The 60,948-nt window shown below is 47.9% G+C and overlaps 2 protein-coding genes across 8 annotated transcripts in view; both read left to right on the top strand.

Moving 5' to 3' along the window:
* Nucleotides 1–1,140: 1,140 nt before the first annotated feature.
* On the top strand, nucleotides 1,141–32,775 carry pnpla7a (patatin-like phospholipase domain containing 7a). Of its 4 annotated transcripts, none has more exons than XM_030353904.1 (36): nucleotides 1,141–1,285; nucleotides 1,731–1,782; nucleotides 1,916–1,990; nucleotides 2,411–2,498; nucleotides 2,740–2,822; nucleotides 3,150–3,250; nucleotides 3,349–3,489; nucleotides 3,938–4,097; nucleotides 4,515–4,595; nucleotides 4,966–5,094; nucleotides 5,552–5,632; nucleotides 6,351–6,474; nucleotides 7,299–7,364; nucleotides 8,136–8,215; nucleotides 8,517–8,672; nucleotides 8,937–9,014; nucleotides 11,991–12,196; nucleotides 12,560–12,691; nucleotides 13,146–13,269; nucleotides 14,667–14,780; nucleotides 15,495–15,561; nucleotides 16,212–16,361; nucleotides 16,797–16,860; nucleotides 17,129–17,297; nucleotides 20,291–20,473; nucleotides 21,044–21,162; nucleotides 22,893–23,049; nucleotides 23,392–23,508; nucleotides 24,175–24,244; nucleotides 24,578–24,694; nucleotides 26,200–26,348; nucleotides 26,907–27,059; nucleotides 27,424–27,543; nucleotides 28,130–28,214; nucleotides 29,105–29,242; nucleotides 30,952–32,775. In XM_030353904.1, exons 2-35 carry the CDS (start codon nucleotides 1,732–1,734, stop codon nucleotides 29,230–29,232), a joined length of 3,918 nt encoding a protein of 1,305 aa, XP_030209764.1. In that variant the 5' UTR covers nucleotides 1,141–1,285; nucleotide 1,731; the 3' UTR covers nucleotides 29,233–29,242; nucleotides 30,952–32,775. The 4 variants fall into 4 exon arrangements, with proteins under 4 accessions (XP_030209764.1, XP_030209768.1, XP_030209767.1 ...); XM_030353907.1 differs by having other exon boundaries at nucleotides 1,160–1,285; nucleotides 1,681–1,782; XM_030353906.1 differs by having other exon boundaries at nucleotides 1,160–1,782.
* A 24,635-nt stretch (nucleotides 32,776–57,410) lies between these two features.
* Nucleotides 57,411–60,948, top strand: part of nsmfa (NMDA receptor synaptonuclear signaling and neuronal migration factor a) — a 31,281-nt gene continuing 27,743 nt past the window's right edge. For all 4 annotated transcript variants that reach the window (XM_030355410.1, XM_030355408.1, XM_030355409.1 and 1 more), the window contains exon 1: nucleotides 57,411–57,817. In XM_030355410.1, coding sequence (XP_030211270.1) covers nucleotides 57,787–57,817 — 31 coding nt within the window. In that variant the 5' untranslated portion in view covers nucleotides 57,411–57,786. The remainder of the gene's footprint in view (nucleotides 57,818–60,948) is intronic.

Below are 60,948 nucleotides of genomic sequence, written 5' to 3'. Positions count from 1 at the left end.
GAGAGGGGTGGCTTGTGGGGGGATTTGGTGCTGAGGCATATCTGAATGTCATCAGCATATCAGTTGAATTCCAGGGTGAAATGGCGGAGAATCTGTCTGAGAGGGAGGATGTAAATCTATGGAGGAATGGTCCAAGTACAGAGCCTTGGGGAACGCCTTGTGTGTCTGTGGATGAGACAGTGGAGTGGCTATGAATAGAGATGAAGTGTGATCTGTTTGAAAGGTAGAACCGGAGCCAGCTGGGTGCAGGGCCTTCAATACCAAGGTCTCCTAGGCTAGTGAGCAAGATGTTGTGGCTCATGGTGTTGAAGCCGAAAGCTGCACTCAGGTGGCGGAGGATGTCATTGAGTTCTTTGAGGGGTGTGGTTTCTGTGCTGTGGAGGGTCTGGAATCTGGACTGGAGGGTTATTGTGATCCAGGTCGGTTAGGAGTTGTCTGGCAGGGTTTTTGAGAGGAAGGGGCATTTGGAGATTGACGATAGTTGTTAAAGCAGGAAGGCTCAAGACCAGGTTTTTTGAGGATTGGGGTGACAGCAGCAGTTTTGAAAGCGGAGGGGACGGTTCAATGGGACAGTGAGGAATTTAAGAGGTTAGTGAGGTATTGGCATATGACAGGGAGGCAAGACTTCCGCAGGGAGGTGGGGAGGGGGCAAGGGAGCAGGTAGTGGACAGCAGATCTGAGAGATGGAGGGGATCGATAGATTCTAGATAGATAAGGATCATACGAGTAAAACAGTTAACTCCAGTGGATGTAAACAGAATCCAAAATTACAAAAGACCGGCCGACAAATATACGTGTTCATCTCGTTCCGACGAGAGAGGGGCGGGACTTTCCGTTACATGGTTTTGGGGGCGAGAGAGGGAGGGATTTCTGAAAGAAACATGCCGTTTTCGTTGGATGCTTCGGTTGTTTTGTTGAATTATTCGTAAAAAAAAACCTACATAATTATTTTCCCTATCTTTATTGCGATTATTAAGGTCAGGTTAATATTATTTTCGTTCTGAGGACTGTTAACCGGCATATACATCTCACAGGAATTACGAGACCGGAAACGGCGTTTTCTAAACCGGTATAACGCTATGATCGTCATGATCCTGCCCCCTCCGACAAGAGTGCAGGAATACGCATTGCATCTATTGGTTAACTCGAGGAAGTGGGCGGAGCAAAGAAAGTGACAGCATCTACATTGAACAACTTTGTATGCTAGCTTGCTAACTTTGTATTGACTCATGGTGTATTGAAAGTCTTTACCGGGCTGTCTATCTGTGGTCACGCGGACTAAAAGGTAACAACAGAGTCTTCGCAAAGGTTACCTTGAGGGTTGCATTCGTAGCATAGCATGCTATCGTTGTATTTGTGTTATTACTAAAATACAAATGGCAATTTGGCTGAGCTCTGATATATGTTAGCATAGCTAGTACTGTGCCCAGACAGTCAGCTGGTATAGGAGCTCCTACTGCCAACAAAACTACCGAGAAGGAAAGCAACCAACTATGTGCTACTCGTCAACACGTTTCTCTTGCGACCTATGTACGAACACCGGCTAGTCGGACTAAAACAACAAGACACTGGTCCAGCTCCACCATCTCGGTCAAGCTGGAGTATGTTGCTCCACTGTTAATGTGTCACTCACGGCACGTTTAGAGATCTCTAAGGACGTTTAAACGTTGTGTATCTCAGTGGGTGACGACGATCACAACCAAACCAGGTTTGAACCTCTTGTCTGATAGGATGAACTGCCAGGATGGCGAGCAAGGGGAGCTCTGTGGGTGGACGAGTTCGGTAAGTAACGTTAACTGTAGGCAACCAGAGTACTGCATTAGGATCATGACTAGTCTTTTCTCAACAGTGTGAGCTGCAATCAAATACATATGGATTTGGTTGGTTTATTCGCTACATTGCTGTATCTTTACAGGTTTGGGCAAACAGCAGAAGTGAACTTAAAGCCAGGGTGCAGATGTTTGTGGAGGAGAGGATGCAGACAACTATGGTGTGTAATGTTTTGATGTACATTGAATCATTTTGGACAATGTATGTCATCCATATTGCACAGCAGCTATAGGAAACGGAACAACTCAACCACAACAATTGTAGTAGAATGTTTTGGTGTTTACAGTCATTTGTGTGATAGTTGGTGCATCCCAAAAAAGAATGACAGGTTCTATATCGATGTTGTATTCCTCAAAATACACAAATCATAGAAAAGGAGAGGAATAGTTTGTACACATTAAGAAAGGAAAACCTCTCCAGCACCCATTTTCTTAATACAAATTATAGCTATGTCATTATGACAATTGAGTTTATGGCCATGAGGATTTTTCAAGACAAGCTTGTCCCTGTAACCTCCTGCCCCCTATATGGTTGTCTTCCTGTGACCGGTCTCTCACTGGATCTGGTCATGTACTCACAGCTCACCGGCGTGCTGATTGGAGCGGCGGTGGCCGTGTCTCTGATTGGCCTGGTGATCCTCTTCCTCTACAGAAGACACAAGCTGGCCCGTGAGTCTCCCTCTCTCTATATATGTGTCCATTTTGTTTTTTGCTGTCTGCGTAAATTAGCCGGTGACAGCGGTGGTAAAGACGTAGTTCGCAGGGCTGTCTGTTGCCTACGACAGTGGCCGTTGTGGGCTACACAAGTGACATACCGGCGCATACCTCCATGGAGCTATGCAGCGGAAATGTGCCTACAATTGCAAAAGCAAAGCAGCAAAGGCTCTTTCTTGTTGTTTTCTTGATGTAGGTGAGCGGCAGCCTGGTGTGCCCCATTACCGCTTCAGGAAAAGGGACAAAGTGCTCTTCTACGGAAGGAAGATCATGCGAAAGGTAGATTTGCTACACTCTCTTTCTCTCTTGTCCTCCAAGAAGGCCTCAGAAGATGCATTTTAAGCTTTTTTTATTTGTCATCCCTTATTGTAGCATTATTTTGTTTGCTTGTCAATGCTTGTTTGATGAAAGAACGGTCCAAATGCATTGCTCAAGCCGTCTGCTGATCAAATTATGAATAAATCATTTGGCTGATTTGCATATTGTTTTTTATGTAGCTTCTGATCTATGCTTCCCTCTACTACGTCTCATGTAAACAGCTGTGCGGAGGACTCTTCTGGGCTTTTCCTATTTCCCGCTGAATGTGTGTTTTCTTTTGTGACGCAGGTTCAGACGCTGTCCGCCACGACCCCCGGTGCCACGACCTCCACGTCTAAGCAACCTCAGCGCATACGCAAAAGGACCAAAGTGCTTAGCATAGCTCGCAAGTATGTTCCTCGTAGCCACACCTTGGGCTCGTCCGGCCTCGTGTGTACGTGAATCCACAAGATCTTGTGTGTGATATGTGTGCGTGTTGTTTTGACAGAATCCTCAGAATTCGCAAGGATCCACCCACTCTACAGCCCAAGGAGCCCCCTCCCTCCCTCCTGGAAGCCGACCTCACAGAGTTTGACGTTCAAAGCTCCAACCTACCGTCAGAGGTCCTCTATATGCTGAAGAATGTCAGGTAAGTGTGTGTGTGTGTGTGTGTGTGTGTGTGTGTGTGTGTGTGTGTGTGTGTGTGTGACTGCGTGACTGTGTGACTGTGGACATTGATCCTAGAAGGAGGGGACTGATTGGTTTGTGCTCTCTCTGCTGTCGCTCTCTCTTCAACTCCCAAATCGTACCTAAAGCACCTTTTTAAGTGACTTGATATAAAAGTGAACGTTCTGCATCATCACTCATCCATGACACGTGAACCTGTTTGTGTGTGTTTAGTTAATTTATGATGTTGATCCTATTCCAGTTGGCCTAGTATCAAACATATTTTTAAAGGTGAACTAATGGTAATAATTGCATCAAGCCCAAAATTGAACATAGCCAAACCTAAAAAGTGAAGTGCTTTCCACCCTTATGTGTAGGATTTGGTGAATAACAACGCAATGCATTTTGTTTTTCCCCCATGATGTTTAAAGAGTGCTGGGTCACTTTGAGAAGCCTCTTTTCCTGGAGCTCTGTCGTCACATGGTGTTGATTGAGCTGCAGGAGGGGGAGGAGCTTTGTCGACCGGGTGACGATGACGACAGCATCTATGTTGTCCAAGATGGCCGCCTGGAGCTCCTCATTCATGAGAACGTATGTAGACGTGAAAAATCTTAATTCTTCTTCATTCTTTCTCACAGCTTTCAAACGTTTTTGGAAATAACTTTATGCATGCAAGTATAATAAATAAATAAATTAGTTAATGAATGAATAAACATTTTGGATTATTCCAATTCAGAAACAGGAAAAGCATCCCTTGCTCATGGGGGACATTTGAACAAAATGCAGAAGTGTGTCTTCCCTCATTAGGCACAAATGCTTGATCTATACACTGCAGACCACAAACCACTAATCCACAGGCATTCATTTTCTGACATAAAGCCTAACGCGTATTAAAGCCACCATGTGATGTCAATTAAACACACATTTACTGCCCTGCATTCACTGCACTATCCTTGGAGCCATCCAGGGATCATCGTAATAGGTGCTTTTCTGTTTGGTTTGGCCCAGGATGGCACAGAGCCCGTGGTGAAGGAGGTTCTTCCTGGTGACAGTGTGCACAGTCTGCTGAGCATCCTGGACATCATCACGGTGAGACTCTTCTCTCTCAGCGTCTGCACACCCCAGCCACTGCCCTGCCTCTTCCACTTTGACCTTTTGACCTGTTCTCTGAGACTTAAGCTGCTTCATATTCCAATTGTCTCCAGACCACTATCTTTCTAATTGGATAGTGTGACTATTTCGTTGGGGTTGGGGGCGGATGCGTAGACTGGGAGAACTGCAAATCAAGGAACAGGGGAACATTTGTTATTTTTCTGACCCAATTTAACTTGGCGGTCGTAGCGCGTCACAGACGACACATCACCCGTGAGGTTGATTTTCTAATCCGGTAAAACCCTGTAGGAATCGAGCTGAACTATAAGTCAACAGTCACAATTGGTCACCTTCCTCGTTCTTCCAGGGTTACCCTGCTCCCTTTAAGACGGTGTTGGTAAGAGCCGCCTCCCGCTCCACCGTACTGCGTCTGCCTGCGTCGGCCTTTCAGTCTGTGTTCGACAAGTACCCCGAGACGCTTGTCCGCGTCATTCAGGTAACCCCTAATCCACCTGCACATGTTTAAGGCTGCGCTATACTTCAGTAATGTCGTCAACCTGGACGGGATTAAAGTTGCACTAAAACATCAGTTACTGTATACAGTCTATCTAGACAGGTGGAAAGCAGCACATCCATAACCCGTTACAAGACATGTGTATATAGGTGTTTAAAGCTGCACTACACAACATTTGCCTGTTACATGATATGTGTATTAAATCTGCATTAAACATCAAGAAACCATTTACATGATATGTGTGTATTGTTTAAAGAATGCAACACCAAGAATGATGAAAAAACATTTGACCTGTTTTGGATGTAGTGATAAAGTGACATAGTACATATTTATTGTTATGTAACATTATGTTTTTTATATTACTAGACTTTTTAAGCGTTTGGGTTAGTGTACTCAAATGTTTTGATTTCTTTATTGGCTTGCCCTGTTGGACTTGTAGATTATTATGGTTCGCCTTCAGAGGGTCACCTTCCTGGCACTGCATAACTACCTGGGCCTCACCACTGAACTCTTCAATCCGGTAACACACATACACACCTTTGACTTCACGTGTTGCATGAGGATTAGCTGAAGGGGGCTGAAGACATTTTCTCTTTGTGACACATTCCTAGAATGTTACCTTGAAGTGCTTGGGGGGGGGGGGGGGGGGGGGGGGAGGGTGGAGGCCCACCCATGGGAGATCCCAGTCAGGACTTTGTTGATCCAGTCTTTTCCTCGTATTTTTCAAACACAATCAGCTACCCCGGGCCACAGCGTGAAACCAGAAGCAAAATAAATAGAAATAGACCCTCGTTTTCAGTGGGAAGAGGTCCTGGGGTGTGGTGCTGTACTATACTATATCTGGTACACAGAGAGAGTTTCTGCCTCGAAGCCAGAGCTAGTATTGTCTTTTTTTTAACGGAATGCAGTTGTTTATTTTCTTTCAACTGGGCCCTACGCATTTTTTCTTCTCTGCAAATGATGTCAATACCGTTTTAGGCATCTCTTGAAGGTCCATTCTCAAAATGTCAGTGTAATCAGATTCCTGTTTAAATCTCCATGACGCTGACCGTATGTTTGCATCCAGGGTAAACTGGTTGACCCCCGAAAGTTGACACATTGATAAAAAAATGTCACTCACTCACCCCTCATGATAACCATCCTAACTAGAGTCAAAGGACACTAAAGGACACTAAAAGACCTCACCCCACCAACCCGGGTGGTCCTCCTGTTGGTTATTGTACCCTGTCCCCCGCCAGGAGCGGCAGGCCGTGCTCCTCTCCAACCTGAGCAGGCTGACGGGGGGCGAGGCCAGCCCGAGCAAGATCTCCCGCCGCCCCGACCCCCACACCCCCGGCTCCACAGAGGCCCTCCCTGAAGCAGGTCTGTGGATCCTCTGTTCATGTATGAGCACATAGACCCCGCGCATGTATCCAGCACTTACGAGCTGGTTCTGGATCGCACGTCCCCTGGGTCTCGGGCTGGTCGATTCTGTGAACTTTGATGACGCTCTAAGCTTCCCACGATTTAAAGTAGAATTGTTTAGAAATGTGTTTTTCCCATTTTGGAGAAAACCAAATTTGTATTTACTTGTTGCGAGAGATATCGAAGCATTCAGTGCCAAAAATTCCATTCAAATCCTTAATAAGCCATTATATCAATGCATAATCGGCTGTATAATCCTGAACTCAATCTTGGAGCAAATAATCAAGATTAATGTTTTTCCAAAGATCGACCAGCTTTACCTAGGCTAGTGGTTCCTTACTCTTGGATTAATTGAAAGTCTGTGTTGTTTCAACCAATCATACCGCCTGCAACCTGCTCATGGACCCTAGGGCAGTGTTTCCCAAGCTTTTATCTTTAGGTGTGCCACTAGATTTTCTTCAAGGATGGAACACCTAATATGCAAGTAGTTAAAAAGAGATATATACATATCCAGTGAGTGAGCAAATAGCGCCAGCGCCCCTTTAACACAAAAAGACCATAGCAGGTGGAAAACAATTGAAAGACCAGCTGACATCTGCACACGTACCAAAGGTTGAAAAACACTGCCCTAGGCTACTGGTTCCAATGATTGGGAATCACTCACCTGACCTGGTTAGCTCAACACACAAGCCTACATATGAATATATGTAGGCTTGTTTGTTGATCAAGTAGAACGAGAAGATGATCTTATTCTACCCTTTTCACCCTGTTCTGTTTGATAGATGGTGGACAGGATACTAATCCACACAGGAAGAGGCGTTCCATCACCTTCCCGTTTGACAGCACAGGTGAGGAAGGCCCGGGGTGCTTTGGCTATTCAAAACCTATGAGCAAGGGGCTCTTGGACCTCAACTACTGGTACAGAGGTACTGGGGCTCGGGTCTCACGCAGTGGTTCAACACCTTCACATAACTGACTTGGGTGTCAGCACTTGTGTGATTAAACGGTCAGGTTGGACACCAGCATGCTCAATCGGCTTCCATCGAATGAACTGTGTTACCCCTCATCCGTCCCCTCAAAGACTCTCACTGGTTCGTAGGACTTGTACATCGTGAGGTCGTACCGCAGTGACTGCCTCCAATTTGGTTGCATAGGAGCCTTGGAATCTATTCGTTATTGGTGTTGGTAGTAATGTTTTCTTGGTCCTTCTTTAGTGATTAATAGGGAAATGAATGTCATTATGGCGAGACATTGTACTTGAAACTGCCGCAGCTAACTCTTGCTAGCAAAACAAAGTGTTCATTAGTCTGGGTTACGGTATATCTCCAACAAAAAATCCCTTGATTCATTCTGATTTACAAGCCCGATAGTAAACCAGTCTGTATTCATAATTTACTTTCTTCTCTGCAATCAGTTAAAATGTTGAAATGGTGATTCCAGTTGAAGCAATGCTGATGATGATACTGATAATGATGAAGATGATAATGTTACTGCGCTGATGATGCTGATGATGACAACTGAAATGTCAGATTTGAAACACAGATAAATTCAAGAGCGTAGTTGTGCTCCAGGTCAAAGGTCAAAGGTGTGTGTGCATTAACGCTCTGCTCTGTGAACAGCGTCTTCAGGTCACGACGCGGGCTTGGACTCTGACGGGTCCAAAGGCGCCAGCGATGAACCATCATCCACCTCATATAAAGTAGGAGCCTCCTCCGCCCCATCGCTGCCCCCTTTACACGTTCTGATGACCCGCTGCCCTCCGCACACGTTACGTTAAGACCATCCTTCGACTAATAGCCTTGTAGCTTGGTGTGCGATCTTATCACATTAATCACACAAATTCAATCCAGTATAATGTTGACAAATAACACTATTTTTGTGGCATATAATTAGATCACTCCGCGCGACTGCTGAACTTATTATTTGGTAAAGATTACACATTCTCGAGCAGTAATTTCAGCGCAAGGCTCAATATAAACTTGTCCCCCGAACCTCCTCAGTCCCGCAGCACTCCCAAGAAGAGCGGGCCCACGGACGGACCCCTGGCGGACGCGTTCCTCTACTCGGGCAGCAGGGGGCGCTCTGACGACGTCTACAGCAGCAGGGAGGTCTTTGAGGCGGCCAAGAGAGACCTCCTGGGCATCTTCCAGCTGCAGGTACAAGGATGGAGGTTGTAAAACGCCCTAAATAAAATCCATTGTGATGTGAAAGGGACCCTTGTTCGGCCAGGCGTGAAACCGATTACCATTATTTGAGTTGAGAAATGAATGTGGGGGACATTAAGCATCAATCATGTTTTATCGATTCCCTTTCACTTCTCTCTCATTTACTCATTATTTCACACTTCACACATCAATAGCCCCAAAAAAAGTTGTCTGTCTTGGATTTTCAGTATTTTTTCATTGTTTCCTCTGCTGTAGGACCCCAGTCTGCTGGAGAACCGGGTCACCCTCCACCACGTAGAGGCCGGGTCTGTGGTGGCTCATCAGGGGGACCAGGTCAGAGCATTCCCCCTCTCATTGGTCCTTTTAGAGTCGACGTCCGGCCTAGTAGCTTTTTTATAAAAATATGAATCCATTCCAATGTATGTTTTTGTTTTACTTTCTGGAAGATTTTGTTCCACACTGTTAATATAAACCGAGTACCGCCGCTTCACGCTCGCTGTTCCACCTCCTGCCCTGCTATCTGTAGTTTGTGAGGCATGAGTGTCACATGACTGCAAACAACCTAATATTAACCTCCATCTCAACCCCCATGTCGCATAGCAACTCCACTCTCGTGTGAGTTCCAGATCCGATTAGAACAGCCCTCCCTGTTGCCATCTCGTCATTTTGGGGCGGGACTGTGACTGTAGCAATCGTGGTGTGATTCTTCATGATTCAGAGCCACTCTCACTGTTTGCTAGTCGCTAGAGGCAAATATATAGCTGTACCCTATCTATTTGAATCAAATTAAACTACAAGATGCAAAAGATTGCGACCCCCCCCCCCCCCCAAAAAGTTTTTCCCTGAAAAAAAAAGTAATTAGTCCCATCAAACGTTGCTGGGGATTACGCTAATCCATTTTACCTCTGCAAAGGACGTTATGTGCATTTTGCTTTGGTAAGACCAAAGGACGAATCTAAATCACGATGACAAAAATACTTTGTAGGGTTTTTTGCAGTTTATCATAGCTTTTTAGTCTTCCAATTACAGCGATAATAGGGTGTGTCTACTCTGACGTACCACATGTAACTCCAAATGGAACCGTGAACATGATGAGAATGATGAGGGTTGTTGTATCGTTGGGACAGGTTCATGTGGCTATCTTCTCAGTATAGTCTCAGCAAAACTAGGAAGAATAAGTTATTTAGAAGTGAATGTGTGCACACTTTTAAGAACTGGAGTTGACTTTTGTTCTCATGTTCATTCTTTCCCTCCCAGGCTTGCTCGGTTGGCAGCCGATGTTTAAACGGTTATGTTTAGACCCAAAGCATTTATTAATTGTTCGCTGTTTGTTCACTGCAGGAGAGTAGAAAATAATGGGCTTCACTGGTGTCACTATGGTATAAATACAGCGTGTAAAGTACAGTACAGAATAAATACTGCATTTATGTCGTCTCAAGGCCCCGTTTGTCAGTCCACCTACTGCAGAGAGGGAGGGGAGGATAGGGTGAAGGGGAGGGGGGGAGGGGGAGGCAAGGGAGTGGAGATGTAGGGGAATTGAGGCAGTAAACGTAAAGAATGGTGTGTGTGTGTGTGTGTGTGTGTGTGTGTGTGTGTGTGTGTGTGTGTGTGTGTGTGTGTGTGTGTGTGTGTGTGTGTGTGTGTGTGTGTGTGTGTGTGTGTGTGTGTGTGTGTGTGTGTGTGCGCGTGAAAGAGTGAGTATAAAGTGCTGTCAAGGTTGAACCTCCCTTTGCCGCCTGTGTGAGGATTGAATTGAGGCTAAAGCACAGCAGTTGGTTTGTTTGTGTCACAACAGACCTGGATATATTTCATATAGATATAGCATTCATAATTGCATCCGTCTCATGTGCTGAGAGGAAGGCGATTCTGTGGGATTGATTTCATACGGTCTGGACTGAGGGGGCGCCATCAACGGCCATTGTCTTTAGATTTTTCTTTGTTCTTTTATTTGTACCATTTGGGCAAATATTCTAGTGTGCTCTCGACTTTTAAATCAAGGCCACTCAATGCCCACATGCACTCTACTAATTTGCTTTCTATATCTGCTATATGGAGAATCATGGCACCCTGGTGCAAAATGGCTTCTTTCTGAGTGCCCCCAAAAAGTCCTAATGGGAATCTGTTCAACAGAAAATTGCCAATCGGTTTTGTAACAATCGGTGTTTTTGCTTGAGCACCAAAATGCGCTCAGAGAATCCTTTATGTCCTCGAAGCCACACGCATCTTAATATTTTTTTGAAGAACTTATTTGGTTGGCGTCGCAGGGGTTTTATTTCATTAATTGATTCCCTCTCTAAGCAGTTTATGAGGCTGGCACACAGCCAGGTGTATGGCTCAGCTCTCATGAATGACTATCTCCCCGGTGATGACCCTGTTCCACAACTAAAATGAATCCTTCCAGGTTTAAACACAGCGGGTGATGACCTCATTCCCTCAGCTTCAGTCCTGACCAGTGAGTCAATAGCGTGTGCATTTCCCTATCAGTATTCAGGGCTGACAATTTAGAATTCTAGGGAGTTAAGATAATGGCTGCATATTTCAGGCCACACTTCTATCAAATCTCTTCCATCTGATAAACTCCTTCCTCCTTTCCTCCTTCCTCTTTTCCAAGTGTCACATGATCAAGTAATGGACTGTGGGTCTTTTTTTTTTTATCACTCAATGATTGCTTTCTCATGTCCTCACTCCCCTTCTCTCTCTGTCTTGCTTTCCCTCTCATCGCCCGTCTCACTCTCAATCTTTTTTCCCTCACTCCCCACCTCTCTCTCTCTCTGTCTCTCTCTCTCTCTCTGTCTCTCTCTCTGTCTCTCTCTCTCTCTCTCTCTCTCTCTCTCTCTCTCTCTCTCTCTCTCTCTCTCTCTCTCTCTCTCTCTCTCTCTCTCTCTCTCTCTCTCTCTCTCTCTCTCTCTCTCTCTCACTCCCTCCCTTTTCCCCTTTCCTCGTTCTCTCGTATCATCCCTTTACTTCCCCCTGTTTCTCCCTCTCTGTTTCTTTTCTTCCGTATCTCTGTCTATGTTTCTGTCTGTGTGTCTATCCCTCTCTCTCTGTCTCTCCATCTTTGTCTCTCTTTCACTCTCTCTGTTTATCTCTGTGTTTATCTCTCTCTCTCTTTCACTATCACTATTTCCATCTCTGTTTCTCCCTCTCTCTGTCTCGGTCCCTCCCTCTCTCTATCCCTCTCTCCCTTTCTCACTCTCTCTCTATCCCTCTCTCCCTTTCTCTCTCTCTTTCTATCCGCCTCTCTATCCCTCTCTCTCTCTCTCCCTCTCTCCCTCTCTCCCACCCTGTCTCTCCGTCTCGGCCCCCCAGGAGGTGAGCATCCAGTTTGTGATCTCGGGCTCCCTGCACGTGTTCCAGCGGATGGTGGACCGCGAGGAGGAGTCGTGTCTGTTCGTCACCTTCCCCGGGGAGCTGGTGGGCCAGCTGGCCGTGCTGACTGGGGAGCCCCTCATCTTCACCGTGCGCGCCCAGCGGGACTGTCGCTTCCTCGCCATCTCAAAGAGCCACTTCTATGAGTAAAGATACAGACACCCACCCTGACTCACACACCAGGCTTACACACATTGACCGTAAGGTGAACACCGCCACTGGGATCACAACATGTCAGCCGTGGGGGTTCTGTAGTATTCTGGATCGTATTCAAATGTCGACAGTTCTATTCATCATCCGTATATTGATGTCATCCTATATTTTGATAAATATAGTAGAGTTCACTATATAAATTGTATTGCATAGTGGTCAAGTAAAGTTAATGTAATGTTACTGTGTGTGTGTGTGTGTGTGTGTGTGTGTGTGTGTGTGTGTGTGTGTGTGTGTGTGTGTGTGTGTGTGTGTGTGTGTGTGTGTGTGTGTGTGTGTGTGTGTGTGTGTGTGTGCAGGATCATGCGGGTGGAGCCCAAGGTGCTGCTGAACATCGCCCACACGGTGGTCCGCAGGATGTCCCCCTTCGTGCGGCAGATCGACTTCGCCCTGGACTGGGTGGCGGTGGAGGCCGGCAGGGCGGTCTACAGGTAGGCCCGCCGCTCGGCGTTCTCCACGCCTCGCCCTGGGTGGACACGGTTCACCCTGGGTGGACACGGTTCACCTAGTTTCAGTCGCTCGCAAGTGTCCTCGTTCAACGCTCTCCAGGCGTAGTATATCGTAAAAAAAAGAAATGGGTAATGGGTACACCTTTTTGGTTTGTTTGCCACGTTTATCCAGAGAATCTACTGTATCATGTCCTCAAGGTGGTCCCACTGGGACATGTACACAATTATTTGTACCAGTCTTTAGATTCAGATACATTTCCTTGAATGACGTTTTTGGCATTTGTTTTGTTGATTTTATATTCCTTATTCTTATTAGTTGAACATCTTTTTTGATACTTTTTGTTGATTTGTTTTATGTTTGGTAATTTCAAATGATCAGTTGGAAAACTAACGATTTGTAATTGTGTGTGTGTGTGTGTGTGTGTGTGCGCCTCAGGCAGGGAGAGAAGTCGGACAGCTCCTACATCGTGCTGAGCGGACGCCTGCGCTCTGTCATCCAGAAGGACGACGGCAAGAAGGAGCTGACGGGGGAGTACGGACGGGGAGACCTCATCGGCGTGGTAACCGCATGAAACAAAAACCTGGTGATGGGTTACTGTTCTCCCAACGCAGGCTTTAGATGAATCATCTGAAGTTTAGATGAAAGTTTGGACTTTCCATGAATCATCTAATGTCTGATGGCAGGCGAGCTCTAATCTGATTGAACTCAGTGGGACAGATCTTTCTTTTGCATCATCTTTGTATTGACCAATCACGAGGCTGTAGATGGAGATCTGTAGGCGCCTATTTGGAGAAAACAGGAAAAGTTCTGCTTTAACCAAATAGTACTGCTACGGTGTGTGGCAGATTTTATATACAACAGCGCAGTTTTTAACGCAGATAACGGTTACACAACGACGGTACTAAAAAAGTATCATAAAGTTGGCGTGGGCCGTAACCATGGGGATAAGAGGTTCTTTCCTAAAACTCAGTCCAAACTTTTGTTTTTTATCCCATAGTGTTCGAATTCCAACTGAAACAGTGGGTTCACTGGCTCTTCAAACCACGTGTGGAGAATAAATAGAAGTATACACGTGTGTGTGTGTGTGTGTGTGTGTGTGTGTGTGTGTGTGTGTGTTTATATATGATATAACCTTAAACCTTGCAAAACATTGACACCGTTAAAAGCTGTTGCGAAAGTCCATCCTGTCAAAAGTCCACGCTGAAGCCTATTCCCCATCCCTCACCCTCCCCTCTGGCGGCTGATGTGCTCTACATCTCTGCACGGATGCTAATAATAATGCACTGGCATCCGGGTGCCATGGTTACCGTTACCGCGGAGGCTCAGTTCCAATGCCAGAGACGCTGGAAATTAAGATGTTTATGAAAGGTGGATGGCACTCTGAGATAAATGTAGCCTCTGTTGACGTCATTGCTCCACCCCGTTTCGATCAGATGATTCGGTTTCGCATGTTTTTTTGTGTGTCGTGACACAGACTGTGTGAGGATATTTATGGATGTTACAAAAATCGAAGCATCGTGTGAATGTAGGGTTATGATTAGCAATGTGGTCTCCAGCATTTGTTACTTGGTATTGATTTCGGTCCAAAGTGTCCTGAAGTTAGGGCTGGTGTCATTTCCCTCCTTTCCTCCAGCACATTGACTCCAACACGTCATTTGATTTGCTTCAAGTGATTATTGTATTGTCCTCTCCCTCTGGTCCTTGTCTGTGTAAGGAAAACAAATTGTTAGAATATAGTTTGTACTGCAGAAGACCGATGCAACAGGACGCCTCCTACTTTATTCTAACAAGATTTATTTGAAAACGTACAATATTAAATGCATTTAATCAAATCAGCATCTGCCAAGTGGAACACAGATGGCACTTTATTTGAGTGATGTCTTTTAATGACAGAACCACACAAGTGCATCGGCGTTCCTCAGGCGTCATGTTCACACCTGTTGTGTTGTGATCCAGGTGGAGGCCCTGACCAATCAGAACCGAGCCACAACGGTGCACGCGGTGCGGGACTCTGAGCTGGCCAAGCTGCCGCAGGGAGCGCTGAGCTCCATCAAGAGGAAGTTCCCTCAGGTAGGCGGGACCTCAGGGGAGCTGGTGGGTTGGTCTGGTGTTGCTCAGGGAGGCGGGACCTCAGGGGAGCTGGTGGGTTGGTCTGGTGTTCCTCAGGTAGGCGGGCCCTCAGGGGAGCTGGTGGGTTGGTCTGGTGTTCCTCAGGGAGGCGGGACCTCAGGGGAGCTGGTGGGTTGGTCTGGTGTTCCTCAGGGAGGCGGGACCTCAGGGGAGCTGGTGGGTTGGTCTGGTGTTCCTCAGGGAGGCGGGACCTCAGGTCTTGTGTCTGGAGAACTTACCTTTTATAAAAAAAAAACGAAAAAAAAAACGTAATTATAAAAAACATACAATATACGTTTTGTACAATTCATCATAAATGTTTGATCATTGACAGCAGGAGGTAATTTATCGAAGTCTTGCTCGGTCCGCTTTGCCATTTTCATTTTATAACCACTTTTTTGTAATTAAAAAAAATAAATAGTCAATAGGATATTGCATGGTGTACATGCTAAATAAGTTCCCTTCCGTCGCGGTGCTTAAGGTTTGTGTATGATTTAAAATTGCATGTATGTGCAGTATAGAAATAACTGATTAGAAAAAGCTAAAGTAGTAAGGCTAGGGCCTTACTAGGGCTTCATGTTTGAAAGCATTGTTTCCTATGTTGCTCCTTGTTCTGTCGTTGTGGATGAAAACGCCGGTAGAGCCGATAACATTCTGCACTGCTCTGCATTTCAGGTTGTCACCCGGCTGATTCACTTACTGGGCCAGAAAATCCTCCAGCAAGTCAATGGCCCCCTGACAGGTGTGTGTGTATGCGTTCTTATCGTCAAGTGATAGATGTTTGTACATTTAGCTGCAGAATACCGATGTGCAGCCGTGTGTACACCCCTGGTCGCTGAGGAGAATCACTGGCACTCCGTCTCTTGTCAAGTCAACAGTACATTTTGGGGCCTCCTATCAAGGTCGAGTGGAGAGAAAACAGCACGTGTTTTTCTCCCTCTGTCTTTCTGGCTGTCGACACACTCTCCTTGTTTAGCTCATTTTGTCAGAGCCCAGTAAACCAACACGATGATGTGTGTGTCTATCTTTGTGTGTGCGTGCGTGTGAGTGCGACTTTGTGTGCATGCGGGTGTGCGTCCTTGTTTCCGTCTTTGTGTTTGTGTGTCTGTCTGTGTATGTGTCTGCGTGTGTTTGTGCCTGTGTCCACGTGTGTGTCTGTGTGCATGCGTGTGTGTCTGTGCCTGCTTGTTGGTGTGTATCCATGCGTGTGTGTCGGTGTGGGTGTGCGTGAGTGGGTGTACGTACGTCTGTGTGTGTGTACGTCTGTGTGTGTGTGTGTGTGTGTGCGCTCGCGCGCATGTGTCTGTGTGTGTGTGCATTCATGTGTATGTGTGTGCGTGTGTCTGTCTGTCTGTGTCCGGGTGTGTGTGTGTGTGTCTGCGCGACCCTCAGCCCGCAGCCTGGCCCTTCACACCCCAGGGAGCAAATGGGACGCGGGTAACCAGGCCTCCAACCTCTGCACCGTGACGGTGCTGCCCGTGTCCGAGGAGGTCCCCCTCACCGCCTTCACCCTGGAGCTGCAGCTCGCCCTCCTGGCCATCGGTGAGCCCCGCTCAGAGGTCAACCCTAGGGTTCGGGAGACTGTATAGGGGTCGTACCGTCTGTACTCGCGCGGGGGGGGATTCAGGCTATGGTGTCAGAGAGGACGGACTTAGATCTGAGTTGTAGAGGGCCTTTTGTCCAACGCACGTTGACCAGGAAGAAGATGAAGTTGCTAGCTGATTTGACCGATGTTTGCGGCTGGTCTGGCGTGGTAGAATCTTCCGCACACGCAGGGACGAACTTACACATGTACGCATACACAAACATTAGCCCCTTTTATGTTACAAGATTATTATTATTGATGTATTTAACCAGGTTAGTTTAATTGAGGTCACAGCTAATTGACGGTAAGCCGCTGCACCACGGCACATTAAGACGGGTGTTGTTGGTCCAGGCCATGTGCAGAGTGATCAGGTTGACCGCTGTGTGTTGCAGGTCCCACTCTGCTGCTGAACAGTGATTGCATCAAGCAGTGTCTGGGGGCCGCCGCACTGGACAGGTGAGATGGTCGTCATTGATCACGCGTGGTGCGTGAATACCCTTTCTGTAGCGGCCTTGTTCCCTCTGTTTTCGAAGGTCTCGCTCTCTCGCTCCCTTGCTCTCTCTCTCGCTCTATTATTGCATTCACTTCAGGTACTTGAGTGCTTTAGCGGCATACAAAATTACAATTCTTTTCTTCTTTTCTAATAAGCTGCCGACCATGAGCACGCACGCGCGCGCGCACACACACTCACACTCACACTCACCCACTGTCTGTCTGTCCTCAGCGTCCACGAGTACCGTCTGTCCAGCTGGCTGGGACAGCAGGAAGACATCCATCGCATCGTCCTCTACCAGACGGACAACGGCCTCACGCCCTGGACCCAGCGCTGCATCCGCCAGGCCGACTGCATCATCATCGTGGGTCTGGGGGAGCAGGACCCCGCCGTGGGGGAGGTAAGGGGAGGGGGGAGCACGGCCAGGACCCTGGTGGGGGGGGGGCCAGGACCCTGGTCGGGGGGGGGGGACCAGGACTCTGGTGTGGGGGGACCAGGACCCTGGTGGGGGGGGGGGGGGGACCAGGACTCTGGTGTGGGGGGACCAGGACCCTGGTGTGGGGGGGGGGGACCAGGACTCTGGTGTGGGGGGACCAGGACCCTGGTAGGGGGGAGGGGACCAGGACCCTGGTAGGGGGGAGGGGACCAGGACCCTGGTAGGGGGGAGGGGACCAGGACTCTGGTGTGGGGGGACCAGGACCCTGGTGGGGGGGGGGGGGATCAGGACTCTGGTGTGGGGGGACCAGGACCCTGGTGGTGGGGGGGACCAGGACCCTGCCGTAGTGGGGGGGACCAGGACCCTGCCGTAGTGGGGGGTGGGAGCACGACTAGGACCCTGTTGTTGGAGAGGGGGAGGTGGGGGGAGGTCTAGGTCCCTAGTGGGCTGAGGGGGGATAGTGAGAGGAGCAGAGGAATGGATGGATGTCTGTGTGTCAGAGTAGATGGGTCACTTCCCAGGGGTCAGAGATAGGAGGGTGTTGCACTGGACACTCAGAACAGGGGGGCTGGTTGGTCGGTGTAGGGGCCGGGTTGCTGCCCCCAATATCCGCAGGCTGCCTGCAGGCCTCCACCTGGAGCATGGCCCTCCACCGCTCTGCCTCCTCCTTGTCCTTACAGATACGTGTGGTCCAGAGGGAGGGACATGGCTTCTAAAGTGCTAAGCTGGTGTTCCCAAAACCAGCCCCACGTTTTACGTTAACATGGGGACTGTAGCTCAGACGGAGCGTGCTAACCTCAGTGAGGACACAATCTCTGGACGTTTTAGTTTCACACGTCCCTTCGTCCTCAGGAGAGCTGCCAAAGTGGACGTCATGCCCGTGGGGAAATGAGAAATGAAACTGATGGCAGTTGGACATTTTGGGTTGAGATTATGGTACCATTGAAATATGGGCGTGATTGTGGTTTGGATCACATGGTGTGCACGTCAAAGCAGGCGGGTCAAGGGGCTTGGGTCATTGGGCCAATCAGGGAGAGAGTGTTAGAAATTGGAGCAATCAGGGAGAAGAAACATTGGCTGCGCAATATGAAAGAGGATGGAGATTATGGAGGAAGTTGAGAGAAGAGAAAATCCGTTCAACAAAAGCCTGCTTGGTCAGGTCGACTGAGCAAATGGAAGTGGTTTTCTCTGAGGCTGGGGAAATTGAAGGGAAGAGAAATGTGTTCACTTTAAACAGGAGATGAGGAGAGGAATGGAAATAAGGATCGATATTCTTTTGGGCACAGAATGAGTCATAGCTTTGTGTGGATATTACCAAGTCACAGACACGTCGACACACACACACACACACACACACACACACACACACACACACACACACACACACACACACACACACACACACACACACACACACACACACACACACACACACACCTATTCATAATTTTCCTAACCAACACTTAGAACATTTACCCACAAGATATGTGCTAAGGACTGCAATACTAGCGTATTGCAGATCTGTAAATGTTATGGTTTTTTATTTCTTTATTGAATGTGGCCTTACACATACATATTATGTATACATATACGTATTGCAGAAGCAAAGAATCCCAAGACTGGAGTTCTTCTCATCTCTACTATGAACTGGTCTGAATCTGTTGGGTGCTCCATGGATTTTATGCTTTATAAGCTTGCTCTCAAAGTTAAGGAGGCAAAAGTTCTATCTGTCCTATTATGAACTGTTTTTACACAATACGGCGACAAACTAAATGGCAAAGAAAAAGACGATCGAAATAGAAACTCCTGCTTGGCGCAACAGTTTTTGGCAAGTTCATTCTGAAGGTGTGAACAAAGGCAGCTCTATTCTTGATTCAGAGCTATTTTATCACGTTCAAGCCGTCCCGGGTGTGAGATACAAGTCTGTCGGCAGTAACCGCACAGCAGTCAGACGCGCGTGGCAGATTGGTCTCAAACCACAGGACTACATCCTGATGTATGACCACAACACAGCCACCAAACGTCGCAACACTAGCGCTGCACCAGGGCAGAAAGAACAACAAAGCAATCTACTCCAAACAGTGCCCAGGTCCATCCTTGAAAATGTAATATGATCAAGGGTTTAAGTTGTAGCCGCTCAGGTTTCAAAGAGTGATGAGTGTGTCTGCAGCTCTTTGTTTAATGGGGGAGAGGCTGGACTGAGCACTGACGCCCGCTAGCACACGAAGATAGGCTGGAGAGGAGCTTAGAAAGGACCGTTCAGGATGACTCACTTCTCTCATTACCCCCGGCCCTTCTCGCCGTCCTATAGTTACATTAACCCTTAAAGGGCGCCTATTATGACGCCATGTGATGCCGATTAGCCATTTTGTGGGGCGTGTCCACCTCAGACACACGATGGAGGATCAGCTGGGTAGGCTGACCACGCCCACGTGATGACGTCACTTAAGGTGTGGTCTAGAAACGGCACAGAACGGCCTGTCCACATCAAACCCATCGCTCAATCAGGATCCCTGTGAACATAAGACGTTTTTAAAGGGGACATATTATGCCACCAGTTGTGAGTGTGATTAGCCATTACAAGGCGTTCTGAAAATCTGCATCTTCTGACATCAGAAGTGGGCCTGTCCACCTAGATGTGTGCTGGATAGATCAGTCTACCAGCCAGTACCCAGTGGACTCTAGCAAACGTTGCTCACCTATCCGTCATACATCTAGGTGGACACGCCCACTTGTGATGTCAGAAGAGGCCGATTTTCAAAATGGCTTGAAACGGCCAATCAAACTAACACCTAGTGATACAACATGTCACCTTTTAAGATATTGAAATCCATTTCCTTGTGTTTTTTTTTATACGTTTTTTTTTCCTCAAAACATCCCCTTGAGGGATGCGGTCTCAAACACCGTCCCTCACGCATTGTTTTCTCCGGGGGGGTTTCGCTGTTCCTCCGCGCTAGCTGGAGCGCATGCTGGAGCGCAGCGCCGTGCGGGCCCAGAAGCAGCTGGTCCTGCTGCACCGCGAGGACGGGCCCCCGCCCACTGGCACCGTCCACTGGCTCAACATGCGCAGCTGGATCTCCAGGCACCACCACCTCTCCTGCCCCCGCAGGGTCTTCTCCAAGAGGAGCCTGCCCAAGCTGGTAGGCGGTGTGTGTGTGTGTACGTGTGTACGTGTGTACGTGTGTATGTGGGTGGCGTGTGGCTCAGGAGGTAGAGTGGGTTGGCGGGTAGCCGGAGGGTTGCTAGTTCGATAGCATGAGCGTGTCGAAGTGTCCCTGAGCAAGACACCTAACCAAAGCTGCTCCAGACGAGCTGGCTGTCGCCATGCAAGGTTGACACCGCTGTCGGTGTGTGCATGTGTGCATACATGGGTCAATTTTAGGCAATATTGTAGAGTAATTTGATTGGCCACTGGTTAGGAACGCGCTATATATTTAACACTTTATAAATGCAGTCCATTTACCATTTACTGGACTGGCATGAAGGAAAGGGCTAAAGTCATATTTGTATAGATACAAATAATTAAATGTGTATAAATTCATTACATTTGCATAGCTTTTCAAGTGAGACCAGTATATATATTATATAACATATATGCATAGTGTGTGCCACTTACAATTCAGTCCTGGTGCTTTATCCCCCATCACATATCCTCTTCACACACTCTCTCCCCTCTGTCTCCTTGTTCTCCTGCCTCCTCCCGGCCCCAGAGGGAGATGTACCAGAGGGTGTTCCAGAAGCCCGCTGACAGACATTCAGACTTCTCCCGCCTAGCCCGCGTCCTCACGGGCAACGCCATCGCCATCATCCTGGGGGGAGGAGGGGCCAGGTAGGCTGGATTAATACCAGTGCGTCATGCTGGGACTAAACCATGATGGGGCTCCTTAATGGAGGCGAATGTATGGCGGTGGGTAGGGCGGTGTGTCGCGACGGCTTGATTACCAACGCCACAGTATATACGCTCCAATAACAACCCCCCCCCCCCCCCCCCCCCCAGAGTGGTTTATCCCGCTGATCCCACAGTTACACGCCAATGATTAGATCTAGATAAGTATTCTACAATGCTGTTTGTTGTATGTAAAATCTTAAACACTTCAGATAGACACAAATCTAAATACAGTAATGATCATGTTAATGACGTTGTGTACGGCACTACTGACCTAAAGTCCAAATACTTCCAACATTTCTGTGCATCGTGAGACCGTCCGTATCTGCCAAGGTGGCGTTCTGTCTCTTGGACGGCCCAGAGCCTGTTGAAATACTCTAGGTCCAATCAACGCAGCGTTGCCGAAAAATGGCTGAGCTTAAGGAAAGGGGAGTGATCAACAGGGCAACGGAAACCGTTGAGTGTATGAAATCGACTCTATAACGATGTTAAAAGCGGAACAGAAATGTGCCGGGAAGGTTTTGCTTAATGACTGCAACAGTTTCGCCAAAATTCAGCACTATTGCATCTCTGGCTTTATAGATTGGTAAACAAAACCGTCTCTGGAAAAATCACTGTGCTGTTTTATTGCTTAGATCTCTGTATACCTGGCACACCCGTCCAGAACTGTTTGCCACCAAATTAGAGCAGAACTACCGTTCAGACGTTTGAGGGATCAGCGATTCAATAAAAAATCGACTTAATGGGATTGATGATCCCTAATCTGAAGATCTTGGCCTGGAACCTTCCACCATCATACTCTGGGAAAATATCATAGGGACACATCATTAGACGGGGCTGCCAGCATAATGACTGGCATCAAAGTATTGTCACAACTATTCATTTACATGACAAAGACAGGCCTTAATGATGCTGGCTCAGCTCACACACGCGCACTCCGGGGGCGTCCGTGCGTGTGTGACGACTGCGAAGTAAGACTCCTCGTCTCATTATTCTAATGGCGAATCGACGAAGAGGAAAAAAACGTTGAGAGCCGATCTCGCCGCTCCGCATCCGAGCGTAGCAACTGCCCACGTGGTTGCTAGGTGACCCAAATGAGATCAGGTTAGAGGACATAAGAGTCGGTTTCTGACGAATATATATTATTGCACCAAATGGTGACCCAAGGAAGGACACGTATCATGATAATAAAGTGGTGATTGATGGTATTGGACCTGGAGGTAACTGTAGAGCAGAAGGGAGGAGTTCAGCTTAATGCCTTCTGTCGTAATGGCACTGTACATTGTATGCTTACCAAAAACAATGCTTACCATTGTATGATAAACAAAACCAAGAACCCCTGACAAATCCAGTTGGAAGTGAAGCAAAATCCTTTTCGCATATTAGCAAAGCCTTCCGGGGAGGACTTCTACATTTGGTATTCAGACTACTTCGAATAAAACAGTTTTGATCACTACACTTGCCATTATTAAAAATAAAAAAAAACAGGGGGCCTGCTGCTGTCCTTGTTTGTCATGGACTGAAACTCCCTCCACGGAGTGCTGATTGGACCTAGCATCAAACCTTTTGTGGGGTGAAGGGTCAACGGGAGCAAGGAGAGTCTGATCTGAAGAGAGAGATCTGAACGGCACCCCGACGCTAACCCACCTGACCGCCGCCTTTGTGCTCTCCAGGGGCTGTTCCCAGGTGGGGATAATGCGTGCAGTCAGCGAGGCGGGCATCCCGGTGGACCTGATAGGGGGCACTTCCATCGGCTCCCTGATGGGGGCGCTCTATGCTGAGGACCGGAGCCACAGTCGCATGCGGATGAGGGCCAGGGAGTGGGCCATGGTGAGGGGGCAGGGAAAGTGGCTCCGTTGTGTCTTGTCTATGCCAAATACAAAAAGGTTGTGAGGGAAAGGTAGAAAAGCTTTCTCTTGCTGAAGCATTATTTCCATCGCAAGTAAATGGAAAGAGTCTTTCCATAACTGTTATCAGATTTTTTTTGTAAGTTATGTTATTTAACGATCTGGAAGAAAGGCACGTAATCAAACAAATGGCTAAAAGATTGACCTAAGATTGACCTATGAAGATACAACAGAAATATCTGCATGTCCATCATCCTAATTTAGATTTCCAAACATAACTTTGCACTGACATCGATCTGCGCATGGATTCATTCATGTCCTGCAGGAGATGACGTCGGTCTTCAAGAAAGTTCTGGATCTGACGTACCCGATCACGTCCATGTTCTCTGGGGCAGCCTTCAACTCGGGCATCAGCAAGGTGTTCAAGCTGAAGCAGATCGAGGTACGCGGGTCCTGTCCTCAGACGATGTGTCCTGGAGGGTGCTTAATCCCCCCTTGTCGGGAGAGTGGAGACTGATATGCTCTTAAACCTTGTTGGTATGAGTCATGATTGAGACATCATTCACCTTATTTTTGACAATATTTACATTTAATATTCTCTATTAAAAGTATGGAGTATAAAATATATCATATATATATTTGAGTATAGAAAAATCCAAGTGAATTCCTTGCGGTGAAACACTCAATGATTACTGTGAGAGGTTAAGCAGGGAGTAATGGAGAGTGCAGACTTTTAATTTACACTATACCAAAGGCAGCGAGAATTATTGAGTGTTGAGAGTGGTGCATTATGTAAGGAGGAAACCATGACAAAGTGAAGTGAATTATGTGGCCCGTATATTATTCTCCTTCCCCTAAGCTGCACCCCTGCCAGCATATTGGATGGAAGGCCTGGCCCACGGCTGGCCTGAATGTTTGTACTGCATAACGGGAGAGGATACATCATTCTAATTGCACGGGGGGAGAAGTAGGTTAATTGTGTGTGTGTGTGTGTGTGTGTGTGTGTGTGTGTGTGTGTGTGTGTGTGTGTGTGTGTGTGTGTGTGTGTGTGTGTGTGTGTGTGTGTGTGTGTGTGTGTGTGTGTACGTTTGAACTATCGTCTACACAGGACCTTTGGATCCCATATTTCAACATTACCACGGACATCACAGCCTCTGCCATGAGAGTGCACACTGACGGTAAGGGATGCAGTATCTGGTTCAAAGTGTTGTGTTAAACTCTTGGTGTGGCCAGCAAGTTTGCCAGCATCTTCATGTTCTGCTGGATTCAACACTCGATTACCATGACAGCGTTGTTGTGTGAATCTCGTTTAATAGCCCAGAAACGGCACGAAACTATGATTTATGTTTTTAACATACTGCTTCTTTTTTAATTGTAATCCATCCATCCTTCAACAAGGAATGACTAATGTATTATAGATTTATCTATATTGTGAAATCTTTATTAAAACTTTTTTTATTATCGAATCTTCAATCTATGAAATATTTCGACATAATCCTCCATTATTCCAGGTTCTCTGTGGCGCTACGTCCGGGCCAGCATGTCCCTGTCGGGGTACCTGCCCCCCCTGTGCGACCCTAAAGACGGACACCTGCTGATGGACGGGGGCTACATCAACAACCTCCCAGGTACTCTTCAGTCTGTTCCATTCAGATATTAAGATGTATCCATCTTCTACCAAACAGACGTGTACTTTAAAGTCGAGCTCATTCATTATTGTGGTGCATGGAGTTGTTCCTGGAAACGGCAGAATCAGGGTTACATTTAAATATCTATTTATCTTATTTATATAATTATTATTTTTTTTAAGTATATTTTAAGCACAATGTGACATGACGCCCATTTCATATTGTCTTTCTTTTCTTTCTTTCCAAGTTCTCTTTTCCTCTTTTTAATTTAGCTAAAATGCATTGTACTCCATCCAACACTGCCATTTAGAATCAATGAAGGTCAAAATAATCAAATCTGTCTGGTTGTTGTTCTCTTTTTGGAAAGGTGACCTTGAGTTCTGTATTTTAAGTGTCGGATCAGAGCAGTGAAGGGATGAGGCAACGCGGGTCACGGAGGAATGGCAGCGTTTAACTCCAGAGAAATGGCCACATTTTAGCACCGTCCAAAGAGGCTACTTAACTCGTGACCTCTGAACCTCTGTAGAAATATTGGCCTGAATCCCATAACGACTAAAACCCTCGTTCATTTAATGGTTTCTCTGGCTCCCCTCTCGAAACGGTTGTGAGTTGCAATCCAGGATGGACGGATTGATGAATGGATGGATGGGCAGAAGATGAATGGATGGATGGGCAGAAGATGAATGGATGGATGGGCAGAAGATGGATGGATGGATGGGCAGAAGATGGATGGATGGGCAGAAGATGAATGGAAGGATGGGCAGAAGATGGATGGATGGGCAGAAGATGGATGGATGGGCAGAAGATGGATGGATGGATGGGCAGAAGATGGATGGATGGATGGGCAGAAGATGGATGGATGGGCAGAAGATGGATGGATGGGCAGAAGATGGATGGATGGGCAGAAGATGGATGGATGGATGGGCAGAGGATGGATGGATGGGCAGAGGATGGATGGATGGGCAGAGGATGGATGGATGGGCAGAAGATGGATGGATGGGCAGAAGATGGATGGATGGGCAGAGGATGGATGGATGGGCAGAGGATGGATGGATGGGCAGAGGATGGATGGATGGATGGGCAGAAGATGAATGGATGGATGGGCAGAGGATGGATGGATGGGCAGAGGATGGATGGATGGGCAGAGGATGGATGGATGGGCAGAAGATGGATGGATGGGCAGAGGATGGATGGATGGGCAGAGGATGGATGGATGGGCAGAGGATGGATGGATGGGCAGAAGATGGATGGATGGGCAGAGGATGGATGGATGGGCAGAAGATGGATGATGGGCAGAAGATGGATGGATGGGCAGAAGATGAATGGATGGATGGGCAGAAGATGGATGGAAGGATGGGTCAAAGATGGATGTATAGACGAACAGCAGATGGACGAATGGAAGGAATGATGAATTTCAGACGCGTGGAAGGTCGGATACGTCTGTAGGATGGCGGATGTATGGACTTATGGACAGACGGACTGCTGACCTGGTGTGTTATTTCCAGCCGATGTGGCTCGCTCCATGGGGGCCAAGGTGGTGATCGCCATCGACGTGGGCAGCCAGGATGAAACCAACCTGACTAATTATGGAGACTCGCTCTCTGGATGGTGGCTGCTATGGAAACGCCTCAACCCCCTGGCAGAGAAGGTCAAGGTACGGGTCGGGTGTTGTGCGCTGTGTGTGGGGGGGGAAGCATTCAGACTGTCAATCTGTGGGTCATTCTCTATAGGTTTTATACAGGGGGGACTGTCATCGGGCTAATGCGTTTAAACGCTTATGTGTCTGCGTTGGTCACGTACTCGTACATTATCAAACATCATACGATCGGCCCCAGCCGTCGGTTTACATGACAGGTTGTGATTACGCTGTAATGTCTGGAAATCAGATTGTGTTAAATCAGCACTTTGCCAAGCTAATGTCAGCTATTTGTACAGCATGAAAATTAGTGTATTTTTATTACATATATCCTTGTCTGATATAACTTTGTAACCGGAGTAATCTAAACCGTGTTCATCCATCTACGTAGGCCTATAACCATTACTTCTGTTGCTAGTTCAATCCCAAAAGCTTGGAATTGGTGTTCAAAGACCTTGTAATGAGTACATATTTCACCATCATTCCCCCAACTGAAATGATGTAACTAACGACCTGTAGAAGGTTGTACAGGCCCTAATGGGTTCTCCAGAGTGTTGACTCCCTGGGTTGTGGTAGGTGTTGAACATGGCAGAGATCCAGACGCGGCTGGCCTACGTGTGCTGCGTGCGTCAGCTGGAGCTGGTGAAGAACAGCGACTACTGCGAGTACATCAGGCCTCCCATCGACCGCTACCGCACACTGGAGTTTGGGAAGTTTGACGAGATAGCCGTGAGTCCGTGGCCCGATGCGGGATTTCTTCTTACTTCTGAATCCAATGTTATCGTTAGAATAGGTAGCTGTAGCATTTTCAGCATTATTATCGTTAGAATTAGCCTTATTTCCGTTATCTTTATTAACATTACCAATATTAGTGTTAGCATTATTAGCATTAGAACTAGTATTATTACCGTTAGGATTAGTATCATTAGCATTATTATCATTAGCCTTATTAGTGTTTGCATTATTAGTGTTATAATTAGCCTTTTTATTGTTAGCCTTATTAGCGTTATCATTATCAGTGTTGTCCAATACAATGTCTGAAATGGGAACTTACCGTCTGACCGAGCGTGTTCCTCCTCACTGTGTGGTCCAGGAGGTGGGCTACCAGCACGGGAAGACGGTGTTCGACGTGTGGAGCCGCAGCGGGGTGGTGCAGAAGATGATGAAGGACAGACACCTGGAGGACTTCCACAACACCCAGAGCAAGAGCAACGTAAGGAGCTCTCTTCCCCTCACATTGAGTTAATTTACTGGATTTAGAGAACCGCACCTAAGGTCGATTTCAATTTAGTTGCATTTGTTAATTGATGTACGGTACGTTTTTTGTCGTTTTTTTGTGGGAGGGGGGTTATACTCCTGTCTTACAAATTAAGTCTAAGAATAAACCAAATCGTGCACCGAAACGAAACTCACATCGTGAGAAAATGAACCATTTGAAATGAACGTGAACAAGAAGATGATTAGGAATCTAAGGAACATGAAAAACATGAAGAACATGAAGTTGATTAGGAACTTGGGGAACATAAGGAACTTGAAGAAAATGAAGTACATGAAGATGATTAAGAACATAAGGAACATGATGGACATAAAGATGATTAGGATTAGGAACAGATCACAGAATTTGGATTTTAACGGCCATTTTGTGCATAATCCAAATATGTGTCAATAAATGAGCTGATGTTTAGCTTGATTTTGAATGAAGTCTTTGTGTCTGTGTTTGTGTGTGTGTGTTTGTGTGTGTGTGCTTGTGTGTGTGTGTGTGTGTGTGTGTGTGTGTGTGTGTGTGTGTGTGTACACAGATTGTGACGTGTCCTAACGCTTCCTTCACTGACCTGGCAGAGATCGTGTCCCGCATAGAGCCTACAAAACCCTCCCTCGTCGACGGTACACACACACACACACACACACACACACACACACACACACACACACACACACACACACACACACACACACACACACACACACACACACACACACACACACACACACACACACACACACACACACACACCGAATATCTATTTTTTTCACGCACATCTATGTATGATGTCTCAATACATATACACACTCTCAACCTTGACTGACTTGTTTGTGTTATTCGCAGTGCTTGGTGTTCGGTCTCTTCCCTCTCACGCACGGCCTAGTGTCATGCCACGTTCTTTCCTTGGCCCTGGTTTGCATTGTTTTTGAAGAGAGGCTTTCTCTTTTCTTATTCTATTAGACATTGAGCGGTGTTTCACAGAGATGAAATTGGATTTCTTAGCAGAGATTGTTGTTCGAGGCGTGTTAGTCACGGCTGTTTGACCATGGGTTGATAGTCCGATACACACACACACACACACACACACACACACACACACACACACACACACACACACACACACACGACGAGTCCGGCGTTGGTAGCTGCTTCCTCTGATCATCGTCATATGGCGATGGGTCAATAGGTACGGTTTGGATAGACAGGTACAAATTGGGTCTAAAATGAATCAAGTCTGTCGACTCACAATCAACTCACTGCTGTCTTTGTCATTTCTTAACAAGGAAAGGGAAAGTCTATTTTTATTCATGGTTTAACTATTTAAAATTGGTGTCACTCAACTCATCCACCTCTGTTTGTCTTTTACACCTTTTCCTGTCCCTCCCTCTGCCACTGGTCTCTCCTGGTCACTCCTGGTCTCTCCTCCTCCTCCTCCTCCTCCCCCTCCCCCTCCTCCTCCTCCTCCTCCTCCTCCTCCTCCTCCTCCTCCTCCTCCTCCTCCTCCTTGTAGAGGAGTCAGACTTCCAAACTGACTATGACGAGGAGGCGATGGAGAGCCCTCTGTCTGACCCAGAGCAGCAGCACTTCCAGAGCGGGGAGCACACACAGGGGCAGGACGCGGCAGTCACCGGGTGCTGAACTCACTGGGGTACGACCGAGGGCCCGGGGCCCACTCTGCTCTTTACACTCTACTGACCATGTTGTCCTTCAGGGGCCCCACACTGCTCTATACACTCTACTGACCATGTTGTCCTTCAGGGGCCCCACACTGCTCTATACACTCTACTGACCATGTTGTCCTTCAGGGGCCCCACACTGCTCTATACACTCTACTGACCAGGTTGTATCACAGGGGCCCCACACTGCTCCAAACTTCTTGCCGGGACCAGATTGCACAAATTCATCACGTTTCCCAACCGTTTTTCCATCACAGACGACCTTTCAGTGTCGCTGGTTATTATGAATTTAGAGGTCAGATGGGGCTGTCCTAACCCGTGTCGACAGATTACGATTGTGGTGTCTGCTACGATTCCCATATGTGAAATCTAGCGCCTTTGATTATTTTGACCGTGGTCATGTTGTCAAGACAATTCCTACGACGCATAAACTGAGGTTGATGATTTATATATTGATCCTTCCTCCCTGATTTCAGGTGAACTCGAATGCTAGGTCGTGAAAACGCAATGTTTCGCGGTCCAACGTGGAGATTGGATGCAATGGCAAGATCTTATGATGCAATGTTTGTCTTATTAGACGTGGTGCCCGTCATGAAGGACATGGATGATCTGTGGTCTGATCCTGGCAATACTGACCGCGTTGTACTTACAGAGGCCCCAGGCCTCGGTATGGTACGTTAGAAAACTGCGTTCTCAATGGTGCTTAGCTATCAAATTCTAATTAGATACCCTCTTCCTTCCAGCCATTCTTGGCTGAATGCATTTAACTTTGGCGGGCTGTTAAACATCACTTAATGTGACTGCAGATTGAGAATTTTCCAAACTGCTACATGATTGATGTAGCAGTTTGGAAAAACCATGAATACAAACATTATACGATGTAGAGGGGAGGTTTGTTCACGCAAAGTTCAGCCTTCAACACCAGAGAAATGACCCGTCTGGCTATTTGGGGCAGCGACCTCCCTTATATAAAATTATTCCACAGCACTGTGGCCTTCTGTCTCGTGAGCTGTGCCTTAACGAGACACAGGTGTCTTAACGAGACAAGGCTAGCGCTTTCCGATATTATTCCCCAGCAGAATTGCTCCCCCAAACTGATTGGTCGGTGTTAAACCAATCACAGTAGTTAAATTGATTTCAGCTGGCAAACTAAGACAACCAAATTAATTCTCTGTGGTGGCCAGGGAAGAGTCAGGTTAATCGTTGATCATATTTCTGCCATTCTCAATTTAACACACACACACAATACCCAGACACATGATGAGACCAAATGGCTAAACCTGCCTTGCTTTTCCCCATCATCCAGAAGATTAATTCGTGAGAGTGTGTGCGTGTGTGTGTGTGTGTGTGCGCGCGTGCGTGCCACACCTATTAAATACCAAGCAGTGGTTCGATCAACCGTTCAGGCGGCCATCTTGAATCCACGACGTCCACTGCTCCTCATTTCTAAACTGTTATAACGATTTAATAGTTTCAGCGGAGACGCAAGCCCCTTAAAATAGACAGACTTTTTAATTAAGCGGTTAAACGATGCTCTGTGAATGGATTTATCGTCCGTGATTGCGGTGTGGGCTACCTGATGTGTAATTAGTGTGATGCCATTTGAACTCAATCTAACCCCTCCCCCCCTCCCCCCACTTTCTTTCAACTTGAAACCCGTTAATCTGGTCTTAATCCCCAGGAGGAAGAGGCGGGCCGCAGCACAGCCCCCCCTGAGGCCTTCGAAAATCACCTCACCCCTGCCTTGCCTCCTATCAGATGATCAATGATCCCTAAACACTCCGGTCCCGGGAAGAGCGGCTCGGCGAGATTCACAACCGATCCTACCTAATAGACAATCCCACAGCCACGCACATGCCTGTGTGTGTGTGTTTGTGTGTGTGTGTGTGTGTGGTGTGGCACGATTAGGCCACGTCTTCTGATCAGGCTCTTTTGGTTTTTATTTATTTTACACTCTTTTGCTCGTGGTAGACATGTGGTAGGAGCTCGAAGAAGCAATTCCTTTGCAGAAAAACCAAAAACCTCTGTTAATGTAGAATCAGCGAGGCATTCCCTTTGTCTGTGCACGTATTGCAAGCACAACCAGAGCGTATTTCACTGCTTCGGGAGAAGAGCGATGAGACGAGGAGAAAGTCACCACGTGTTTAGAGCCAAGATGGCCACTGACTGTGGCCCACATTCATTTCAACGCACACATTTTAGTTTATTCTGAAGAATCCTACGAGATATGTTGTGCACTTTGTACATCTCAGTTGATCTTCTTCACTTCTGTTGAAGCCTACCGAGAAAGACTCCTTTATTCCGTATTTTTTTATTAAATTTAGTAGCCATATGCCCATAAATGGACAATGTTTTGTGTCATGCATAACCAAACATTTGATCATGATTCCAAATGCAACTAACTATATATATATATATATATATATATATATATATATATATATATATATATATATATATATATATATATATATATATATATATATATATATATAATATGCAGTATATGTGTATGATTTGTATTTAACCTAAATTAGTATTGTAATTAACATAATTGGATAATCATGTATGACTGGGCTAATGAATAACATGTCTGCTCTTACTTACACACCACTGCCACTACTGCCTTCTCAATGCAAAGTACGTTAAATGGATCCCTGAGAATGACACATTTTTATGATAAGGTCAATGTTGAAAACTTCAAATGCCTGCCACCCAGTCATATTCTCAGCAAGTCTGGTAGAGTAATTATAAGCAAACAGACGAAAGGAAATGCTAAGGAATAGACACAATTAAAGCTTGCTCACAGCTTTATGTGTGAGCAGGCGTGTCCAAGCCACCACACGTCTCTGTCATCCAAGGATGTGGTAAATCCTGCCAGGCACCAGAAAGAAAAATGGAAGCACCAAAGTGCCTTATGGGTAATGGAGTCTCTTTATACTGAAAACCCCCCTGCTAGACTTCCAAACACTCATAGGGGGCTGTTAAATCCATACATTTCAACATGTAATGCATTACCAGATACACTGCGGCGACGGCAGCCTGAACTCAGTTACTTAGAGACGACCAGCATTACTCAGCATTTAGGAAAGGGCCAATGAACAAGAGTCAGTGAAGAAAACTCTTCTCCCATTGGTTTGCGATTTAGTTGACAGTGTTTTTAGGTGTCAATGCTTAATTTATATGGGCAGTACTCAAACCAGAACAATGAATCTATCCAACTGTATGAATGATTATTTTGATTGTACGTTGATTTACATATATGTGTTAAAAAAAGAACAGGATGAGGTAAAAGATTCATTGTGAGGTAAGTGTTTGTTTGATATCCCTGTGAACTTGTGAACGCCTTCAACGACAACCACTAGCCACTACTTCCATTACTGTGCCTTAAGTGGCTTACGTTTCACTCATGAGTTAAACTTGACTTGACTAAAGTTTACTAATATGCCTGTACGTGTAAACTTTCTAATAAACCGCCCTTTGTACTCTTGTAGTTTCACGTGAATTGCATTCTGTCTTTATTTTAATTAGAGTAATGGTAAAGGTCATGTATGTCATAAAACAACACAAGGGTGGACATCAAGGAGATGTTTTTACTGCTAGGTCAACAGAAAATGACAGTACTTTCTTTGACTGGGAATGACGTCGTCCAGCTAATCATTTTAATGGTGCCTAGAAAATGTTACTTTCAAAGTGAAATCGGAGTGGGATTTGCCAAAATACAGTCACTCTTGGTTGATTAAAACCTTTTAGACAACTCCCATATTCCTCGTTGCTCTCTACTTGAACTAGCTGAAGGTGTCCTACATGTGTTTACCTCTATATAACCTCTTGTTCCTGTTCCTTTGTGGTGTGTTTGGCTATTGGTCGGTTAGCAAGATCCCAATACACGCAATATTACTACATACATTTTCGACATGTGGTCCTATCTAGCCTAACATGTTGATCGAGATATTCATACTGCCAGGGTTGGGGGTTCAATTCCCCACTGGTAGAGCAAGGCATTAGCACTGCCCCGGGTTAGGGGTTCCATTCCTGCCGGTGTTATCCATGCTTAAATGCTATACACTCATGTCACAGCATTGTAAGACTTAAAACAAAAGATAAAAACATCTGACAAATGGCTTTTCCTTGGGCTGCAGGAAACGGATCAATTAGTGAGCTTTTACCAAAATGTAATGAACAGTTACCCGGATAGTGGTAGTAAACTTAATTATGTCAATCCTGCTAGACTGGTGGTTATAATGTGGTGTTTAGATGGACACCCGAGCCCAGTGCAAATCTTAGACAAATTAATATCAACACTGTGACCTTAAAAAGTGTGATATTCACACAATATGAATCCATTATGAAGGCATGTGTACCTGTGTAAGTGCCCATTCTAGTCAATCAAATGAAAAAAGGTTATAAAGGGGACTTTGAAATGTATAATTATCTTTATTTCTTTTGTCATCTAAAAGGCAGTTCATGCACCCCGGTATTAATATTCACTTGACACAACAGTACTTATGCTCACAGTCTGCGTTTGGGGAAGAAATGCTTCTGCAAAAAAATTGAATATTTGTTTTGAAGTCTTTACAGCATTGTATTATTTTACCAAGTGGCTGTTCCGGACCGCTGGGTGACTTTCCAGTGAAGGCCGTCAGCAGAACCTGGGAGTCATATGGCAGCTCTGTGGGGCTGGAGAAGGCTGCTACTGAACTGGAGCTGATTGGTTGACGACTGAGGATAGAAGATCTACGACGCCTGTAGGCCTGCTTAGGAAAACACACGTGTGCGTACTCGCATGCACACAGTTGATTAATCCCCCTGCCTACTGATGTGTGCTGTAATGAGTTTTTTTTTTAACATGCTTGGCTCTCCTGAGGAAAGGGGAGTTTCATCAACTAATTAATGAGCATCCAGGAGGGGATTTGGGGAGAGGGAGGGAAGGAGGGAGGGATGGAGAGAGAGATGGAGAGTCTGAGGAAGGGGGAGAGAGAGAAAGAGAGAAAGTGGGAGAGAGAGGGAGGAAGGGGGAGAGAGAGAAAGAGAGAGTGAGAGATTGAGTGTGGCAGAGCGAGAGAAAGTGAAGAAGAGAGCAAGAGGGATGGAGACAAACAGAGATAGCGAGAGAAAGAAATTGAAAACAAGGCTAGAACGGATCAATACAAAAGAAGAGGGAGGAGATAATAGTCAAGGATTGAGAAAGAAAAAGGTAAAGGGGGTTAGGCAGTGGACACAGTGAAGGCCGGCAGAATGAGACTGAGCACTTGGTTAAGGCTAAGGTGCTGTGAATGAAGGGGTTTAGACCGGGGCGGTAGTGTGGGCGTTTGGGGGGGGGGGGGGGGGTTGACAGTGGGTGGGGTGTTGGCATGACGCCCCCTCCAGAGCAGCGACAGGTCTTAGAATCGATTTAGAGACTGATCGTGGGGGCGGGGTACGCAAGGTTCAAGGGTTTGAGCCGCCGACTGAAGGATGTTTCAAAGTCATGTGTAGTGATGCGTGACGTGAGCCTGTATATTATATATATAGGCCTACTGTAATGTGTATTAATCAATCCATGAGCGCTGATCTGCCCCCAGCCCTTTGGTTCGTTTTGCCATGACTTTAATAGCAGAAATGGGAGGAAAACGGGGGCAAGAAAAAAGAGTTAAATGGGTAAGTAGGACATTACTTCGGAGGGGACAGCGTTAGAATTATAACTCACAGGTGGGTCGCCAAACTGTTCCCCAAACAGCGGACCACGGACGGTACTGAAACATTCCTTGCCGTTTGGAAACTGGTGCATTCCAAGCGGCAGTGTTCCCATTCGGAAGATTCTCCTTTCTCCGTGTCTTTTCTCCACGGTTAGCTCCATCAAAGTCATTGAGTTGGTTTGGTTTTAGTGTGTTAATCTGGCCCTTTCTCTGTGTCCTTGCCGGAGGTCTTTGTGGCTCTTTCCTAATTATCCATCTGGGATTTTAGTCTCATTATCTTCTTTTTATCTCAGCTTAATCAGAATTGTCTGGAAAATCCATGTTTCTTTGGTTTACCAGGCAATTTGGAAGCCTGCGTCCACTAATCGGAAGTGAATTCTGCCTCTGACCAGGATTCTCGAAAACTAGTCTTAACCATGTATGGGAAACCCATTTTTAGATGGTCCAGATTAAACATGCAATCTTTAAGATTAGGTTTAAACCATGTTATTTTGTTTCTTCCACACACATCACCAATGATCTTCCAGAATTGCATTATGTAGTTCCGGAGCATCCTAGGATTCTTCTTTAAAGATGTAAATATACTTCCACGCCGTTGTGTACCATGGGCACTGCACTGAGGGACTTCATTAGCCACACTGCGTTGAGCTTTGGATATTCTGCCAGCTGAAACACATTCCTAATACAATCTCCCTTGCTAGATCTATGTTGTTATCATTATCATAACATTGTGTTTGTGTATAAGTGTGTGTGTGTGTGTGTGTGTGTGTGTGTGTGTGTGTGTGTGTGTGTGAGTGTGAGCGTGAGTGTGTGTCCGTGTCTGTGCCTTTGTCTCTGTCTTTCTCTATGAGTGTGTGTGTGTGTGTGTGTGTGTGTGTGTGTGTGTGTGTGTGTGTGTGTGTGTGTGTGTGTGTGTGTGTGTGTGTGTGTGTGTGTGTGTGTGTGTGTGTGTGTGTGTGTGCAGGGGCGATTCTAGGTAGCGTGGGGGCCCTAGGCAGAGGATTGTTGACGGGGAGGGGGGGGTGGAGCGATTTATAGGGGTCCAAGCCAACAGGTTGGATCCCTATTGTTTTTGTAAGGATTTTTATATAACCGTCACCTTATCGTGGTGGAGAGGTTTGCGTGTCCCTGTGAACCTGAGAGCTGTGTTGTCGGGAGCCTTGTGCTCCTGGTAGGGTCTCTCATGGCAGAGTGGTCTCAGGTGAGGGGCCAGACTAAGAATGGTTCAAAAAAAACTCCAATGAAGAACGGAAAAAGAGAAGATGTGACCCGGCCCGGAGGAAGCCCGGGGCCCCCGTCTGGAGCCAGGCCCAGACGGAGGGCTCGATGGCGAGCGCCTGGTGGCCGGGTTTGCCACGGAGCCCGGTCGGGCACAGCCCGAACAAACTACGTGGCACCCCCCCTCTCTTCATCCCATGGGCCCACCACCTGTGGGAAGACCCGTTGGGGTCGGGTGCGCAGCCACATGGGTGGCAGCGAAGGTCAGGGGTCTCGACGGACCAGACCCGGGCGGCAGAAGCTGGCTCTGGGGACGTGGAACGTCACCTCGTTGTGGGGAAAGGAACCGGATCTTGTGAGGGAGGTGGAGCGCTATCAGTTAGATCTGGTGGGGCTTACCTCCACGCACAGTCTCAGCTCTGGTACCGTACTCCTGGATAAGGGTTGGACTCTATTCTTCTCCGGAGTTGCCGAGGGCGTGAGGCGCCGGGCGGGTGTGGGGATGCTCATAAATCCCCGGCTGAGCGCCGCGGTGTTGGAGTTTACCCCGGTAGACGAGAGGGTCGCCTCCCTGCGCCTAAGGGTTGTAGGGGGGAAAACTCTGACTGTTGTTTGTGCATATGCACCAAACAGCAGCTCAGAGTACTCGGCCTTCTTGGAGACCCTGAATGGAGTCCTGTATGGGGCTCCAGTAGGGGACTCCGTAGTTCTGCTGGGAGACTTCAACGCCCACGTGGGTAACGATGGAGACACCTGGAGAGGCGTGGTGGGGAGGAACGGCCTCCCTGATCTAAACCCGAGCGGTCGTTTGTTATTGGACTTCTGTGCTAGTCATGGATTATCCATAACAAACACCATGTTCGAACATAAGGGTGCTCATAAGTGTACCTGGTACCAGAGTACCCTAGGCCGAAGATCGATGATCGATTTCGTGATCGTGTCATCTGATCTGAGGCCGCATGTTTTAGACACTCGGGTAAAGAGAGGGGCGGAACTGTCAACCGACCACCATCTGGTTGTGAGTTGGATCAGGGAATGGGGGAAATTTCCGGATAGACCTGGTAAGCCCAAACGAGTAGTGCGGGTGAACTGGGAACGTCTGGAGGAGGCCCCCGTCCTAGGTATCTTCAACTCACACCTCCGGCGGAGCTTTTCTGGCATTCCTGTGGAGGTTGGGGGCATTGAGCCGGAGTGGGCGGTGTTCAAAGCCTCCATTGCTGAAGCTGCGGTGGCTAGCTGTGGCCTCAGGGTCTTAGGCTCCTCAAGGGGCGGTAACCCTCGGACACCGTGGTGGACACCGGTGGTCAGGGAAGCCGTCCGACTGAAGAAGGAGGCCTTCCGGGATATGATATCCTGGAGGACTCCTGACTCGGTTGCAGGGTACCGACAGGCTCGAAGGGCTGCAGCGGCTGCCGTGTCGGAGGCTAAGCAGCGGGTGTGGGAGAAGTTCGGAGAGGCCATGGAGAAGGACTTTCGGTCGGCACCAAAGTGTTTCTGGAAGACTATCCGGCACCTCAGGAGGGGGAAACGGGGAACCATCCAAGCTGTGTACAGTAAGGATGGGACTCTGTTGACCTCAACTGAGGAGGTCGTCGGACGTTGGAAGGAACACTTTGAGGAACTCCTGAATCCGAATAACACGCCCTCTATGTTGGAGGCAGAGCTCGAGGTTGATGGTGTTTCGTCGTCAATTTCCCTGGTGGAGGTCACTGAGGTAGTCAAACATCTCCGCAGTGGCAAAGCCCCAGGGATTGATGAGATCCAGCCAGAAATGCTAAAGGCTCTGGGTGTTGAGGGGCTGTCATGGTTGACACGCCTATTCAACATTGCGTGGGAGTCGGGTACAGTGCCAAAGGAGTGGCAAACCGGGGTGGTGGTTCCCCTGTTCAAAAAGGGGGACCAGAGAGTGTGTGCCAATTACCGGGGTATCACACTTCTCAGCCTCCCTGGTAAAGTCTACTCCAAGGTGCTGGAAAGGAGGGTTCGGCCGATCGTCGAACCTCAGATTGAAGAGGAACAATGCGGTTTTCGCCCCGGACGTGGAACTACGGACCAGCTCTTCACTCTCGCAAGGATCCTGGAAGGGGCCTGGGAGTATGCCCATCCGGTCTACATGTGTTTTGTGGATCTGGAGAAGGCGTATGACCGGGTCCCCCGGGAGAAACTGTGGGAGGTGCTGCGGGAGTATGGGGTAAGGGGGTCTATCCTCAGGGCCATCCAATCTTTGTACTCCCAAAGCGAGAGCTGTGTTCGTGTTCTCGGCAGCCAGTCAGTTTCGTTCTCAGTGGGTGCTGGTCTCCGCCAGGGCTGCGCCTTGTCACCAATCCTGTTTGTGATATACATGGACAGGATATCGAGGCGTAGTCGTGGTGGGGAGGGGTTGCAGTTCGGTGGTCTGAGGATCTCGTCACTGCTTTTTGCAGATGATGTGGTCCTCATTGGATCATCGGCCTGTGACCTTCAGCACTCACTGGATCGGCTGGCGGCCGAGTGTGAAGCGGCTGGGATGAGGATCAGCACCGCTAAATCTGAGGCCATGACTCTTAGCAGGAAACCGGTGGATTGCTTACTCCGGGTAGGAAATGAGTCCTTAGCCCAGGTGAAGGAGTTCAAGTACCTCGGGGTCTTGTTCGCGAGTGAGGGTACTATGGAGCGTGAGATTGGCCGGAGAATCGGAGCAGCGGGGGCGGTATTGCGTTCGCTTTACCGCACCGTTGTAACGAAAAGAGAGCTGAGCCGCAAGGCAAAGCTCTCGATCTACCGGTCGATCTTCGTTCCTATCCTCACCTATGGTCATGAGGGCTGGGTGATGACCGAAAGGACGAGATCGCGGGTACAAGCGGCCGAGATGAGTTTTCTCAGAAGGGTGGCTGGCGTCTCCCTTAGGGATAGGGTGAGAAGCTCAGCCATCCGTGAGGAACTCGGATTAGAGCCGCTGCTCCTTTACTTAGAAAGGAGTCAGCTGAGGTGGTTCGGGCATCTGGTAAGGATGCCCACTGGGCGCCTTCCTTGGGAGGTGTTTCAGGCACGTCCAGTGGGGAGGAGACCTCGGGGAAGACCCAGGACTAGGTGGAGAGATTATATCTCAACACTGGCCTGGGAACGCCTCGGGATCCCCCCGTCAGAGCTGGTCAATGTGGCCCGGGAAAGGGAAGTCTGGGGCCCCTTGCTTGAGCTGCTCCCCCCGCGACCCGACCCCGGATAAGCGGATGACGATGAGGATGAGAATGAGGAGGATTTTTATACTACCTCCCCGTGAAAGTGGAACCACAGCCCAAACGGTAAATGGTGCACACGCGCCAATTGCATGACTAGATCCAGAATCGGCACCGCTACTCAGATAACAAAATCCAGACGCGCCGGTCCCTAGGTGGCGCTATACCAAGGAATACGCGTTTGGGGCTATAACTCCCACACCGAACCTCCCACAGTCAAAAACTTGTACCCACATATGCACTGGAGTCTGCTGCATCTTTTGGCCTAGGCCACGCCCATTTTTTCGCTACTCCTCCCACATTTCTTGACCAATCGACACAAAACTTTGCACACGGCATCTTCAGACGTACACGAAAGGAAATCCTGCATTACTTTTTTGATCCGACCTTCGACGACGAAACGGTAGCGTTTTGAATATTGGTTTATTAGCTAAATTAGACGTGGAAAATCCAAAATCCAAAAAAATCCAAAATTACACATCGGATCGACTCCAAGTTTTACACACGTGTTGGTGCTAACCTTAATGTCGTACGGTAAAAATTTCGGAAAATTTCGCCATTAGGGGGCGCCATAAACGAGGAAATTGTATATCTTCTACAAAATTTAGCCGCGAAAACGCTACACTGACTTCTCGCTACTCCTACCACAGTCAAATCCTTTGTATCCACAGGTTCAGGGTAGCGTTTTAAACACATGCTTTGCGTTGTGCCGGCGAAACGCACATTTCTTGTCGCGTTGTGCCGGCGAAATGCACACTTCTTGGACCCCTGCATTACTGCTTGCAGTTCTAGTTTTTTATTTATTTTTTTTGGCTCTAGGGGGCCCCCCCCGTGGCCCGGGGCCCCCAAACAATTGCGGGGCCCCAGGCAGTTGCCTGGTATGCCTAATGGGATGCGGCGCCTCTGTGTGTGTGTGTGTGTGAGTGTGTGTGTGTGTGTGGGTACATTATTATAATGCTTTTTTAAATCAATGCTGTTTTGCATCATTCTTTTTGCATGCCTGGGATGAGAAGGTTGTAAGGTAGTTGCCTTGGAATCACTAAAGCTAAACGCTAATTATTGGGATTTACTGAGATATTACTTGTTTTAAAGTAAGTACATCTTCATCTAATGAAGATGAAGACACACTGAGGACGTCAGAGGAGGACGCTGAGAGGACGCTGGCGTGAATTTCGCCGCTTCTTAGCCTCCTTAGCCTTCTAAACCCTCCAAACTCGCCATAATTCCTAGCCTTGATCTGCCCTTCTACATCGCGGGTCCGCACGTCTACAGTGTTGGAACTTACCTGGTTTCCCTGGATTTCCCTGGATTGCATCGTCCTCCCGCTAGGTAGATAGCAGCCGCGTTAGCCTGCTGCTATGGGTGAGCGATGTCTGTCTACAAATACTCTGCTGCTGAACTCGTACAACTCAATACTCTCTCGCTTCCGAACTGCCTTAAGGTCATCAGATCTTTCTGCCTTCTCCGTCGCCCTCGTTACGTCCATAGGGCCGTCCGACACAAGTTTGTTTACATGGACACTACTCCAGCTGTTTCCGCAGTTCGCTATGCACTACAGCGGCAACGCTTTCAAAACAAACCACGCCCACGGGCCGTCAACCTGGGTTCCCTACTCAGTATCAATTGTGGCGTAACCCCTGTTGCAGCTTCCACTAACAGGGATGCCACATTTATGCTACTGAACACTCGCTCACTCAATAACAAAGCCCTTCTCATGTATGACATTATTCAGGATAAAAAGATCGATTTCCTATGTCTGACAGAGACATGGCAGAGCCAGCAGGACTTTCTAACCCTCAACCAAGCTACTCCCCCTGACTATGCGTACATTCAAAAACCCCGTAGCCTGGGCCGTGGTGGTGGACTAGCTGTTATTCATAGATCCAATATTCAGGTCAAGGAATTTCCAGTTACCTCCACTTCCTTTGAGTGTCTCCATTTTGCACTGGCAGGCACTGCACAGCTCCAGGTTCTCCTCATTTACCGGCCCCCTAAAGCCTCCACCCACTTCCTGTCTGAGCTTGCTGGGCTGCTTGCCACCATCTGCCCTATGTACCCATCCACCATTCTACTAGGTGACTTTAACATCCATGTGGATTCAGCCAGCTGCTCATTTGCCTCTGATTTCATGACACTTCTGGATTGTTTCAGTATTTCACAGCATGTGATTGGTCCAACCCATACCAAAGGGCACACCCTGGACCTAGTGTGCTCCACTGGAACCACCCCTGGCCACCTCCAGTGTGAAGACCTGGCAATATCAGACCATTTTGCCATTTCTTTCTCTGTCTCTGTGCCCGCACCCCGTCTCCCCAGCAAACGTACCATCACATTTCGGAAAACGAAACAGGTGCACACTTCTGTGCTGTCTACCGCCCTAGCGACCCACCTGGCCTCACCCCCTCCTAACACCACTGTGGACGGTCTGGTGGAACTCTACAACACAGCTCTCTCCCTCAGCCTGGACTCTGTTGCCCCTCCCATAACCCGGCAGGTCTCCCTCTCTCGCCCCGCCCCCTGGTTTACTCCTGAGCTTCGCCTCATGAAGGCAGCTGGCCGCCAGCTTGAGAGGCGTTATAGAAAATCTGGCCTCACTGTACACCAGGAGGCTTACAAAGACCATGTCAGGGAATACAAGGAGGCCCTCTCTAAGGCAAGGATACTCTACTACTCCAAGCTTATCAATAACCAACAAAACCACCCCAAAAAACTTTTCTCAACCATCAACCGTCTCTTGCGCCCCCCTGACGCTCCCCAACCCTCTGACGCTCTGGACCTGTGCTCCCGGTTCCTGGAGTTCTTCCACAACAAAGTGGAGACCATTCACAACCACCTCCTCCAACACTCTCCGTCACCGTCTCACACTGACCTTCATCTTGGTGCCGACACCCTGCAGTGCGGTCTCTCCGCCTTTGCAACACTGGACGCTAACCAAGTGCACGACTTAGTGTCCCGAGCTAAGTCCTCCTCCTGCAAGCTGGACCCCATGCCCACCTTCCTGGTGAAAACCTGCCTACCTGTTATCTGCCCCTTCATAACTGCCATCATCAACTGCTCCCTTGGTTCTGGTGTGGTGCCCGCAGGCTTTAAAACTGCAGCAGTCATTCCCACCCTGAAAAAGCCCGGTCTGGACCCTGACGACCCCAACAACTACCGCCCGATCTCCAACCTTCCTTTCCTAAGCAAAATCCTGGAAAGAGCAGTGGCTTCCCAGCTCCAACACCACATGGCCCACCATGAGCTCTTTGAACCCCTTCAGTCTGGCTTCAGAATTCACCATAGCACCGAAACTGCCCTCATTAAAATTACTAACGACCTCCTCACTGCCGCCGACAATGGCCTCATCTCCATTCTTATCCTCCTCGATCTCTCAGCAGCCTTTGACACAGTATCCCATTCCATCCTCCTCACCCGTCTTGCGGAGCTCATTGGTCTCAGTGGCTCAGCCCTCTCCTGGTTTCAGTCCTACCTCGCCAACCGCCAACAATACGTCACCTTGGACGATGCCACCTCCACCACGGCACCAGTCAACCATGGTGTTCCCCAGGGATCGGTGCTCGGCCCTTTATTATTCACCATTTACATGCTCCCCCTTGGTCAAATCATCCGTCATCATGGTCTCAGTTTCCACTGCTACGCTGATGATACCCAACTATATATCAGCACCAAACCCTCAACTCAGTTTCCACCGGCCCCACTAATCAACTGTCTGCAAGACCTCAAAATCTGGATGACCTCTAATCTACTCAAATTGAACAGCAATAAAACGGAGCTCCTGGTCGTGGCCCCCAAGTCACTGCTCAGGAAGGTTGGGGATCTTCTGCTGGAAGTGGATGGCTGCCCTATCACCCCATCCCCCGTAGTCCGCAACCTGGGTGTCATCCTTGACCCCACCCTGTCATTTCAGCCTCATATCAACAACACCACAAAATCTGCATTCTTCCATCTGAGAAACATCGCAAGACTTCGACCCTCACTCTCAGACTCAGTCACTGAAACACTCATCCACTGCTTCATCTCCACCCGTCTGGACTATTGTAATTCCATCCTCACAGGTCTCCCCTCCAAAACCTTGGACCGACTGCAATATGTTCAGAACTCAGCTGCCAGGGTTTTAACTGGCACTAAGCCCTGGCAGCACATCACCCCCATCCTGATGCAACTCCACTGGTTACCTGTTAAGTCCCGGATCAAGTTTAAAATCCTCCTACTCACCTACAAGTCCCTGCATGCTCTGGCCCCCCGTTTCCTCTCTGACCTCCTCCATCCCTACACCCCCCTGCGGTCCCTCAGGTCCTCTGCTAAGGACCAGCTGGAAACCCCCCGCACCAGACTCAAGACCTTTGGGGACAGGGCCTTCTGCGCCTCTGCCCCCACTCTGTGGAATCTGCTCCCCCTCCATATCCGCTGTGCCACTTCAGTGGAGTCATTCAAAAAGCTCCTGAAGGCACACCTCTTCTTAGAGGCCTATGGCCTTTAACCTGCCCCCCCCCCTGTGTACACCTCTTGTTAAGCGACCTTGGGTACCTTGAAAGGCGCTATATAAATTGAATTTATTATTATTATTATTATTATATTATTATTATTACTGTGATTATTCCTAGCCTGTGGAACCCAATTAATGTAGTAGTTGGCTTCAATTTCCTTATTGGATACTCCTTCATAGTCAAATAATATACAATGTGTATACTATTTACCATACAACGATGTTAAATTGAAGGGCTATATTATCATGATATAATGATATGATGATGACATACTCAAGAGGGAACTTGTTCTTAGCAAAATAGATATAACAGCATAATAATAGTTTAATCACTGTTGCTTCAAACATCACAACAAAAAACTAAGTTACAGATATCACCAAGTGATTGAGTGCGCTAAAACACTCCAATCCTCATAAAACTGTAGATAGAATCGAATAACATAACATCATATATCCAATAGATTAACTAAAAACGATTTGGAAGCAGCCTGAGTCAGCCAAGTTTCGACTTTTTCCGTACTACTTCCCACATCTTGTTTACATCCAACACCATTGTCTCTGATAGGAGATCAATTGGTATTCCCCAGAGGTTCCTCCTGTACAGCAGATGACTGAACGAGATTGTTTGTAGCTCTGCTGCTGCTGGAGACGATATGATGTTGCTGCTGTTTGTCCTAAAGCTATGTTCTCATGACACAAGCATTGACATTGGCTTCATACACACACACACACGCACGCACACACACACACACACACACACACACACACACACACACACACACACACACACAGACATACACTCACACACGCACGCACACACACACACACACACTCACACACACACACGCACACACACACACACACACAGACATAAACTCACGCACGCACGCACACACAAACACACAACCACTCACACACACAACCACTCACACACACAAACATACATAACACCCAAAACAAGGGCAAGTACACACATAGATACACACTAACACAAACGCACCCACACACACACACACACGCACACATACACACACACAAATGCACTGAAACACACAAACACACACATAAAATCGAGTAATTTACCCCACAACAGAAAATCTTTTCATTTGTTCTTCTACTTGTGTCTGTTATTCTTTTTCATCCTTATGAAGGTGCAGACTTAAATACACTCCATGTTTTTTTCTCTCACGCACATATGTCCCTGGCAGTGCGCAGCATGCATAGTGTTGAAAGGGGGGGTATATAATTGCTGTGGCTCTGGTCTCAGTCCACACAGTATCACGTTGCAACGTTCCTGCTACATGTGACGTTCACAATACAGCCAAATCACAGGCATTCTAGCTGGGCAATTAAAAATAGGTGTGAATAGCACATGCTGCACTGAGGGGAATAAAAAACAGCGTGTTTGAATATATATATCTATGCATTCCCAAGAGAAATATAATGGGTTGTTAGTTTTGTGCCTCCAACTACCTAATCCTATCCTTTCCAAATCTCTTTTTTTCGCTCTAATGAAAAATAATTAGAAACCCAATAAATCACATTTCAAAATCAAAACAGTGGAATTACGGCATGAAAAGCGACTTCAAGAGGAACATTGGATTTGTCCTTCAGAAGACTCTTCAGTAATACGTTTCTGAACTGTTGGATACAGCAGAACATAAGCAGTGGCAGCACCATTCCCCTCTTCCCTTACAGGTGGGGTTCTAGTTTAGTCCCAGAGACCCCCACCCCCCTCCCACCAGGACACCATCACTCTATCATAAGCCCGCCTTCTCCCCTGGGCAGTCAGCAGAACGGACCGGAATGATTAAAGTCGCCAGGAGAACCGTTTTCTCCCCCGTGCCTTGGTGTGTGGGGGCTGGGCGTTCAGGTCGATAAATCCACCATGGACCTTCTCCCAAGTCCACGGCCCGACTTTAAAGTGATCTCGCCAAGCTGCCCACTGTCTCTCCTCTTGTCCCCACCCCTTTCTCGATCTTCAACCAGTCTATTCATGTCACTATGACGTGTCTCGGTAGTCACATTCTCATCCCTTCCTGCTCCTTAATGACCTGTCTCTGCATTCACTGTCTAACCCCTACCTGCTCTTTAATGACCTCTCTCTGTAGCCACTCTCTACCCCCCTATACCTGCTCCTTAATGACCTGTCTACATAGTCACTGTCTAAGCCCTAACTGCTCCTTAATGACCTGTCTCTATAGCCACTGTCTAACCTCTACCTGCTCATACTATAGACAGATGGGATGGCCAATGATTAGTTGGTATTGCAACCAACAATTATGATTTTGAAGGCCACATTTGCTCTGTTATTGCAAATTGTACGTTACATTGCAACTATTTTTCTGTCACATATCTAACACCATTGCTGCTAACTCACAACAAGCAATCTACAATTCAACAGTAATTATTCCAATGTTGATGGGTTGTGAACACAAACCGGCCCCCTCAGAGCAAACAACAAAACAAAATGACTTGCTTCTAGTAAAACGTCTTTGTTCTCCTCAGCGTTGTGATGCTGTGGTTGTGTGTCGGCGGTGGGCGCTCAGGATTCACCAGGACGTGATGCGAAGGACGTGTGAGCCGACCTTTAGCCGCAGGGCGCAGGAGGAGGTTTTAATCACACGTGCCCTTTGTCCCCCCGCTGTCAGACCTGTCAGCCTGCGTCTCTGTCTGTCTGTCTGTTTGTCCCTGCACCCCCGTTTCCTCTCGCCACTGTCACCCTGTCTTTTGCCTCTTTATCTCCTTATGTGTTTGTTGGCACAGTGTTAATACAGCGATCCACCTGTTAGTGTGTCTGTCGCTCTGGGTTACTGTTTGGCCGTCATTCACCCCCTGTGCTTTCCTTGGTTGTTTTAACTTGTTTCTTTTATTCTTTCCTCCAAAGCACTGAGGAGACTTCAGGCACATTTGTTCTTTCCTCCACATCTATTCAGCTCTGGCCCTGGCTAACATCTATTCACAGAGGATTCAGGTGAGCTTCTGCTTCAAAGCACAATGTGATCCAAATGAATACATGCAGACTTTTCTTTGGCATGTGAATCCATCCATCTATTTATCCATCCATCTCTCTTTCTCTCCTTCCATCTATTCATCTATTTAATCATGTATCTATCCATCATCAGTTGATCCAGGATAGATTGAATGTTTGAGTGAGGGAGCGAATGAGTGTGTGAATGAGCTAACGAGTGATGAGTGAATGAATGAGTGAGTGAGTTTTGAGGTGAATGAGTGAGGAAGTGTGTGAGGGAATGTGGATGAGTGATTGATGTCTATCAGCTTAAGTACAGTCCTGTACCAGAGGGAAATCAATACTCTGTTGTCTGCTAACATCATCGCTTGGCTTGTCTCAGACACAGACACAGACACACACACATGTACACACACACACACACACACACACACACACACACACACACACACACACACACACACACACACACACACACACACACACACACACACACACACACACAAACACACACACACACAAACACACACACACACACACACACACACACACACAAACACACACACACACACACACACACACACACACACACACACACACACACACACATGTACACACACACACACACACACACACACACACACACACACAAACACACACACACACACAAACACACACACACACACACACACACACACACACACACAAACACACACACACACACACACACACACACACACACACACACACACACACAAACACACACACACACACACACACACACACACACACACACACACACACACGCACACACACACACACACACACACACACAGACACATGCACAGAGTCAAACTTCGATGTAGATGAACACTTCAAAACAAGGGCAAGCAGGACCGGGCAGGCAGAGACGTCCCTAATGGAACAGTTTGTCTGTCTTTCGTCTGTCTTTCTGTCTATCTGTCTGTCTGTCTATCTTTCTCTCTGTCTCTCTGTCCATCCGTCCGTCCGTCCGTCCTACCGTCTCTCTGTCTGTCCACCTTCTTACTCTCTGGGTAAGCCAGCAGTCTGCTGCTGATGAAGTCTGGCTGCGTCACACCTGTCCTCTCCTAAGTGAGGCTGAACTGAAGGAGCGTTCCCTGGCTGGCCGGCAGAACGGCTGCAGCCCCAGGACCGACACGGCCTGGAGGCATGTCCTACAGGGAGGGGGTGAAAACGAGTGAGATAGGGAGTGACTGGGTGAGTGACGGAATGAGTGATTGAATGATTGAGTGATGTGTGTGTTTTCATTTTACTTTATCTTGTATTGCTGCTATGTGGCTGTTGAGGAACCAAGCCTAAGGATTTTACTTTTGTGTACTTGTAAACAATAAGATGTAGTAAAAGGAATTCTGATTCTGATTCTTCTGATGCAGGCGGGTTCAGCGGGTTTGGGTTCGCCTTTAGAAGCTTGGTGGAGTCTTTGCTGGTGAGTGGGCAGGATCGGAGCCGGATACCAGCAGACACTTCAGTGTACTATTTCAATTCAGTCCGAGCCATCAGCCAAGATGGATGGATGTGAACGTGGCACACAGAACACAACAGGACAAATTGATGTACATCGTTGCTTCCTGCCCAGTATTCCCATCTGGACGTGCTTCTCTTCTGCTCTCCCTCCCTCCCTCCTTCCCTCCCTCCCCTCCCTCCCTCCCTCCCTCCCTCCCTCCCTCCCTTCCCCACACACCCCTTCGCCTTCCTCAGCTGTTAATCTTGCCTTCTTTCATTCCTTCCCTTCCCCATCTCTCTTCTCTTTATTCCCCTTGCCCCCCCCCCTCCCTCGCCCCGTCTCCCCCTCTCCACCTCCCCCCACTCCCCCACCCGTGCTCACCTTCAGTGGCTGGCCTCTTGCTTTACCTCACAGGGAGTCAGACCATCGCTCCTCAGCCAATGGGAGAGCTTTGGGGGGAAGGTGTGTGTGTGTGTGGGGGGGGGGGATGGATGGGGACCTAATAAGGAAAATAGCAAGAATCCGTCACTCGAAGCAGATGTTTGGAGCGATGTAAGCAAGCTGGAGCGGGGGGGGGGGGGGGGGGGGGGGGGGTGTGTGTGGGGGTAATGTTTGTGGAGTGGGGGTGGAGGAGTAGGGTGCTGCAGCAGTGCCAAGGTGAGACAAGGTGGGGGATAGGCATGGGCGTCACGTACAGCAAAGGTCTCCCTTTCCTTCTCTCTCTAGCTCTCTCGCTCCCTCGCTCTCTCGCTCGCTCTCGTCTCCCGGTATCTCTCTCTCGCTCGCTCGCACACACACACATACACACACACACACACACACACACACACTGGCCATGGCTGACAGAACACCTTGAAAAAAAGGGAGGCCGTTTGTCTCTGATGTGATCCCAGGCCTGTAATGAGATCGCCTCTGTCCTGCTGGAGTAATGCCTGCAGCTGACGGCTCCGGCGATCCTGCAGAACAACAACCAATAGATACCCACGCTTCTGAGACGGAGACCATCTCCATGTGAACCACGTGGTCCCGCCCCTTTGGAGTCGTGCCTGGGCATTCAATCACTCAAGTCTTCTCTTTGTCGTTTCTTGAAGGAACCGTGTATTTCTGTAGACGAGGAAGGTGTTGACTTTTCTCGTCGGGATTTATGGATAATCGATGCAGCGTATTATTATGTTTCTATCTATGTTAATGTGACGCACACACACACACACACACACACACACACACACACACACACACACACACACACACACACACACACACACACACACACACACACAAACACTGGAATGCTAACAAGCCACAGATGTGTACGTGTGCATGTATCCATGTGAGTGGGAGAGGGTGTGTGTGTGTGTGTGTGCGTGTGTGTGTGTGTGTGTGTGTGTGTGTGTGTGTGTGTATGCATTTGTGTGCGTGTACATGGGGGCCTCTGTGTGTGTGCATGTGTGTGTGCTTGCGTGTGCATTCGTGCATGTATGCATGTGTGTGTCTGTATGTGTTCTGCCAGTGTGTGCATGCATGTGTGCTTGAATATGGTGTTTGCGTGTGCATTTGTGTGTGTATATAAGTGTGTCTGTATGTGTTCTGAGCATGATAGCATGTCGAGAGAGCGAGAGAGAGACAGCAATGCAGTCGGCTGTAATCTGTAGCGACGGGGCAGTAAGGGAACGTACTGCTTGTGGTCGCTCTGCCATTAAACGGAGGAAGCCTCCACAGCCCATATCTAACGGAGACCGCAGACTGGCTGATGGCTACATCCATAAAACCAGAGCCCATCTCCCCGCTCTGCTGTGTGTCATCTCTCCTCACTGTCAACTGAAATACGCTTCATAGAAAACAGCCAATACTCAATACTCGGTATAAGTACAAGGCTACGTTACAATATTGACAGATAAACAACACGGTAAACAATCTACCAAGATGGTTCAGTGTTTTAGTGATGTGAAAGTAAAATAAAAAAAACATAACACAAAAATATGTATCATCCAAACTGAATTCTTGAAGTCCTTTCTGGGATTAAGAATTTGTTACAGCTCAGGTCTGTCATTCCACCTACACATAAGGTCTCTCTGTCTCTCTCTCTCTCTCTGTCTCTTTCACTCTGCCCCTCTCTCTCTCTCTCTCTCTCTCTCTCTCTCTCTCTCTCTCTCTCGCTCTCTCTCTCTCTCTCTCTCTCTCTCTCTCTCTCTCTCTCTCTCTCTCTCTCTCTCTCTCTCTCTCTCTCTCTCTCTCTCTCTCTCTCTCTCTCTCCCTCTCTCTGTCTCTCTGTCTCTGTCCTTCTGCCCCTCTCTCTCTCTCTCTCTCTCTCTCTCTCTCTCTCTCTCTCTCTCTCTCTCTCTACTAATTATAATCCCTAAGACCTCCAGGCGCTCTCATCATCTCCAGGATTCCCATTTACCGGAATGTCACAGGTGAGCGATAAAATGGCGTGGGTGGTGGGCGCCGTTCAGGGGGGATTCCCTCTCCGCCTCTCTCCCTCTTTGTGGCCACGCCTCTATGATGAGCCACCCACATACGTAGGATCCCTACCACTCAGTATTGTCAGCACGCGGAGGGGCGGTTGCTCAACGCCTGGCGGTGCAAACGCCTTATCTAACGGCGTGGGATGGTGTGTTTCACAGCGATGGTGCAGATCTTAATCATAGCTTTGACTCCATGTGCCGTTTTAAAGTAGTTCTGTTTAGTGTTGACCCACGCCTCACACCCATCGCCCCTCTCTCTCTCTCTCTCTCTCTCTCTCTCTCTTTCTCTCTCTCTCTCTCTCTCTCTCTCTCTCTCTCTCTCTCTCTCTCTCTCTCTCTCTCTCTCTCTCTCTCTCTCTCTCTCTCTCTCTCTCTCTCTCTCTCTGTCTGTCTCTTTGTTATTACTTATGTAATTATTCAATACCATATTCTGTCGTGATATTCTCCCTGTTTTTTCAGCTTCCTGTCTAGTCATCCACCCCACCTTTACATCCTGTTTTATTTTTTCTTCCTACTTTTCCTCCTTATTCTTCTTCTTCTTCTTCTCCTCATCCGCCTTCTTCTTCCTCTCCTTCTTCTTCTACTTCTTCTTCTTCCTCTTCTTCCTCTTCTTCCTCTACTTCCTCTTCTTCCTCAACTTCTTCTTCTTCTTCTCCCTTTTCTTCTTCTTCCTCTCTTCCTCCTCTTCCTCCTCCTCCTCCCGCCTCTCTCTCTGAACACGTCAGGTCGTCTGTGTATGTCAGGGCGTGTGCCAAACCGCTGTCAGTCATTGAGGTCGTTGTCAACATTAGTATTCAACGCGCTGATTTCCCTGAGCCGCTCTCCTCATCACTGTCCTCATCGCCTCATCCCAGGACCCGCCCCCCGTCTCACCCGTCACTCAGCACGGGCCTGCTCAGGCGATTGCAGTGTCCTATAGACTCACAACACACAGACTCTCTACTCAGAACAACTAAAGGCCCAGTTATGGTTTGCAATGAACTGTTTTGGTTCTGCGTCGGGTTTACGCCAGCGGACCAATCACAGCCCTTGCTGCTGAGTCGCCTCGACGGAAGGCGAGTTTTTTTGGGAGGCTCACGTCAGGCCCTTTCGGAGGCTGCAAGGGGGTTCCGCACGGAAGTAACCCCCTTGCTTTGCGTTAACGTGGAACCATGACTAAGTCTTAGGGACAGACCTGAGGTCATTCCACTAGTCTAGTGATGCGTGAATGCGTGTTACAGTTAAACGGTTCTGTAATGTGTATCGGAGGGACATAATCCTGTGAATGACATCACCTTAAGGGCCGACGTTGTATCAACAGACAGTGTCAAGATGATGTGTTGCACCTGAATGAACCCTGTCATTGAGTGTATATCTTCAAACTGATGGGTTTGTTGTTCTCTCTGTGGACAGATATGAACCGGCTCCCCGGGGAAGACATACGACGTGAGCCAATCCCATTGTTACGGCCGGCCTTCGCCCAGACATGAGATCATTCTTCTGCAGAGCTGTAAGTTACAGCAGCCGCAGGTGACAGAGAGAAACGACCACGGCTATTCAACACAAGGTTTAAATAATCATTAGGAATTATATATTTTGTTAAATAAATCATATTTCTGAAACCATGGTCGGTAAACATCTTAGCGGTTGATTGCGTGCTTATTGTGAGTGCCATCTGGGATATACTGCACCCTAGCAGGCCTACAGTATACACTCCTCTGAGGATGTATTTCTGTGGCGGAGGTTTTTCTTCAACCATATGTCACGTTGCAATTAATTAAATCCAATAATGGAAAAATAAATCAAACACAGGTTGATCCGATTCAATTTCTTAAATGAAAGCAATCAGTTGATCAGCAGCACAGCGAGCAGAGCCTGCAGTCAGCACTGCCCGCCACGCTTGCACGTTTGTCCTTTCAAAACACTTTCCCCAACGCAGGATGTTTAGACCCTGCTCCTCTTCAGAGAGCGTCTCTGTCCTTGTTCTCTACTGTCAACACCCTGCGGAGCTGTCCTCTCCTGTCACCGTCCGACTGGTGCTAAAATGACGTGGCGCTCTTTGAATTAAAGGCTAAATATGAGCAATGACACGTTGTCAAGCACAATGCTCCGCCGGGCCCGTTTCCCTAGCACGTCGCCTCTACACACTGTTCCACGGGCGGCTGGATACGGCTGTGTGCCACTGTATTAGCCTTAGGCCTGTCGTCCTACAGTTAGATTGATGTGGGAGTTGCACTGCGCATGCAATGCCGGGCAAAGGCATTCAGCGCCCCCTGTTGGCTGACCTTGTTCGTCCGGCCGGATGGACCGCTGGAGGGCTCAGCCAGAGGCACAAGAGTTTGTCTAGAGTTTGTGCAGCAACCCAACCTAGAGGCTAGTAGTTGTTGATCACCTGCTCTAGACGATCAATGCCTGGGCGATCAAGACCAAGGCCTTGACCTGGGGAGACCCTTTTTGTATGGGTTCAGATTTAGTTCAAGGACCTTACCCCGTTCGTTGAGAAAACCAGGGGGGGAGGGGGGGGGGGGGGGGGGGGGGTGGTCTTGTGAGGCTCAGAGTGTACATACGTTTAATTTCTCCCCTTTTCAAACATTTCAAAAGATCTCCACTGAATGGTGCCCGAGAATAGACGCCACGGCCTCACACTCACCCCCCGCACACACACACACGTTTTCAACATCTTCCGTACAAACCTCATCCACAAATGCACGACGTACATCCTCTGCTGACTGGTGAAGTACCAGCCCCTTCATTTGATGCGTGTAGCCATCTTTCAACGCATGCAAATGACCCATTCAGTGCCCATGCAGAGCCCACAGCCCTGTGTGTGATTCACTCGCAGGCTTGTGTCCCTTTTCATTAGCCGCCTGTGCAGCTCCATCCAGAGCACCCAGGAAGGACAGCTCAGCCTGGTCCTGCTCCCCCAAGAAGCTGGGGTTTGGCTTTGCCCCGTGTGCCTGCATACAATACAGCTGCTGACTATTCTCCAACACTCGCCCTAAGTGAAAGAATCGAAGCCATGAATATTATAACGCAGAGAAGCATTCATCGCGCATTCTTTATCCACAAATTCATCGCAAGACAGAATGGAGACGGGTTTGGAAGCTATTGTTGACCCTGAAAAGGCTATAGGGATGATCAATTACTCTGTGTGTTTGTCTGTGTGCGTGTGCGTGCTTGTGAGTTTGTGTGGATGTGTGTGTGTGCATGTGTGCGTGTGGGTCTGTGTATGTGTGTGCGTCTGTGTGCATGTACATGCCTGTGTGTGTGCGTGTGAGAGCAATATTGCAGACAAATCCATTGAAAGATTCCTATAGAGCAAATTAGGATTCACGTGATGCAAGTATGACATCATGGTAGTCATTTGAAGAGGAGGAGAATCGGACGGTTTAACAGTGCATCTCTGGGTTCCTGTCTCCTGCCTCCTGGATTACCTTCAATACCTTCAATAGGTCCATAGGAGCTCCGCTTTACTTATGCTTTTGCTATTCCCTGGAGCTCCAAACATGAGTATGCATGCACACACACACACACACCCACCTACACACACAGAAAGGACCTTCAAGAGAACATGAAGGGGTGATTTTCTGGGCTATCGTGATAATTAACCTCTTAACGATCATTATAACAGGATTTAGATAATTAATTACTCAATAACTGCATGCTGGTGGTGTGCCAGAACCTGGAAGGGTACTTGACTTGAGCACCTACTATATTTTAAAACACTTAACTCTAAACTAGATTTAATTGTTTCATTATTGGAGGATGTGGCCTGTATGGAGTCAATACATTGGTTAGTTCCCCAAAAGAAAATCCCCATTAGTTACATTTCTTATCTAAAATAGTTTTATATCCGATACTCTTTCATCTCTTTCTCTCAAATTCAATCACCCCTCCGCACAACCATTATTTTCCTATAGTTGGACACTCTCATCCTGACAGATATTGTCACCCCAGGGCTGGTTTGTGTCCACTCCATCATTTAATAAAGTTATTTGTTCAGCCGTTCCCCTGTCTTGTTCCGTCCAAAGCGCCGCTAGCAGCATCATCCTGCTACTGACAGAAATACAACATTGCTGTCGTTAAGGTGCTGAAAAATGCAAGCTATAGCTTTTGTGCATTTAAAAGCATACAATTGTTTCTGTCACCTGATGGACAATAATCAGATAAGCTTCTGTACTTTAGTTGGTTGGCCCCGCTGCTGTTTAATTAAACCCGCTGCAGATCAGTGATAAGGGCTGTGATTTTCAGATAAAGGGATCCACTGATATCAGAGGAAGGCGTTAACCCTCTCGCCTCCTCCGTGTCATTATCGTCATTATTCATTCTGTTCATTTATGAGCCGCTCTCATCCGAAGAGGCTCCCGGTGATTACAGAGGTCCTCACAGAGCGGGCTTAGGAGTAGGCTGAGGACATTTGGCATCAAACCCAGAAATTGAGCTGGAAATCACAAAACACAAACACAAACAAACACACACACACACACACACACACACACACACACACACACACACACACACACACACACACACACACACACACACACACACACACACACACACACTTTACAGCCTCTAGCCCTCTCCATCATGGACTCTGGGTTTCCAACCAATTGGGCAATAGTCAATCCAGTGTATTTCCTAACAGATTGCTGATGTGGGCGTGGGCGGAGGCCCATATTCTATGTGTTTATTGCACGCATTCATGTCGCCTCTAGTGTGCAGTGGGAAGGGATCTTACGAAACACCTTGAAGGATCTTAGGCAACACCTTGAGGAATCGTAGGTCACACCTTGAAGGATCTTAGGCAACACCTTGAGGAATCGTAGGTCATAGCTCGAAGGATCTTAGGCAACAACTTGAGGGATCTTAGGAAATACCTTGAAGAATAGGAAGCACCTTGAGGGATTAAGGAATCGTAGGAAACACCTTGAGGGATCGTAGGAACTACCTTGAGGGACCTTAGGAAACACTTTGCAATTTCTCCTTTCATTCATCCTTAAAGCTCTCCACCTTTTCTGCATTGTGTGTATGTGTGTGTGTGTGTGTGTGTGTGTGTGTATGTGTGTGTGTGTGTGTGTGTGTGTGTGTGTGTGTGTGTGTGTGTGTGTGTGTGTGTGTGTGTGTGTGTGTGTGTGTGTGTGTGTGTGTGTGTGTGTGTGTGTGTGTGCTTGCCTGTGTGTCTGTGTGTGCCGGTGTTTAGCCCTGTGCTTGTTCCAGTCATCTCCACTCCTCTCCCTCCTCCTCCCTCTCCCTCCATCTCATCTTCCTCATCCTCTTCCTTCTCTCCCTCTTCCTTCTCCTGCTCATTCGCACATCTCTCTCCTCCTCGTCTTCCTCACAGGCTTGTCTTCCGTCCGCTCGATCATCCTTCCTTCTCTCCCATGTGCATCCACACTCCAGACACAAACACACGCACACACACACACATCAGCACTCCACCCACAAACGCACGCACACACACACACACACACAGACACACACACACACAAACACATGCATGCACAAACACAACCACAGAAAGACGCACACATTACACATACAAACCCACGCACGCACACACACCCACATGCACACACACACACACACACACACACGCATGCATGGACAAACACACACAACCACACACACGAACACACGCACCTAGGCCCAGACACACACACACACATGCATGCACACACACACATATAAACATGCATGTGAGTGCTCCCCTGGTCTAGCACTATTTATTATTTACCTCTTGATGGCCGACAGCCCAGAGCTTTGCCTCATGTGTGTGTGTGTGTGTGTGTGTGTGTGTGTGTGTGTGTGTGTGTGTGTGTGTGTGTGTGTGTGTGTGTGTGTGTGTGTGTGTGTGTGTGTGTGTGTGTTTGTCGTGTATGGGTATGTGCATTTATTCCCATTGGGCACAGGTTAATATGGTGTCAATATCGATTTTTTTTTTTAACGTGTGTGTGTGTGCATGTATGTGCGTCTGCGTTTCAGAACACACAGTGTCAGTGTCATAGTAAAATGGGAGAGCCTGATTTTCCAATCAAATACAAGAATGGAGAGAGAGAAGAGACAATCAATCTGAATGATTATTCTCCCCGCCCTCACACCCACTTACTAACACGCACACAAACGCACACACACACACACACACACACACACACACACACACACACACACACACACACACACACACACACACACACACACACACACACACACACACACACACACAAACACACACGCAACAGACTGTGAATCGTTCCACTTCGGGTCATGTCTCTGTCCAGTGCATATATATATAAAGGAACACTCACTCAGAGGGGTGGTTACGGTGAACCATTGTAATGCCACCATCACCAACCCATTCACCCCAAATCCTGTTCACAGAGACAGAGAGAGAGAGAGAGAGAGAGAGAGAGAGAGAGAGAGAGAGAGAGAGAGAGAGAGAGAGAGAGAGAGAGAGAGAGAGAGAGAGAGAGACGTGTGTGCCTGTATATTCTTTCAGAGCACGTCGGTGTGCGTTACCCCCCTACACACACACACACACACGCACGCACGTACGCACGCACGCACGCACACACACACACACACACACACACACACACACACACACACACACACACACACACACACACACACACACACACACACACACACACGCGCACACACACACACACACACACACACACATACAAACTCACAGACACGCGCACGCTCTCTGAAAACATAATTCCAGACCAAGGGGAGGAGGTGGTGGTCGCCTGCATCTCTTCTATGTTTTTTCTTTTGCGTGTCTCGACTACGTGTGCAGTGCAATCCAACACGACAGCACGGTGGGATTTCATCACTCGTCGCTGAGGGGATTTTCCGTCCATATTTTGGGTTTTTAATCTTCTTTCCCCCCCCCCACCCCCATCGCATTCCTCTGTCCTGGTGGGTGTTTGTAATGAGCCGCTTCCCCGCCCGCGTCGTCTCCATGCCAGCATGGGAACTGCGGTGTCCAAAAGGAAGAATTTAAGAAACGATGCGATATCTTCTGTTGCAGCAAAAGTTAGGTGAGTGTCAAAACCCGTCAAACTCACCATCACCTTTGAGCATCATCTCATCCCGGTCCCCCCTGCCGGATCCGGGGAAAACCGGACCGGGACCGACCCACATGAAGTTTGTGTGCTCGTGTCTCGTGTACAGCGTGGTCTCCAGCTCAATGCCCAGGCTCAGCAGGCGTGCACAATGCACAGCCTCCTCACTGTGGTTCAGTGCACTGCTCATGTGTTCGCTTCTTCACCTCCTCATCCATTAGTTTCCCATCCTTTTCTAATCGGACCTTCACGTTTTATCGGACAGAACCGGCTCGGCCCAACCAAAATGTCCTTCATGCATAGCATTTTGTTGTTGTATATTTTCATGATTGCGTAGGCTATCCCTAACAAAGGATAGCCAACCTCTCAAACATTTTGATTACGTAACATGTACGTAACATCTCAACATCTAAATTCGCAGCGCGTCTGGCGCGCGGATTGCGTCGGAGGCGCGGGATACTGTTGTGAATGAGCCATCATCATTACGTGTTGTGTAATGAAAGTCAACCAAAGGCAAACGATACTCTATTGGCTAACTGCGCACAGTCTGGCCACAGTCATGCTCCAGTCTGCAGGCTAGCCGACTAACAGGGCAATTTGATACTTCTGCCCACCAAGGACAACACATGGTGTTATTGTAGCCTGATGTTCTGAATGGGAAAATGTCTGATCGGATTTATCGGTCGCACTCCCCCAGACCGATCGAGTGACGGATTGATTGAAGGCTGTGATGGTTGACCCTGCTGCTAAAGTCAGTCAAGGGGTCTATTCCCTCCAGGGTCTTTGAATTCAGTGGTAAGCCCCCCGGGCATTCAAACGTAGACATGAAGTTCAAGCAGCACTTAACGTTTAGTCTCTACTCTTTGCTGAGGAAGGCCGACAGCAATGACTTTTATATTCCTCGAGAAGCCTATAAACTCCTATGGAAATGGAGTCTTGTCTTCTATATATATATTTTATTTTAATTTAAATTGTATATATATATATATGTTTTAGCACCTGTGGCTACGTACGTACCAAAACAGAGGTCAATCCTATAAGTCCCCCAGATAAAAACAGTGAGTGAGAGACATCAGAGACACGTCAGTTAACAGTTAAAGTATAGTGAGTCCTGTATGTCTACCGTGGGAGACCCCCCCTGCCAGCCTCCCCAGAGCCCTCACCGCCCCCATTGGGGAGATAGGGAGGGACTTCCCATTGAGGGATGTCCGTTTCCGATTCATGTGTCGTATATTGCTTTGTCCAATTCTTTATCAAAAAAACTCCATATTTATTCTCCTTGTCATTGAAGTCATTGTTCTTGTCATGTATGTTCTCATTCTGCTCGCTCGGGGGAGTGTGTGTTAACTGAGACACACAGCCTTCTCCTTGTTGTCACTGACAAGAACATTGTCTGAATATCAGTTAATGAGATGCAATGAGATGAGGTCATCTCTTTTTCTCTCTCCCTCTATTTCTCTCTGTCTATCTCCTTCTCTCTCTCTCTCTCTCTCTCTCTCTCTCTCTCTCTCTCTCTCTCTCTCTCTCTCTCTCTCTCTCTCTCTCTCTCTCTCTCTCTCTTGCACATTTACCGGTGTCTTTTGTATACACACACACACACACACACACACACACACACACACACACACACACACACACACACACACACACACACACACACACACACACACACACACACACACACACACACACACACACTCACACTAACCCTGACCCTGTCTGCTGATTGGCCGGCGCCCTCTAAAGCCTCCTCCTCATTTACACATTACCGGTCTTAGCTGTCATACTCTGGACGCGGTCCCGGTGTTATATGCCAACACATTAGTGTCGCGTTTGATTTCCACGTTGAAGACACTGTGTTAAAATACCAATAAAACCAGGGGGAGGTGGGGGGGGGGTCCTCTATTGGATTAGCATCTTGCTTATGGGGGGGCGGGTGTGCATGGCGTGTTACACAGTGCCATGTGGCGCTGTGTGTAGCTAGACCCCTCTTATCCACATGGCTCGGAGCGTCCCGCTGTTTAAACGTCTGACTCTATAGGAGGCCCGGTGGTAAGGGAGCTGGGGTAATACCAACAATCAAGTCGTCAGGGTTTTACAGTGAGGCCCAGGGTTATTCCCAGAATAGCCCTGCTGTTTAGAACTAGGAGCCGGACAATTAGGCCTGGTGTATGAACGCACGCACACACACGCACGCATACACACACACACACACACACACACACACACACACACACACACACACACACACACACACGCACACACACACACACACGTCCATGCATGCACGGACACACACAGGCGCTCACACATTCACACACACATACCCTCAGTGCAAGAATTGGCACAAACACACATGCAAACACATGCACCTGACCATACCCTTGTTGAAAGCAGTCTCACAAACACAAACTGACGCACACATACGCACACACATTGGGTTCCTAATCTTTGTGTATAATTACTGCACAGTTAAATACAGGATACTCGTTGCTTGGGGATTATATTGTCAAAAGACAATAGGATAGTCCGATGCAGATGTGTGTGAAGACACCTCTCTCTCTCCCTCTCTCTCTCTCTCTCTCTCTCTCTCTCTCTCTCTCTCTCTCTCTCTCTCTCTCTCTCTCTCTCTCTCTCTCTCTCTCTCTCTCTCTCTCTCTCTCTCTCTCTCTCTCTCTCTCTCTCTCTCTCTCTCTCTCGCTACCCTTTTATTGAACACACCTATTGTCCTAGTGAGAGCAAGGTGTAGCGAGAGAAAAAGAGCTACAGAGAAAGAGAGGTAGACAGAGAGGGAGAGATGTAGCTAGAGAGAGGGAGAGAGTGAGAGAGAGAGAGAGAGAGAGAGAGAGAGAGAGAGAGAGAGAGAGAGAGAGAGAGAGAGAGAGAGAGAGAGAGAGAGAGAGAGAGAGAGAGAGAGAGAGAGAGAGAGAGAGAGGTAGAGAGGGAGGTAGCAAGAGATGATGTGAGAGAGAGAGGTTGAGAGAGAGAGAGAGAGAGAGAGAGAGAGAGAGAGAGAGAGAGAGAGAGAGAGAGAGAGAGAGGTAGAGAGAGGGAGAGAGAGAGAGAGAGAGAGAGAGAGAGAGGAGAGAGAGAGAGAGAGAGAGAGA

The sequence above is a fragment of the Gadus morhua genome, chromosome 4, assembly GCF_902167405.1.
Source record: "Gadus morhua chromosome 4, gadMor3.0, whole genome shotgun sequence".
Classification (NCBI taxonomy): domain Eukaryota; kingdom Metazoa; phylum Chordata; class Actinopteri; order Gadiformes; family Gadidae; genus Gadus; species Gadus morhua.
The sequence above is the reverse complement of the archived record's forward strand: the minus strand, read 5'-3'. Positions and strand labels throughout refer to the sequence as shown.

What these genes read in the sequence shown, in the direction of transcription:
- pnpla7a (XM_030353904.1), top strand. Translation starts at nt 1,732, where the DNA reads ATGAACTGCCAGGATGGCGAGCAAGGGGAGCTCTGTGGGTGGACGAGT. An exon ending in CAGAAGACACAAGCTGGCCC is followed by an intron (nt 2,499 to 2,739) that starts GTGAGTCTCCCT and finishes TTCTTGATGTAG; the next exon opens with GTGAGCGGCAGCCTGGTGTG. An exon ending in GGGCCAGGGAGTGGGCCATG is followed by an intron (nt 23,050 to 23,391) that starts GTGAGGGGGCAG and finishes CATGTCCTGCAG; the next exon opens with GAGATGACGTCGGTCTTCAA.